This window comes from Schistocerca americana, chromosome 4, assembly GCF_021461395.2.
Source record: "Schistocerca americana isolate TAMUIC-IGC-003095 chromosome 4, iqSchAmer2.1, whole genome shotgun sequence".
Lineage (NCBI taxonomy): Eukaryota > Metazoa > Arthropoda > Insecta > Orthoptera > Acrididae > Schistocerca > Schistocerca americana.
Genome location: NC_060122.1, coordinates 93,150,091 through 93,222,179, shown reverse-complemented (window position 1 = coordinate 93,222,179; position 72,089 = coordinate 93,150,091).

Below are 72,089 nucleotides of genomic sequence, written 5' to 3'. Positions count from 1 at the left end.
AACCCTCTATACAGTCCTTCAACCTTTCTCCATTTTCTTCTTTGCTTAGGAGTGGTTTTGCATCTGAGCTCTTGATATTCATACGGGTGCTTCTCTTTTCTACAAACACCTCTTTAATTTTCCTGTAGGCGGTATCTGCTTTTCCTTAGTGATACGTACTTCTACACTGTCATGGGACAGCAATATGCACACATACAAATGGCGGTAGTAAAGCGTGCGCAACGTAAAAACTGGTGGTACATATATTGGCGGAGCTGTCATTTGTACTCAGGTGACCCATGCGGAAAGGTTCAAATGGCTCTGAGCACTATGGGACTTAACATCTTAGGTCATCAGTCCCCTAGAACTTAGAACTACTTAAACCTAACTAACCTAAGGACAGCACACAACACCCAGCCATCACGAGGCAGAGAAAATCCCTGACCCCGCCGGGAATCGAACCCGGGAACCGGGCGTGGGAAGCGAGAACGCTACCGATGCGGAAAGGTATCAGACATGATTATGGTCGTACGATGAGAACTAACAGGCTTTGAACTCAGTATGGTAGTTGGAGCTAGACAGTGGGAAATTTCATTTCGGAAATCGTTAGGGAATTCAATAATATTCCATGATCCACAGTGTCATGATTGCGACAGGAATACCAAATTTCCGGCATTACAGGCATTACCTGACGGTCTCCGCTCAACGACCGAGAGCAGCGGCGTTGGCGTATAATTGTCAGTACCAACAGACAAGCAACACTGCGTGAAGTCATGATTTCAGTTGGTAAGAACTGATGGTAGGTTTTGAGTGCGGCGCAGACCCCACAAAGCTATGGACACAAACCGTCAACAAGGCACCGTACAAGCTCATGGTGGCTTCATGGTGTTGTGGGCTGTGTTTACATGGAATTGACGTGATCCTCCGGTCAAACTGAACCCATCGTCGAGTCGAGATAGTTTTGGTCTGCCACTTGGAAACCATTTGCAACCATTAATGGACCTCATGTGATAACCAACTATGGAGTCTTTATGGATGAAAATCCGTCATGTCACATGGCCACAATTGCTCGCAAATTGGTTTCTAGAACATCCAGGACACGAAAGGCAAAGGTCCCGAGTTCGAATCTCGGTCGGGCACACAGTTTTAATCTGCCAGGAAGTTTCATATCAGCGCACACTCCGCTGCAGAGTGAAAATCTCATTCTGGAAACATCCACCAGGCTGTGGCTAAGCCATGTCTCCGCAATATCCTTTCTTTCAGGAGTGCTAGTCCTGCAAGGTTCGCAGGAGAGCTTCTGTAAAGTTTGGAAGGTAGGAGACGAGATACTGGCAGAAGTAAAGCTGTGAGGACCGGGCGTGAGTCGTGCTTTGGTAGCTCAGTTGGTAGAGCACTTGCCCGCGAAAGGCAAAGGTCCCGAGTTCGAGTCTCGGTCGGGCACACAGTTTTAATCTGCCATGAAGTTTCATATCAGCGCACACTCCGCTGCAGAGTGAAAATCTCATTCTGGAAACATCCAGGACAGTTCAAATCAATGATTTGGCCACGTGGAATGCCCTGCATGAATCTCATCGAACATTTATGGGAAATATTGGAGAGGTCTCTTCGTGTACAATATCCCGCACCGCAACACTTCCGCAGGCCGGTTGCAGTGGCCGAGCGGTTCTAGGCGCTACAGTCTGGAACCGCGCGACCGCTACGGTCGCAGGTTCGAATCCTGCCTCGGGCATGGATGTGTGTGATGTGCTGATGACCTCCGATGTTATGTCTCATAGTGCTCAGAGCCATTTGAACCATTTGAATTTCCGCAGGTCTGGATGGCTATAGAAGCAGCTTGACTCAATATTTCTACAGGGGACTTCCAGCAACTTGTTGAGTCCATGCCGCGTCAAGTTGCTGCACTACTTCGGCCAATAGGATGTCTCACACGATGTTAGGAGACATTTCATGACATCTATGCTGCATAAGGAACGGTTGTAGTGCAGCCTAGAAACATAACATTAGAAACATCCCTGTATACACAGAAGACTAGTGAAACACTATCAAAAATTATGTATTTGCAAATGGGTTTCCTATATGTACAGTACACAAACAGCAGTATAAGCCATAACCGGAAAACTACACTCATGCTCATAAATTAAGAATAATTGCAGAATGTGGAGACACCCAACGTGGCACTACACAAAACTGGAGGTAATAGCTTAGGCACCTATGGAACACACACGACACAGACCTTTAAGTCCACGGTATTGGCGATAAGTTGAGAAAACCGTCCCGATACACATGTGCTACAAAACGCCACTATTTCGTGCGCATGTGCCCCGACATCGGTATGGGATATGATAACCATGCACACGTACGCCGGGCGCACAACGGGTTGGCATACTCCGGATCAGGTGGTAGAGCAGCTGCTGATGTATAGCTTCCCATTCTTGCATCAGTGCCTGTCGGAGCTCCTGAAGTTTCCTAGGGGTTTGAAGACGTGCAACGATACGTCGACCGAGAGCATCCCAGACGTGCTCGATAGGGCTTAGGTCTGGAGAACAGGCAGGCCACTCCATTCGCCTGATACCTTCTGTCTCAAGGTACTCCTCCACGATGGCAGCTCGGTGGGGCCGTGCGTTATCATCCATCAGGAGGAAGGTGGGACCCACTGCACCCCTGAAAAGGCGGATATACTGGTGCAAAATGACGTCCCGGTTTACCTGACTTGTTACAGTTCCTCTGTCAGAGACATGCAGGGGTGTACGTGCACCAATCATAATGCCACCCCTCACTATCAAACCACTAGCTCCATACAGTTCCCTTTCATGGACATTAAGGGGTTGGCATCTGGTTCCTGGTTCACTCCAGATGAAAACCTGGCAAGAATCACTTTTTAGACTATACCTGGACACATCCGTGAACATAACTTAGGGCCACTGTTCCAATGACCATGTACTGTGTTCTTGACACCAGGCTTTAAGGGCTCTCCTGTCACCAGGGGTCAGTGGAATGCACCTTGCAGCTCTACGGGGGAATAAACCATGTCTGTTCAGTCATCTTTAGACTGTGTGCCTGGAGACAACTGTTCCAATGGCTGCGGTAAGGTCCCGAGCAAGGCTACCTGCAGTACTGTGTGGCCGTCTGCAGGCACTGATGGTGAATACCGGTCTTCTTGTGGTGTTGTACACTGTGGACGTCCCGTACTGTAGCGACTGGACACGTTTCCTGTCTGCTAGAATCGCTGCCATAATCGTGAGATCACACTTTGTGGCCCGTGCTACGACCTGCTGTGTTTGACCAGCCTCCAGTCGCCCTGGTATCATCATAACGTCATCAATATGTCTTCTTTGAGCCATTTCCAACACACAGTCACCATTAACACGTCTGAAAACGTCTGCACACTTACTCGCTGCACCGTACTCTGACATGCACCAACCCACCTCTGCGTATGTGAACTGCTGCCAGCGCCACCGAGCGACGACCGCAGGACAAATGCACCGCAAGGTCGTACCTCGAGGTGATATAAACCCGCAAACCGCCTACTAGAGTGTTGTTTCACCATGTATCAAAATTAACCTTAATTTATGAGCATGAGTGTATGTTATTAATTCTAATTATTGTATTCTAATACACAAGCACAAATGTAAAGTAGAACCCTATTGTAATTATCAATAAATTAAATAAAATGAACCACATGAATAAAGCTGATGAAGAAAATAGAAGCGAATAGATATACATCTATGGGAATGGGTTGATATCGGAAGAGTGTATTAGAAATCTCTTTTCAGGTGACAGACCAAATACTGAGTTTTCTAGGGGCGATAATCTAATGGAGCATCCAGATATGAAAAAATAAATCGAGCAAGGCATACGAAACTCAAAACCAATAAAGCTATAGGAACTTATGAAAGAAGAAGGTATGAGAGTCTTACACAAACATTTTAAGAATATTTACGGTACACGTATTTATCTTGCCCAACAGGTACTATCAGTTTTCTTTCCATGGCCAAGAAAGAAAAATACACAAAAATTTGAATGTCATAGACTCATTAACCTCGTGAGCCATTCCTTGAAAATATATCTGAAAGTCATGTGTCAAAGATTTTACGGAAAATATGAGAATTTCGTCGGTATGATACTGTTCGGGTCTAGGAAAGGTTTAGATAGAAGAGAAGGAATAATTGCACTACAAGCTGTAGTGCAAAATAGCCATGCTCAAGAAATGACAGCAGGTCTTTGTTTTATTGGTTAGGAAGGTTTTATTGATAGAGTACATCATAAACTAATGGAAATCGTCTGCAAAATTGGTATAGATCATAAAGGCTTCCGCAATACAGAGAATTTGTATTGGAACCGGAGAACACATGTTAAGTTTGACAAGGAGGTAACCAACTTGGTTAACAGGCTTACCTGTAGAGGAGTCCGACGAAAACGCGTTCAATCACTTCTATTATTCAATTTAAACTCCTTCAGTGTTTACTTCGTGATTCAGAAAAGGCAAAAAAGTAGAAGGAGTCTTCATCAATAGTAATGACTATGCTTATCACACAGTATCGCTTGCTGATAATTTGAATGATCTTCAGCAACTTATCAACACAGTAGGAGACTACAGCACAAACTTAAGTCTGAATATCAAAGCCAAATACCGCATTTTATAATTGTCACACGACAGACCTACTCCTTTACGAATGCAAATCTACGATTCAGTGGTTCCTTAATACGAAGAGCAGATACGCTGAACCGGCTTAGAACGTGGCTCTGTAAAAATGGAGATCAGATATGGAGCTAAAGCGTCATATAGATAACACTCGTAAAACGCCCATAAAATTAAAATTCTTACAAATAAAGAGCTAGACCTAAACCTTAGAATTCGATTAGCAAGATGCTACATCTGGTCTGGACTTCTATACAGTTCTGAAGGATGGACACTAAACATCCCAAAGGGAAAGAAGATCGAGGCCTATGGAATGTTGATTTATCGCAGAATGCTTGAAACACCGTGTACACCAAGAATAATTAACGCTGCAGTACTGCGACGAACGCTTAAGATAGAAGGGAGAACCGATAGAGGTACTCAAAGTACCCTCCACCACACACCTTCAGATGGCTTGCGGAGTATGGATGTAGATGTAGATGTAGAAGATAACAAGAACTGCATACCAAGGACATATCAGACGCAACACCAAGTATTGTGCATTTTTAATAGAGGGGACGATCGACGATCAAAGACGAAAAGGGCACAGTAGAACAAAGCAATAGACAGGACCTCTAAGAGCAGTTGAACTATTAAATAAGGTGGTTCATAGAAAAAAAAAGTTCGTTTGATCGCCAACAGCCCTTAATTGATAGGCATATGAGCAGTTTCCATGTTAGACATTCCACTGACAAGGTGGTCTTGATTCTGGGGACGTCCATGTTCAAGTTTTAGTCCCACTGTTCAATGACAGTCTTGAAAAAGACGAAAAAATACAAATTACGACAGAGCAGTATACAGACAAAATTAAAAACTGGTTTTAATAAGCAGTACGTAAATCTATTAAACTGAAGAAAATTGAACTTTTACAATATACACTCCTGGAAATTGAAATAAGAACACCGTGAATTCATTGTCCCAGGAAGGGGAAACTTTATTGACACATTCCTGGGGTCAGATACATCACATGATCACACTGACAGAACCACAGGCTCATAGACACAGGCAACAGAGCATGCACAATGTCGGCACTAGTACAGTGTATATCCACCTTTCGCAGCAATGCAGGCTGCTATTCTTCCATGGAGACGATCGTAGAGATGCTGGATGTAGTCCTGTGGAACGGCTTGCCATGCCATTTCCACCTGGCACCTCAGTTGGACCAGCGTTCGTGCTGGACGTGCAGACCGCGTGAGACGACGCTTCATCCAGTCCCAAACATGCTCAATGGGGGACAGATCCGTAGATCTTGCTGGCCAGGGTAGTTGACTTACACCTTCTAGAGCACGTTGGGTGGCACGGGATACATGCGACGTGCATTGTCCTGTTGGAACAGCAAGTTCCCTTGCCGGTCTAGGAATGGTAGAACGATGGGTTCGATGACGGTTTGGATGTACCGTGCACTATTCAGTGTCCCCTCGACGATCACCAGTGGTGTATGGCCAGTGTAGGAGATCGCTCCCCACACCATGATGCCGGGTGTTGGCCCTGTGTGCCTCGGTCGTATGCAGTCCTGATTGTGGCGCTCACCTGCAAGGCGACAAACACGCATACGACCATCATTGGCACCAAGGCAGAAGCGACTCTCATCGCTGAAGACGACACGTCTCCATTCGTCCCTCCATTCACGCCTGTCGCGACACCACTGGAGGCGGGCTGCACGATGTTGGGGCGTGAGCGGAAGACGGCCTAACGGTGTGCGGGACCGAAGCCCAGCTTCATGGAGACGGTTGCGAATGGTCCTCGCCGATACCCCAGGAGCAACAGTGTCCCTAATTTGCTGGGAAGTGGCGGTGCGGTCCCCTACGGCACTGCGTAGGATCCTACGGTCTTGGCGTGCATCCGTGCGTCGCTGCGGTCCGGTCCCAGGTCGACGGGCACGTGCACCTTCCGCCGACCACTGGCGACAACATCGATGTACTGTGGAGACCTCACGCCCCACGTGTTGAGCAATTCGGCGGTACGTCCACCCGGCCTCCCGCATGCCCACTATACGCCCTCGCTCAAAGTCCGTCAACTGCACATACGGTTCACGTCCACGCTGTCGCGGCATGCTACCAGTGTTAAAGACTGCGATGGAGCTCCGTATGCCACGGCAAACTGGCTGACACTGACGGCGGCGGTGCACAAATGCTGCGCAGCTAGCGCCATTCGACGGCCAACACCGCGGTTTCTGGTGTGTCCGCTGTGCCGTGCGTGTGATCATTGCTTGTACAGCCCTCTCGCAGTGTCCGGAGCAAGTATGGTGGGTCTGACACACCGGTGTCAATGTGTTCTTTTTTCCATTTCCAGGAGTGTATTTTTTTAATTCAGTGTCTAAAATTTGAAAATACACTACTGGCCATTAAAATTGCTACACCAAGAAGAAATGCAGATCATAAACGGGTATTCATATATTATACTAGAACTGATATGTAATTACATTTTCACGCAATTTGGGTGCATAGATCCTGAGAAATCAGTACCCAGAACAACCACCTCTGGCCGTAATAACGGCCTTGATACTCATGGGCATTCAGTCAAACAGAGCTTGGATGGCGTGAACACGTACAGCTGCCCATGCAGTTTCAACACGATACCACACTTCATCAAGAGTATTGTGACGAGTCAGTTGCTCGGCCACCATTGACCAGACGTTTTCAGTTGGTGAGAGATCTGGAGAATGTGGTGGCCAGGGTAGCAGTCGAACATTTTCTGTATCCAGAAAGGCCCGTACAGGATCTGCAACATGCAGTCGTGCACTATCCTGCTGAAATGTGGGGTTTCCAGGGCCGAATGAAGGGTAGAGCCACGGGTCGTAACACATCTGAAATGTAAAGTCCACTGTTCAAAGTGCCGTCGATGCGAACAAGAGGTGACCGAGACGTGTAACCAATAGCACCCCATACCATTACGCCGGGTGATACGCCAGTATGGCGATGACGAATACACGCTTCCAATGTGCGTTCAACGCGATGTCGCCAAACACGGATGCGACCATCATGATGCTGTAAACAGAACCTGGATTCATCCGAAAAAATGACGTTTTGCCATTCGTGCACCCAGGTCTGTCGCTGAGTACACCATCGCAGGCGCTCCTGTCTGTAATGCAGCGTCAAGGGTAACCGCAGCCATGGTCTCCGAGCTGTTAGTCCATGCTGCTGCAAACGGAGTCGAACTATTTGTGCAGATGGTTGTTGTCTTGCATACGTCCCCATCTGTTGACTCAGGGATCGAGACGTGGCTGCACGATCCGTTACAGCCATGAGGATAACATGCCTGTCATCTTGACTGCTAGTGATATGAGGCGGTTGGTATCCAGCACGGAAATACGTATTACCTTACTGAACCCACCGATTCCATATTCTGCTAACAGTCATTGGATCTCGACCAACGCGAGCAGCAATGTCGCGATACGATAAACCGCAATCGCGATACGCTACAATCCGACCTTTATCAAAATCGGAAACGTGATTGTACGCATTTCTCCTCCTTACACGAGGTATCACAACAACGTTTTACCAGGCAACGCCGGTCAACTGCTGTTTGCGTATGAGAAATCGGTTGGAAACTTTCCTCATGTCAGCACGTTGTAGGTGTCGCCACCGGCGCGAGCCTTGTGTGAATGCTCTGAAAAGCTAATCATTTGCATATCACAGCATTTTCTTCCTGTCGGTTAAATTTCGCGTCTGTAGCACGTCATCTTCGTGGTGTAGCAATTTCAATGGGCAGTAGTGTAACTTTTACAGTGTATGTTTTTAATTCCTGTCTAAAATTTGAAAATAACATTAATTACTTTTCTGCTTTTTCATTAGGTGAAAATATAAGAATGTGGAAAAAAGGCTATTGAATGACAAATTTTCATTAAGTTATCAAGTACACTGCGTTACATTTTTGAGAATGACCTGCTTGGATCAAGTGGATCACCGTAGCAGACAAAGAGCTGTGGGAATATGTTCACGCCGACCGGAGTGGCCGAGTGATTCTAGGCGCTACAGTTTGGAACCGCGCGACCGCTACGGTCGCAGGTTCGAATCATGCCTCGGGCATTGCTGTGTGTGATGTCCTTAGGTTAGTTAGGTTTAAGTAGTTCTAAGTTCTAGGTGACTGATGATGTCAGAAGTTAAGTGCCATAGTGCTCAGAGCTATTTGAAACATTTGAACCAATGTGTTCACAACGATTCATCAAGTAATCAGATTATTATAAAGTCTATACAGCCAGCACCATCTGCTGGTGTAAAGTGGTACTATCACCACAATTCGTCAAGCCTCGGTGGCTCTGTAAACGAGAAAAGAGAGAAACTTTGCGTCCACCTTCGGAATATACTGTAAACATTCATTACACATGTGTGTTATCCAGGAGACCTATCTCTAGGTCTGACCCAGAGCACAGTGTGTTGGGTGCTCTACAATGGTAACAGTTTACCGACGCCGATACGTACATCGCCCACGGTTACGTAATGAGTGCGCAGCATTAGGGGAGCAGGTGTGTTGGCGCAGTACTGCCGCGTGAGTTTTTCCGTCTTGCCCTCCTTTCTCCTTTTTCTCCAGGCTTCTCGTTTTGGGAGTGCAACGAATGAAGTTGCGGAAGCTGTTACTTCTTTCCAGGGGTCTCGAAGAACAATCGTGGCCGCCCGCGCTGCGCACCGCATCTGCGGCCCAACTTTAAACGAAGGCAGTTACGGCCAGCCAGTGCCCGCAGCGTGCGCGCCCTTCTGGCTCACCAGAAGACTCACGGGGCACACGGCGACGCCTGTGGCTTTCCTCTCGTGGCGGCAACTGCCGGCCGCCTTAAAGGCCACCGCACGCACCAACCACGTGAAACGCTTTGCGTTTGCATACTTTCGAAACGCGAAGAGAGTCTACAGGTGAAGGTCCTGCTGAATATTAAAGCACACGCAACTCCCGTAACCTCATTTAAATGATGGAAACATTGAAAACAGCATTCAGGCACCAAAGAGTGTAGACGTAACTCTAGGACAGTTGCAAAACAGCTACATGGAAGAAATTTTCTGTGGAGATACGTTTAAAATACAGTAGTGTGTGGAAGTGATCATCGGCTGAGGCTAAACCGGAAAAGAAGAGAACACAAGTGTTTGAGATATGGTACCTGTATAAGGATATTGAAAATTAGGTGAACATATAAGATAAAAAATGACAGGTTCTCTACAGAATTGTCGAGGAAGCGGATAACTGAAAAACACTGACAAGAGGCACGGACAGAATGACAGGACATGTGTTACGACACCATGAAATAAGTTCCTTGGTGCTGGAGGGTGCTGCAAAATGCTGTTGAGGGTAAAATCTGCAGGGAAAGATAATAAATAATTAAAGACATCGGTTATAATTGCTACTCTGAGCTGTATATTTTGGTAAACAGGACGAAGTTGTGGTGGGCCGCAGAAAATCAGTCAGAAGATTGACGGTCACAATCGCCCTCCCAAAGGACCAAAACAAAAGAAATTCAAAAAATATCCAAGGATATCTACTGAATTATTTGATATCAGAAGCCATTAATTTAAAGTAAATTGTTATAGTTTCTTTGTATATGACACAGATTCGTTACAATTAAAAAAAGAAAAATTGCTGTTTGAATTATGTAACGTCTAGAGAAACACATAGCGAACATTACAACAGAAAACGTGTGAAAAATTACAACACAAAATATGTGAAAAATTGACAGGTGACATATCTTGTGACCGAATTATATTAAAGCAATTCCAAAGACTATATCGGAGCTCTGTTTGAAAGGCGTTCAAAATGAAACCAACTTGTCGGTTTCAGTGCACTGATGATTCTTTTGTTACGTACACTCCTGGAGAAAAAGAAATCTCAGGATTTCAAAGTTTTGGGACTGGAATTAGTTTTGATATCAAGTTCATACAGGAAAAAGAGAAACAAGGCTACATCACATATTTGAATGTAGAGGTGCTTATAAACCACAAAGGAAGTTTAGAGCACGAAGCCTACAGGAAAGCCCACTCACATGGAAAGATTTGTTCACAAAAATTTTACTCATCGTCCCAAACAGCATAGAGGAGTGATCGAAATATTGGTGGAAGGGACTAAATGAAGTGTTGGCAGAAGAGCCAACACCGTGTTGCTAGAGGAGGCCGAAATGCACGCGTTTAATTACACGCAGACTGGCGTGAGGTCTGGAACAAGGTAAAGTAATTATCCTATAAAGAAAAGAACGTAGTTCTTGGAACACTTAACTTTAATCCACAATTGTCGAACATCGCTCTTGATTGTACATGCTTCATAAGATAAATATCAAATGCTATGGCGCCTTGCTAGGTCGTAGCAAATGACGTAGCTGAAGGCTATGCTAACTATCGTCTCGGCAAATGAGAGCGTATTTGTTAGTGAACCATTGCTATGAACGTCGGCTGTACAACTGGGGCGAGTGCTAGTAGTCTCTCTAGACCTGCCGTGTGGCGGCGCTCGGTCTGCAATCACTGACAGTGGCGACACGCGGGTCCGACGTATACTAACGGACCGCGGCCGATTTAAAAGCTACCACCTAGCAAGTGTGGTGTCTGGCGGTGGCACCACACTAAAAACACCTGCGAATCACACTGCTTGCAGCAAGAGCTCGATCATTTAAGAATTCTTGCAGAAGAAATGGCTACTCTGCCAAAGATGTAAAGGAGGCGCTACAACCTAGAAGATTTGGTGGTTCGAGTGAAGGAGAACTAACTGAAGGGAAAGTTTTTCTCCCGTTCATATCAGCAGATAACTAAAAATACAGCGTACTGACAGTGTCTAAACCACATTGATGCATCTTGCAACTCTGTAATTCAGCAGCGGCTTTGTCCCGTAATGCAACGGGAACAGTTCCGGCCTGGCAAAATTTCGGCTTAGCATTGCCTTTGATAATAATATGTGGAACAAGATTGTTAGCCTTGCCTAAACCTTCAGAATAAGAGTTTAGGGAAGCAAGGTAGCTACACTGTCTTTTGCACTGCAGGCAGTCACTGACAACACATTATCCTGAATTTGAAAGCCAAACAAATCAAACGAATCAAGGCCAAATATGTCTCACAATCGTGTGACTGTAGCACAGTGAAAGTCACATTTCGTGTATGCGAGTGATACATGACTGGATAAGTAGATATTCTGAGAACGGGAATGTCTTGTCCATTATAAGCCATCAGGTATGTGCTAGTTTTAGACAGGCATGGGGAGTCTAACAGTTCATAGTGTTATGATTCAGCAGTGTAACAAAGGCACCCATGTCCAACTCTGATTTCACACATTTTCCATTAATATGCAAATGAACAAAAAGTTGGTTGGACTGGCATAGCACTGAAGAAACCATTCTCTTGCTAGTTTTGCTAATGCCTGCAGCATGCTTTGAAAACACTGTACTGATTACATGAGCTTTGTGACGAGAGTTATGTGAGTCGGCAGAATTATTACGTTTGTTCCGTTGCAAACATATGGATTCTATGTGACCTTTCTTGCCACATGTGTAATGCTGTGCTTCTCTGGATGGACAGTCTTGGCGTTTGTGCCGTGAATAGCACTGAGGGCATGACTTAATTCTGTTCGCCTGTGTAGATGACTGTTTATGAAGCGTGGTACACTCAAGGGACGAGTCAACGTGACAAATTGGTAGCTGCTCAAATTTATCAACCGCTACAGCACCTGAATCATACTGATCAGGAATTTGCACTACATGCTGGAATGATGGATCTGACTGTTTCAGAATCTGTTCTCTACATTGGATATCAGTGACATTGTACGTGATCGCATTACATACCATGAAATCTGAGTATAAAGCACCACAAGCACATTTCAGTTTGCATTCCTCGTCATACCCTGCAAACCTGTTACCCACTCACAATAAGTTTGTTCTAACCGTTTATTGCGACGAAAGAATTGGTGCCTAGCTACCACTACATTTTCACTTGGTCATAATAGTTAGTTACTGAATCTACAACCTGGTCATGGAAAAGTTCATTCGGAATGGCGTTAGGGAACAATTTCTGAATGAGCCGAAAGGCTGGACTTCCCAACGTTGACAAAAAGTAATGTAAGTTCACAGTACCCTGTACATCGTGAGCAATTATGTGGGCTTCATACCGTTGCAACCACTCGAGACATTCCTCATCTTTTTCGTTAAACTGACGAAAAGGCGGCATAGAATTAGGAGCTTCAGGTATTGCTTGTTGCTCTGCTGGGCGCGCAAATTTTGCCACTAACTGCTGTTCCGTGTTTCGCAGGGTGGAGATTCGCTGCATCTGAAACTGAAACACCTGTGTTAGCTGCGTTGCATCTATCACTTGAAGCTGAGGTTCCCGTGCAGGGTGTGGGAGAGGTGGGTTGCTCATTGTGGAATAGGCAAATGAAATAAACAGACAATGCAAGCAATAAAAATAAGCACAGAAGCAAAGAAAATTTCAGCAATGCCCACCTGTAAACACTGAATAGAGACACTGTTAAAACATGTAAACACATCCATGCAAAGAAAAAGTAGAATTACATCGCCAGAGAAACAGAAAATCCCACGACAAAAGAAAACTGTGTCCGAGTTGGTTCTTCTTACTCATCACCAAATGTTAAATCCAGCCTAGTCATCAAATACGTTGAGTCTAGGAATCCTATATACTTGCTTCAAAATGGTTCAAATGGCTCTCAGCACATGGGACTTAACATCTGAGGTCATAAGTCCTCTAGAACTTAGAACTACTTAAACCTAACTAACCTAAGGACATCACACACATCGATGCCCGAGGCAATATTCGAACCTGCGACTGTAGCGGTCGCCAGGTTCTAGACAGCAGCGCCTAGAACCGCTCGGTCACACTGGCATACTAGCTTCGCTATACAAACAGTTCAAACAAATCTTGTTAATGAGTTTTATTACAAAATGAAAACAGACAATACTTAACTTTGACTATTACACAGAAGAGTCACGAGCGAAGGGCCACATACAAAATAAGCAATCGCCTTCATTATAAACAATCGTAAGTCGCTGCTATACAAGACACTAGTCTTGAAGCTACCATTCAACTGGCCCGTCATCAGTCGGGCTCGACGCCTACGTCCTGTTCACATAGGGGCCGCTGCTGTCGTATTGTCGTCCTGGAGACGAGTCGGTCAGTACGCGATTGGCTGATGTCTTCTCACAGCCCTCTCTTTTCTGTCGATCACAACCGGCGTGCCGGCGCTTGATTTTATGCCATAACAGCGGGCTACAACTCTCCACACCAGAGGTTATGCCCGTTGTTATGTGGAACTGTGCCTCTCATTTCCCTTTTTATGTGACCTATGAAATCAATGGCGCTCGCATTCCAATTCACCATTGTCCTGAGAGTTATTTTCATTTAAAACTAGAGATAGATAGTCACATGCCCAATAGCAGAATGAGCTATATACAGTACTCTGTGTGTTTCATAATTATGCAAACAGAAGAGATGGTCACTAACAGACACATTTACTGTCAAGTTATTGGAGTCTGCCACAAACGTCTGCGACAAAATATGATAAAAGAAGAAGAAATATGTAAGGAATTTGTAGCCGGAGATGCAATGACCAACTATACATAAGTGAAGCCGGAAAGTGTTTGGCAGGCAGCAATATCTGAGGTGATCTATAAGACAGTTGTTATATGCATTTGTCTTTCAATGTGCATTTTATTTCTTTGATTGTTCTATCTTGATTATTACTTTTACGTATTTGCATCTTTAAAATTATCTCAAACATTTTAAAACAAAATAATCTGCTACTGTTGACCCTTTCTTACACTGTCCATTTGAACAGTTGTTATTGGATCTTTATTTAATGTTCTGTTTTTATTAATGTAAGTATTACACTTTGCAATACCATAACTGTCCAAGGAGATTATGTGGCTTGGTCCATGTGATACAAGGGAATCGATGCCATTTTTGCCACTTCATGACACAAGTGTGAGAACATTATCGTTTGTCTCACCTTCTACGAATTTATGACCGATGTGGGAATAATATTCTGTGTCACACTTTGTAATAAATTATAACGCTCGCTATCATAAATCCTTTTGGCCATTCACTGCATTTGCTGTGAAAATTTACAGTAACATAATTAACAAAGTAAAAAATGGCTCTGAGCACTATGGGACTTAACGTCTGGGGTCATCAGCCCCCTAGAACTTAGAACTACTTAAACCTAACTAACCTAAGGACATCACACACATCCATGCCCGAGGCAGGATTCGAACTTGCGACCGTAGCGGTTTCGTGGTTCCAGACTGAAGCGCCTAGAACAACTCGGCCATACCGGCTGGCATTAACAAAGTACATGTGAGTCTTTTTACCAGCAACATGTATGTTCGATGTGTTTCCCGGCATTAAAAAATCGATCAATACTGTGGGGATAGTTCGGAAACAACACCACTGGGACTTTTCGTAAATATTTGAGATGTCTTATTCTCAGCTTCATGTCAAAAATACTCGCTGTAGGATTCCATCATAATTGCAGCTGAACTAGTTTGTTTGCTACACTGTTTCAGGGAAAGATATAAGACGCTGACAGTATGGGAAATCTATGAGTTTCTCAAAAATAGTAACTTTTGACGACTCTCTGAGTAAAACTATGTAGTGTGGTTGGGTTAACTAACCTGCAAATACAATTCAGTTCAGACTGATCCTTAGCCCACGGCATTATTGTAATAATGAAGAGACGAAGAGAAATATAGCGTGAGAATCATATACATGAGGAAGACAAATTAGGTAAAACAGTGAATTATTAAAATGAATTTAGTGTCAGTAATAATAATAAAATAGGTGCAAAAACACAAAATTAATACGGGTAAAAAGATATCTATAAAGTGTAACATTTTTAAAACCTCTCAAGCAGTAAAACTTACAATGACGATAAAACATTAGACAGATCCAAAAACAACTTAAAAGACATGGAATAAAAATGATAGCGCCACATTCACAATAAAAGATATTGGTGGGTTCGAATAGTGGGTACCATAATATCATATTAAGACTTGTTTCTGCAAACTATTTGATCGTTCAAAAAAATACATTTCCCTGTACAGAAGTGTTTCAGAATTTCAGTTTCCTCTAAAAGATTTAGCCTTTTATGGAGCACACGTAAACTGCTCAACGACGACGAACGGTGCCCACTAGATTTTAAGTGCTCTGCAAAGGCCTAATTCTGTTTAATTTGTCCATACTTGTCATCAAATGTTCACCAAATATTGATCGAAACTTCTTACCTCCGTAGTGTAAACACCGGATTTAGCGTACCGATGCTGTACTTCGTTTGTCGACGAAAAGGCGACGCCCACAGCGTGTTTTCTAAATACAAACATCAAAAAGGTTTTGCGTCACCTCAGTTCCGAGAGTACCAGAACCTGTACAGAAAATTGGAATAGCGATCCACATAAACATCACTTCCGCCCTTTTCATTGCTCATGCAAACCACACATTGCATGTTGTACCACCAAACAGCGAGACCTTCAGAGTTGGAGGCCCAGATTGCTGTACACACCGGCACCTCTAATACCCAGTAGCACGTCCTCTTACAGTGATGCTTACCTGCATTCGTCGTGGCATACTATCCACAAGTTCATCAAGGCACTGTTGGCACAGATTGTCCCACTCCTCAACCCTGATTCGGCGTGGGTCCCTCAGAATGGTTGGTGGGTCACGTCGTCCATAAACAGCCCTCTTCAAGCTAATCCAGGCATGTTCCATAGGGTTCATATCTGCAGAACATGCTGGCCACTCTAGTCGAGCGACGTCGTTATGCTGAAGGAAGTTATTCACAAGATGTGCACGATGGGGGCGTTAATTGTCGTCTATGAAGACGAATGCCTCACCAATATGCTGCCAATGTGGTTGCACTGTTGGTCGGAGGATGGCATTTACGTATCGTACAGCCGTTACGGCGCCTTCCATGACCACCAGCGACGTACGTCGGCGCCACATAATGCTACCCCAAAACAGCAGGGAACCTCCATCCTCCTGCACTCACTGGACAGTGTGTCTAAGGCGTTCAGCTTGACCGCGTTTCCTCCAAACACGTCTCCGACGATTGTCTGGTTCAAGGCATATGCGACACTCATAGGTGAAGAGAACTTGATGCCAATCCTGAGCGGTCCATTCGGCATGTTGCTGGGCCCATCTGGACAGCGCTGTATGGTGTCGTGATTGCGAAGATGGACCTCGGCATGGACGTCTGGAGTGAAGTTGCGCATCATGCAGCCTATTTAGCACAGTTTGAGTCGTAACACGACGTCCTGTGGCTGCACGAAAAGTGTTATTCAACGTGGTGGCGTTGCTGTCAAGGTTCCTCCGACCATAATCAGTAGGTAGCGGCCATCCACTGCAGTAGTAGCCCTTGGGCGGTTTGGGCGAGGCGTGTAATCGACAGTTCCTGTCTCTACATCTCCTCCATGTCCGAACAACATCGCTTTGGTTCACTCCGAGAGGCCAGGACGCTTTCCTTGCTGAAAGCCCTACCTGGCCCGAAGTAACCATGCGGACGCGATCGAACCGCGGTATTGACCGTCTAGGCATGGTTGAACTACAGACAACATGTGCCGTGTACCTCCTTCCTGGTGGAATGACTGAAACTGATCGGCTGTCGGACCCCCTCCGTCTAATAGGAACTGCTCATGCATGGTTGTTTAAATCTTTGGGCGGGTTTAGTGACATCTCTGAACAGTTCAAATGGTTCAAGTGGCTCTAAGCGCTGTGGGACTTAACATCTGAGATCACCAGTCCCCTAGTCTTAGAACTACTTAAACCTAACTAACCTAAGGACACCACACACATCCATGAGCGAGGCAGGATTCGAACCTGCGACCGCGGTAGCTGCCTGGTTCCGGACTGGAGCTCCTAGAACCGCTGGGCCACAATGGCCAGCTCTCTGAACAGTCAAAGGGACTGTGTCTGATACAATATCCACAATCAACGTCTATCTTCAGGAATTCTGGAAACTAGGGTGATGCAAAACTTTTTTGATGTGTGAAGATTTGCAAGGCCATACGATAAGGTGCCTACAAAAGGGATTTTAAGAATGCTAGTATTTTTGTGTAACAGACCTAATGAAAGCTTACATTCCTCAGCGTTGCTTTTTCGTTAATCTGTACGATTTGTTGATTTTTCTTGGTTTGTCATAGTTTCCTTGTCCAGCAGGGACTGTAGTTATACGTGGCGTTGTATTCCTTGTTCCAGACCCCCTAATGCTTTTATTCACCCCATGACGATAGGACGATGGTTCTTGTGAAATTTTATCTTCGTGCCATACATGGTCATTATTGGAGAATGTTGGTTTCTCACGTTAGTTTTTATGTAAGTTCACGTTACGGTTAATTGTAGAGATGACTGAACAGCCTGGAACTTTGCCTCTTTTATTTTTTATATTAACTCCGTGTCCCATTTTAATCTTCAAATGCCTCACTATTGTCAGTTTTCACCCCTGGGCCAACCTGATGGTGCCACAGAGGGGCGAAATGCGTCATTTCCTGTAAATAAAAAACATTTTTCAATCGAGGCTTTCTTGGTTCAAGAAATTCATAAACGGTTGCTGTGCCAGGCGCCCAATTCGGAACTGAACCAATTTTCAATTGTAATCATCATTTTGGATGCAAATTAAATGTGTGTGAGTGGAAACGAGGAACATGATATCCCCTCTGTAACAGAGTTAACCGTACTTGTTATGTACATAAACGTTAAAGTAGGTAGGTTACTATAAGTTATTTTCATTGATGATGGTTGTCAAAAGATCTCATATCACTGGTCCAATGCTGAAACTAGCATTTATTTTGCGCTTTATATTTAAAGGCCGTAAGTATTGCAGTAGAATATAAATAAGAAAAGACCCGAACGAGACTCGAACCAGTGGTCACCAGTCCTGAGAGCTACCAATAGTACCACGCGGGCCGTCGAAAACTGTCCTACGTTTAATGGATTAATGTCACTCTGAGAACTTCAGAATCGACTTCCTTCACAACAGACAGGGGGAACTTACATTGTATGACTATCCGATTGCTGAACAATCACTGAAAGGAGATACTTTCATAAAATACCTAGCCGAATGGGTATGAAGATCTGAAGTGGAACAACCACGCAGATGCCAAACTCATATTTATTGGAACAACCCTCAGGAAATGTAATCCAATAATGAAGGAGGTAGGTTACAAAATACTCGTTCAACAAGTACTTGAATGTTGCTTGTCACTCTTGGATCTGCACCACACCAGATTGACAGAGGAAACAGAGGATATCAAGAGAAGAGCAGCACATTTAGTTAGAGAACACCATGAGATTAGAGCTTACACGGAGTCTCACCAGAAACTGTTCTTCCTGCGAATACCCTCCGCCACACACTGTAAGATGGCTTGCGGAGTATACACGCACATGTAATGTAGATTGAAGAGTCTCATCGATCCTTTGAGTGATTGATGTTAGTGTCCTGGGAAACACATACCATAAATACACTGAAGCGCCAAAGAAGCTGGTATAGGCATGCGTATTCCAATACAGAGATACGTGAACAGGCAGAATACGATGCTGCGGTCGGCAACGCCTATGCAAGACAACAAGTGTCTGGCGCAGTTATTAGATCGGCTACTGCTGCTACAAAGGCGGGTTATCAAAAGTTTGAATGTGGTGTTATACCCGGCGCATGAGCGATGGTACACAGCATCTCCGAGGTAGAGATGAAGTGTGGATCTTCCAGTATGGCCATTTCACTTGTGTACCGTGAATATCAGGAATCCAGTAAAACATCAAATCTCCGACAGCCGCGGCCGGAAAAATATCCTGCAAGAAAGAGGCTAACGACGACTGAAGAGACTCGTTCAACGTGACAGAAGTGCAACCGTTCCGTAAACTGCCGCAGATTTCAATGCTGGGCCATCAACAAGTGTCAGCATTCGAACCATTCAACGAAACATCATCGATACGGCCTTCGGAGCCGAAGGCCCACTCGTGAACTCTTTATGACTGCACGATGCAAAGCTTTACGAATCGACTGGACCCATCAACACCGAAATGACGGGAAACATGTTGCCCTGTCGGACGACTATCGTTTCAAATTATATCAAGCGGATGGACGTGTACGGGTATGGAGACAATCTCATGAATCGCTGGACCCTGCATGTCAGCATGGGACTGTTGAAGTTGGTGGAGGCTCTGTAATGGTGTGGTGTGTGTGCAGTTGGAGTGATAAGGGATCCCTGATACGTCTAGATACGGCACTGACAAGTACGTAAGCATCCTGTCTGATCACCTGCATCCATTCATGTCCAATATACATGCCGACGGACGTGCGCATTTCCAGCTGGACAATGGACACGCCCAAATGTCCAGAATTGCTACAGAATGACTCCAGGAACACTCTTCTGAGTTTAAACACTTCCGCTGGCCACCAATCTCCCCAGACATAAACATTATTGAGCATATCTGGAATGCCTTGCAACGTGCTGTTCAGAAGAGATCCCCATCCCCTCACACTCTTACGGACAGCCCTGCAGTATTAATGGTGTCAAAAGGAACAAAACACGATGTTCTGTTGAGACTTGCTCATGAAATTCTGCCCCTCAGTGCCCTGCTGTTTATCCCGTATAGTACGAGGTAAGCTTTCTCGGGATTTGGCAAAGTATATTGGAGACCTATTATTGACCTCTGTGGTTGGATGACCTTCCTGACACTGAGGTAGGCAAGGTAATTTAAGGGAGGGAAGTCCTGTGCGACATCTGTCTGTCAATCGTGTAAACTTGGTTTTGTGTGTGGTCATATTTTAACTCTTTGTGTATCATATTCTCTGCGATGAAATGTGGGAACCGAGGCAGCATTTGCCGAATCGAACTTGTGAAGAAGTAGCCTGAAAACTACACACAAGATGACCGGTGTACCTGTCCAAGGTCGCTCATACCCCGCGAGGATGTCCATTTTAACTAAAGACATTGAAATATCTCGAAAACTGCATATCGAAACGTAAAAAGTTATAATCCAGTTTCTTTGTCTCGGAGTGGGACATCCAATGATACCACACTCGACCCCCCACCCAACCCTGTGCGTGGGTTGCGGGAGGCAACTTTGAAGTTTTCAATGGGAACCTCCATTTTTTATTGCAGATTACGATTCCATGGCAAAATCTACATACTTTTTCTGTGAAGCACCTTCTTCGTTTCACCGCAGATGGTGCTGTAATAGGAAGAACAGAAACGCGAGCGCAATCGTAATTTGCGACACGCTGCTCACCCACCCTGGAATGCCCAATGGCTCAAAGAACCCACCTCCATGCTGCGAGTGTAGGACGGACCAATATTTCGTAACTTCTGGCTGGAAAACTCCATTCGCAACGTTGTATTCCTCCGACATATCGGACGACGTGCCACCGTGACCATGTAGCGAACTATGACGTATCACGAAGTATCACACTGCGACCGGAGCTCACTATCATGCAGACTTAGAACAGATAGCTAGCTGCTCTAAACATTACGATACTTGCACAGTGTTTATTGCCTGCGCACCTACCTATCATTTGGAGAACGGACATGCAAGTGGACGATGAATGTTGCAACCATAGAAGAAAACATTGAAATGAACCTGAGTTACGGAGAATGTAGCAGAAATGTTGAGACTGCTGTTGCCTTCAATGCCGAGCGTTTTCCAGAGAAAGCTAGCTTACGTTCGTTCTTTTACAAGGTTGTGAACACCTTTATGTCTGATGGCAGCGTACAGACTGGCAAAAGGAAACTTTTTGCAGGAGAATCTAATGCTATAGCTGTTCTAGCGCTAGTGCACCACGACCAAAGGGTAAGCGCCCGACAATTACACCGCGATTCCGGCATGTCAGTTTGTAGTATTATCACAATACTGCAATCGTCATAAGCATCATCCATATCACGTGTCCCTGAATCAAGAACTTCCATAATTCGTTAGTGTTTTGTGAACGGGTATGCCAACAAATGTAAACGACCCCCACGTTATTTGCCGAGATACTATTTCCCAATGAACCTACATTCACAAACTATCATAGCGTAAAACGGCATAACATGGATTACTGGAGTGTGGACAGTCCCCACTGGTTACAGAAAGTCGATCATCAATGCCCTTGGTCGGATAACGTATGGTGTGGCATAATGGGAACAAACTCATTGGTCTGTATTTTATCGACGTCACATTGAATGTACGCAAATATCTAGAGTTTTTGGAGCAGGATCTATCGGGACTACTGCAGGATGTTGCCCTGGACGTTCGACAACGTATGTGGTTTCAGCATGACGTTTGCCCAGCCCATTACGCAATTGAAGCCGCGAGTTATTAGACCGTGTTTACACTGGCCAATGGATCCACAGACGTGGCTCTATTAATTCGCCTGCTAGGTCGCCGGATTTGACGTAGCCGGATTTCTTTCTGTGAGTATATTTACAAGATAAGGTGTACCACAAAGTGTCAACAGATCATGAAGACATGATAGATCGCCTTAGAAACGCCCGTTCTGACATTCCCGTAGCTATGTTTCTGTCCAGTGTACGGTCATTTGAAAAGCGGATCACTAAGTGTATTGAAGTTAGCGATACTGCGTTTGAACAGTTACTCTAATTTGAAAAGTAGAGTAATGTTGTGTCTAGACAAGACAGCCTAGACACATTGAGAGGAAGCCGAAAGGCACGCGCTAAGCCAAAGCAGGGTGCGTGAGGTCTGAAACAGGATACGTTATGAATGCTATAAAGAAAAGTACGTAGCTTCTGGAATACTTAACTTTAATCCATCCGTTTGGTACATCTGGAGATTGTGGCGATACAAGTGAGACTCTGTAGATACATGCAGTGTTACTAATGGCGCCTTGCTAGGTCGTAGCCATTGACTTAGCTGAAGGCTATTCTAACTATCTGCTCTGCAAAGGAGCGAGGCTTCGTCAGTGTAGTCGTTAGCTACGTCGTCCGTACAACTGGGGCGAGTGCTAGTCCGTATCTCGAGACCTGCCTTGTGGTGGCTCTCGGTCTGCGATCACACAGTGGCGACACGCGGGTCCGACATGTACTAATGGACCGCGGCCGATTTAAAACTACCACCTAGCAAGTGTGGTGTCTGGCGGTGACACCACAAGTAACGTTCAACCTCGAGCCACAGCCACAGTGGCGAGTCGAATAGTCCCCTGTTCGATATGTTGGAGAAATACGGCGTTGCGAAAGTGGTTTCCAAATAGTAGGTATGAAATACTGTCCTATCCTACCCTCGCAGCGTGAAGGTGAGGTCCCACAAGTCATTGGATTTTCCAGGACCACTGAGTAGCATGTCGCAAATCACGATTGTGTACCCATTTACATTCCTCCGATTATAGCGCCATCTGTGGCGAAACGAAGAAGTTGCTTCGGACAAAACGTGTGTAGATCTTGTCGTACAATCGTAATCTTCAATAAAAAAACTGAGGTTCCCATTGAATATTTCAAAATGGCCCCCCGCCACACACCAACGCGTTGGGGCAGGGGGTCGCGTGTGGTATCATTGGATGTCCCCGTACCATACAAACAAATTGGGATTATAACTTTTTTTATCCGATTTGTAGTTTTCGAGGTGTTTCAGTTTCTTCAGTTAAAATGAACACCCCATATACATGTAGGTTCAAATGGTTCAAATGGCTCTGAGTACTATGGGACTTAACATCTGAGGTCATCAGTCCACTAGAACTTAGAACTACTTAAACCTAACTAACCTAAGGACCACACACATCCATGCCCGAAGCAGGATTCGAACCTGCGATCGTAGCGGTCGCGCGGTTCTAGACTGAAGCGCCTAGAACCGCTCGACCACACCGGCTGGCATACATGTAGGGTGTACCAAAAAACACCGACGAAGTTTAGGGACAGATTTCTAACTCCAGAACAAGAAAAAAAGTATACAAGGGCTCTACAGCGTATACCTTAACAGGTATGAGCATTTGTTCATCTTCGATTCTATGAAACACATCGCTTCTACCGCAACTTCTTTGCTCTTCATATTTTGGGAGTACTTAATATGGACCAAAACAAGAAGAGATGCGATTCATACTAGCGAAGATGAACAAGTACTCATAGCTCCACAAAGTATACCTTTAAGGCCCTATGTTTACTAGACATGTCATTCTTTTCTTGTCTTAATCAACACTCTCTCCTCCCAAAATATGGAAAGCAAAGACCTTGCATGATAAGAGATCTGTAGTGTCGAAGATGAAGAAGTGCTCATACACATTAAGGCATTAATTTTAGAACATTTTTTACCATATATCTTTTACTTATTTCTGTATAAGGAATCTGTCCCTAAAGTTTGCGGGTGTTTTTTTTTGGGACACCCTGCATATTGCCCACGTAGTTATACTAACATAGCCATTAAAAAGAGCATATTTTAAAGCTATAAAATTTTAATGCCCTTCCTGTTTGTACTGACTGACAAAGATATGAGCATATTTAAAGTTATGTTCATGACATTCCGGAGTTCATTCTGATTCACCAGGTGGCATATTGATAGCAGTTTACAAAATGACAACTAATGAACATAAATCATTTTGAGTGTTGCGGTATAAGTTGACTAAATAATCACTACCGTGCGGTGTCCGATCCCATGACAGTACAGCATACAGTCACCAACCCACCAGAGCGTTGTGAGGTGGTACGGGCCCTTCAAGGACACGAGTTGCCTCTGCAAAGGAAAAAATCTTCGTATTTTCAGGTTTGCAGCTGAAACAGAGAAGAGTTCTCGAGAATAGTTGCTCCGTAGACCCAAGAGATGCACAATTCGTGTGAGTCGCGAGCTGGGCAATCCGCAACCAACTGAGTCCAGCGATGACCTTAGAAACCGTAACGCTTACAGCTGCTGTAACCTTTATGGCCAAGTGGCTGCACCATTATACGCGAATGTTGTGAACTTTCCCACAATGGAATGAATGATGACGTATTCACCGCCCCCGACTGGTGTTCAGTGATGAGACGATGTCCCACATAAAGAGCAAGTGAATCGTCACAATGTCTGCATATGGGGCAGGACAAATTCTAAATTTACCGTGAGGCTTGAAAGAGATTCTCCAAAGGTGAATATCTTCCGTGCTGTTTCACATAGCGAGGTGTACGGACCCTGTTTATTTCCCGCGAAAACTGTGACGAGAACAGCATACCTACACACGTTGCAAGAGTGCTTTTCCCTAAACTGCATCGCCTTATGAACGAGGTTACGTCCGTACCTGCATTGTGTGCTGTGCTCTCGGTAATTTGGCTCTCTGGACTTTACTGTTTGTAATTTTTTTTCTTTTGGTATACGTGAAAGACAATGTTTACGTACCACTAAATTCCAGGATCGCATCACGGCTGCGGTAGTGAATATGGATAGAGACATGCTCGAATATGAATGGGTCGAAGTTGACTATCGCAGAGATGCTTTTCGTGTAACACGAGGAGAGGAAAGACAATATTTATGATGCGTGAGAAACATGAAAATGTGCTTTCTCATACCATGTATCATTCACTGTTCCTATGCAATAATTTGTTAAATACATTCAACGAAAACCCTATGAAATATTTGTAAACATGCTGTGTTATTCACTAACGTTTTAACAGTCCCGCAAAACTAGCATCTTTAGGAAAAATTCCTGCAGACAATAATGTATTTCGTATGTGAAGATTTTTGCTGCAAGTAAATTATCACCTGGTAACTAGGACTGCTGACATTTTTAAAAATATCGAGAACTCGTTATATCGATACTTAAAAAATACGTCGTTGTATCGAAAAAAAGAACAGATATATCGGTGGAAAAATATCGACGTAGCTACCTATAAAAATATCGTCTGCACATTGTAAAAACGCTGCCAGTTTCAGAGTTGTACATTTAAATGTTGATTTCTTGCTAGATTCTTTGTACGTCCATAAGTTAGCGGCCTGCCTATCCCCCTTACAGAGTGAATGAAAGAAAAATGATGCACGTTCACGCTTGTCGATAACCACTTTGCTAACGGTGGCAGCTGCAAGTAAGTGGCACAATGAAAGGTGTCTGGCGGGTCCATCGTTCGTTTTCGTAACATATGGATTTGTCCGGAAAACTTCCCTGTTTCTGCAAACGGCAGTGACGTAGTAGCTGTGATGTCAAAACTGTGTGGTGAAGCTAAACGTTGCAGTTTCTGTTGGCAGCGCCGAGCGCCGATTACGTCAGCATTTCCCCACACACGTCTCCGTCCTCCGCAACGACCATCCTTCTCATTTAGATTTTTGTTCGTCATCTTCAGCGACTGTTTTTGAAGAAGGTCGATGTGAAGAAATAGCACACTGGTTGCGTTAAAAATTGTTTTTAAACGCAACTAGTGCTCTGTTTCTCCACATCGTAAATCACACCACCGAACCCCAGTGGCATCGGAGTTTTTATTTTGTGCTACATATACTTGCTCCACACAGTCAAAGAGAAAGATTGGACGTGGCGAAAGCAGAAAAAGTAGTATGATTCATTCACACAGTGAAAGTAAACTAACGTCTTACTAGAATTTCAAAAGAACAACTTCATATATTTTCGAATATTGTGAAAAAAATATAACTAGAACCTGCCGTTTTGATATCGATATACGGATATACAGAGGAAAATGGTTGCCGAATAATATCGATACATTTACTTAAAAATATCGATATATCGAAGAGTTGATGTTTTATCAGCAGCCCTAGTGCTAACCTGCTCAAATTCAAAATGACATAGCTGCTGTCGTTTTAAGCCTCATGCATCGAATCGCTAGTGTCACCCGAAATCAGAAAACATACCTTTTTATTAGCTCTCGTTTTCCACAATTGCTGTATTAAAGCCAATACAATAGCAGCCACAAATGAAGCGGTCTTGATAATCTCTATTGTGACGTACCGGCTAGATACAGTTGTACGTCAGCTACGCGTAATCATATCGTCATTGTTTCGAACGTATCGATTAGGTATTGTATAGCGTGCGGCGAAAATAATTCCCTCATTTTGAAGCACCGTTACCACAGCTTTAAGGCTACTAAAAACCAACAGTTGCATCATTAACAAAATATTCTTTTATGTCCTTCCAATTTCTTTTGTTTTTCGGTAATCTTTAATTTCAGCGAAGACTTAAGTTCAAAAAGAGTAAATGAAGCAGGGCTATGAATGCATCGACATCACAGTGCAATGTGACGTTAATAAACAGAATATAAAAAATGTTGCAATTCACATGAGATTATTACACAAGGTTATACAACTGAAAGAAGATGGCAAACACAGACTTTCTGTGCTGTGACTATAGTACAGTACTACAGTTAGTGTAATATCGATATCGCTTCCTTGTAGGGGGTTGTGGTGGTTACAATGTCTGCAAAGGTTTGTAAATCATGTAGAATTGTTCGACGTGCTCGTCCGTTGACAGATATCTGGGAACCCTTGGGTACCTGTAAAACTGATGCTATGTTAGTGAAAAGCTGGAAGAGAGGTTTTCACGACGGGATGTCATATCTGCTGATGAAACTGCTGTGGTGTATGTCTGTGGTCGAAGATGCTATTCGGTTCCTTATGTTTCGTGTAGAAATGCACTGGACATCTTCGGAGGTGTTTCTGGCGAAGCTCACTCTTGCCGATTGAGGAGTTGGACTTCGGAGAGCGACATATATACTGTGTAATGTGGGCATGGTCAACAGAGAGAACCTTCGAGATATACATAACTTAACTATCGATTGTTGCGCGTCAAGGAAAGAAAATTATCCATCGATAACATCTATTGGTTTACACAGTATTTATGTCGCTCATTAGTCGACAAGACTCAGCGTCACCATGAGCACCTCCGAAGATGTCCAGCGCAGCTCTGGACGAAACGTCAGGAACCAACATGTGTCTTCGACCATGGCCATCTAGTTCGGAAAACTCATCAGCGAAAAAGATGTGGCATTACCTCTACTCCCTGTCGACAGTGCTTTGGGCTGGCTCTCCTTGCAATTCCAAATACTGCCACAAGAGGAATGCCGGTCGTCTCTCTCAGAACTTAGATAACCAGAAGGAGACAGCATATGTTTCAGTTCATAAATGTAAAGTAGGAAACAGAAGGGAAAAGGTTTCAGTCTGACTGTGGTACGTAGAGTGACGGTTTCCATAGGATTCTGTTCTGGATCCATTACTTCTTTCGATACCCACCAGTGATCAGCGACTAACGTTATAGGTGTCTAAAAAATATTTCTCCTCTTAAAAGATGTGACACGCAATATAAATGATACATCCAGTACACTAGTCAGTAACATCAACACATGGTTTTCGTAGTAAATTTTAAGCCATAATTACAATAAATCGCAGTACATGCAGTTTCTTAGAAGGAACTCCTGTAAAGGCGAAATTTTGAATCTCAACGTGGTCAACATTCAGTGAAGCAGATCGTTTTAATTTCTTCGTAATGAGTGTAATTGGGAGGGTTTATGGAAAAATCTCATCCAAGACATTGCGTAGAAATCCTTAGCTCCACAGTCTCTGACTTGGAAATACGGGGTCTCGTATCTTGATGTATGTTGTGGCAGCTCTGTGCCCTTGTCAAGAATGTCCTTAAGCCAGAGGTCAGACCGGTCCACCACGTCGGTTCGAGTAGTCCATTATTCAGGTATCTCGGAATTATAAGTCTGCGATCGTGGTACATGTATTCTGACATGGGATCTGTCATGGCTATGCTGACTGCAACATTCGTTCAGTGAACACTAGACAGGAAAAATATAACACCTGGTTCGGAGAATTGCTGACTCTAGCGCCGTGGCCAACTGCCATAGATTTCACTGTTGGGGATCCATGTCGCGAACATCTAGATCAAGGTGGTCCAACAGATTTTTGGCTGTGTTGAAATCCAGGGAGATGGGTAGCTAGGAGAGTACGGTAAACTCTTCAGTGCCCTACACTGTACAATGACATAAATGTGACCGCCCGCCAAAAGCTTGAATAACCACCTTCTGCAACGTGGGCAGCTGCAAAACATGCTGGAGAAGAGCCAATGAGGTTCTGTAAGGTACCGACAGGGTTCGGAGAAATGCCGACTCTAGCGCCGTGGCCAACTGCCATAGGTTTTTCTGTTGGGGAACCATGGCGCGAACAGCCCGATCAAGGTGGTCCAACAGATTTTCGATTGAGTTTAAATCCGTGGAGTTTGGTGGCTAGGAGAGTACGGTAAATTCTGGGCTCTTCTAACCACGCACGTACACTGCGAGCTGTGTGATACACTGCATTCTCTTGCTGGTAGCTGCCATAGTGCCGCGTAAAAACAAACTGTAAGTGGGGTTGGACCTGGCCCCCTGTCTAGATGACAAGATCACCAAGAGAGTACTACTAAAACATTAATCAGACAATAATGCTCCCTCCTGTGGCCTGGAACCTTCTGACGACAGTTACAAGGTGTTTGCTTCCAGATGCTTCTTGCCATATGTACGAACGGCCATCTGTCCAATGGAGGGGAAACGTGGTTCATCTAAAGAGGCCCTCTGTCGGCAGTCAGTGAACTTTCAGCTGTGATACTGCTGTGCAAATTCCAACCTTCGTTGCTGATCAACAGCATTGGGTGCATGAACCAGGAGACTGCTGTGGAAGTCCATACACAGCAATGTTCGCTGACCAGTCGATGAGGAGACTCTCTTGGTCGCACACTATGAACGAGGACGACCCAGATCGAAGTATGGAGTACTGCTGTTGGCTCGAAGGCATCCTTTGCGAGGATGACCGGTTTGCTGGGATGGTTATCTCGTCCGACGAGACGCAATTCAAACGGTACTGTAAACAGCCCCAACTGCATGTAATGGGCTCTTGAAAATCACCCCCTGTAGGTCTTGGGCAGAGAACTGGCCCACAGTATTCCCGCCTGTCATAAGAGGTGACTAAAATGAGTCTCACACGTTTTGGCCTTTATGTGATGGTCCCCTGTAGGGTTTGACCTCCATACTTCCAAATTTTTCCAAAGAGCGAGCGAATTGGAGAAGGGCACGTTACGGGGTGCATTGTGTCCGTCATGCATTGAGACCTCTAGCCAGCTTTCTTGTCATCACATTGCAGTCCTGCTCGTTCTCCATCTCTTAGGTGTGGATACATTCCTGGGTGCGATTTCCGCTATGCACTATGCAGAGTCGCTTTCTGTGGAGACGATGACTATGGACTTCCTAATACCCAGCACAGTAGCAAGTGCGTTGTGGTGGGGCAGCCATATACCCTGTTAGTTAAAACTCCCTCACAACACAGGGATTGCTCTGCTGATGTCTGTGCCATTAACTCCTCACATATGCCAAGAAGTAGATGCCTATCTCCTTGGGCATTGGGACTCCCGGCAATGGCCATCCTGCCAGGTGGCCCTTGCTGAGGCTGGGTGGCGCCCATGGGGAGGGCCCTTGGTCAGAGTGGGTGGCATCAGAGTTGATGACCCAGAATGAAGCGTGGAACATCATCTCTTGCCAGTAGCCAGCCGCCAGCAGTCTCTAAGCGTTCAAGGGCTCAATTTAATGCAAACATGCATGACCCCAAATCGTTCGCCTCCCTGGCCACACCATGGGAGGAACGAAAGTCTGGCAGTGTAGCTTATTCGCCCCACTACCTAGTAAGTATGAGAACTGATGTGGAATCATGTGTCCATGAAACCTAAGTCCTTTTTTTCTAGAGCATTTAGAGGACAAGTTTGGGGAGGTGGAGGGCTTGTCCAAATTGCGCTCTGGGTTAGTTTTGATGAACAGGTCAAGGTGATGGTCTACCATTGTGACATCAAGCCCTATATTCCTCCCCTGATGCGGTGCTTTAAGTGCCGCCCCATCCCGAAGGTTACTCACTTGTGTAAAGTTGGGGGATTTTTCGGTTACCATCACGCCCCATAGGAGTTTAAATATGGTCCAAGCTATTATATTCCATAGGGACATTCTTTTGCAGTCTGATGACCAGCACGCCAATTTAAAGTGGTGAGGGGTCCATTTCGTCTGGCGCATTCATCGGAGTCCGAGGGATAATCAGGTTGCCACCAGTGCCTTCATCTTGGTCTTCGAGGGTGATACATTACCAAAGAAGGTCAAGGTGATGGTCTACCTCTGTGACGTCAAGCCCTATATCCCTCCCCTGATGCGGTGCTTTAAGTGCTGGAAGTTTGGCCATATGTCTTCCCACTGTACTTCCAGCCTTATATGTCGAGATTGCGGACACCCATCACATCCCAATACTCCATGTGCCCAACTCCCATCTGTGTCAACTTTTGCAGAGAGCATCATTCACCTTGCTCGCCGGACAGCAGGACCTTACAGAAAAGAGCGGAAAATTCATAGAATATAAGACCCTGGCCCAACTGACCTACACTGAGGCTAAGCATTAGGGCCGCCGCTACCACTGTTCTATCCCCATCAGTTCCACCTCCAATAGTCATCTGTCAGAGCCAGACGACTACACCTGTCCCTTTGATCGTGGGGGGCACTACTCTCCCTGTTGCTCCTGCACCACCTACTTCGAGAGCGACACCCCCCCCCCCTCCCATCTGACCCCACTTTTAAGCTGCAAAAGCGTCCAACTTTGTCTGCTCCTTTCGTTCGGAAGGGGTCCCCTGGATCACCCCTTCCCAGGTTTCCGCCAGTGGGAAGGATGACACCCGACAGTGGTGTAAGAGCCCACAAGCAGCTTGTCGTAGGGTTTCACGATCCCCCTCAGTATCAGAAACTTAATCAGTGAAGCCCTCCCAGCCAGTGAAACCCAAGGAACAGTGAGAAAATTCGAAGAAGAACTCAAAGACCAAGAAACTTGCCATGACATCCACCACACCTACAAGCTCTGTGTCTGAGGATGAGGTGGAGATTCTGGTGTCTGCTGAGGACCTAGATCTTGCCCGTCCCTCAGACACCATGGAGGTCGCTCTCACATGTACTCAATCAGTGGCAGCAGGTGACCCTGAGGCATAACCTGCTTCCTTGAGCGCTTCATGCTTTTCCAGCCTAATAATGACATCATTCTCCAGTGGAATTGCGGCGGTTTTTTCCGCCGCTTGGCTGCTGAACTAAGACAGATTTTAAGCTTAACAACTGCTCTCTGTATTGCCCTCCAACAAACCTGCTTTCCAGGAATGCAGACCCTTACCCTTTGTGGCTATCGGGGGTTTTATAAAAACCAGATTGACTATAACAGGGCGCGCAGGTGGCGTATCTCTGTATGTCCTTATCTCTGTATATTATGAACCAGTGACTCTTCATACAGCCTTAGAGGCTTTTGCTGTGAGGATAAGGACGACCTTGGATATTACCATCTGAATGTCTACCTTCCTCTAGATGGTGAGGTACCTTTTAACGAATTGGCTGCTCTGACTTCCAATTCCACCCACAATTTCTACTTTTGGAGGACTTCAGCGCCTATAACCCCTTGTGGGATGGCGCCATGATTACTGGATGGGGTAGAGATGTCGAGAATCTTGTCTCTCAGCTCAACCTCTGCCTCTTAAGCACAGGAGACCCCATACACTTCATTGTGGTTCACGGCACTTATTCGGCCATTGATCTATCACTTTGCAGTCCAGGACTTTCATCATCTGTCCAGTGGAGGGTTTATGACGACTTGTGTGGTAGTGACCACTTTCCGATCTTGCTGTCACTACCCAAGCATCACACTTCTGGACGTCTGCCGCAATGGGTCCTTAATAGGGTCGATTGTCTGGCTTTCACATCTGTTGTCACTGTTTTCATTGCTGAGCATGGCGCTATTAATTTGGTGGTCGAGCGGGTCACTGCGTCGATCATATCGGATGCAGAACTCGTGATTCCTCTTTCTTCCTGGTGTCCTCGGCGTAAAACTGGGCCTTGGTGGTCGCCATAAATCGCTGAGGCAATCAAAGAGCGTAGGAGGGCTCTCCAACGACATAAGCGGCCTCCATCGTTGGAGACTCTCATTCTTTTTAATCGGCTGCGTGCCCATGCCTGCCACCTGATACAAAGACGAAAGGAAGTGTGCTGGGAAAGGTATGTTTCCTCCATTGGTTCAAGTACCCCTACCTCCCAGGTGTGCACTCGAATTCGCCGCCTTTATGGTTACCCAACCCTGCTGTGGGTGCCTGGGATTTCAGTAACTGGGGCAATGTGCACCAATCCAGATGAAATTGCCGAGCATTTTGCTGAGCATTTTGTCTGGAGTTCTGCATCTGCAAACTATGGACTGGCTTTCCATTCCTTGAAAGAGCGGGAAGAATGACAGCATTTGTCTTTTATATCGCACCTCCTTGAGCCGAACAATGCTCCTTTTACTGAGTGGGAATTCCACAGTGCCCTTGCCCATTGCCCTGACACGGCTACAGGCCCTGACCACATTCGCTCTCAATTTCTCAGACATCTGTCTGTGGCCTCACTGAGTTAGATTCTAATCCCATCTGGGACGAGGCAGTGTTCCCGTCCCAGTCGCAGAACAGCATCATTGTCCCAGTGTTGAAACCTAGGAAGTACCCTGCACCGTTGAGTTTTCTGGCTCAATCCCAGGGTGTTTTCCGCCCAGGCCGTTCAACGACAGATAATTTGGTGTGCCTTGAGTCTGCCATCCAAACAGCTTTTTCCAGGTGCCAACATCAGGTCGTCGTCTTTTTGGACTTACAGCGGGTCTACAACACGACCTGGCGCCACCACGTCCTTACCACGTTGCATGAGTGGGGCCTCCGTGGGTCACTCCCGATTTTTACACGTAACTTTCTCTCCCTCCGTACCTTCCGAGCTCAAGTCGGGGGCTCCTTTAGCTCCTCCCATATCCTATAGAATGGGGTCCCGCAGGGCTCTGTATTGAGCGTTCCACTGTTCTTAGTCGCTATAAATGGCCTAGCAGCAGCTGTAGGGCCATCAGTGTCGCCCTCTGTAAATGCTGACGATTTCTGCCTTTACTTCAGTTCCTCAACCATTGGTGTTGCCGAACGACGACTACAGGGAGCCATTCGCACTGCGCAGTCATGTGCTCTCACCCATGGGTTTCACTTTTCTGACGACATGACCTGCGTTTTGCACTTCTGTCGGCGACGGACAGTCCATCCTGACCCTGCGCTTTTTCTTGCTGGACATCCACTACGGGTAGTCGAAACGTATCGCTTTTTAGGACTGGTTTTTGACGTTCAGCTAGCATGGATCCCCCACATTAGTCAGCTTAAACGAAAGTTCTGGTGGCATCTTAACGCCCTCCGCTGCCTGAGCAACACCACTTGGGGGGCAGATCGCTCTACGTTGCTGCGGCTCTACAAAGCCCTAGTTCAGTCACGACTTGACTGTGGAAATGTAGCGTACGGTTCGTCAGTGCCATCAGCATTGAAGTTGCTTGATGCTGTGCACCACTGCGGGGTTCGTCTAGCGACGGGCGCTTTTCGAACGAGTCCAGTGGCCAGTCTACTAGTGGAGGCTGGAGTCCCTCCATTGCACATCAGGCGCCGCCAACCGCTCGCCAACTATGCAGCGCACGTCGATAGCTCGCCTCAGCATCCAAATTACCGTCTTTTATTCCCGATCACAGTGGTTCACTACCTGGAATGGCGACCTCAGTCAGGGATAACGATCACTGTAATTGTCCGTTCCTTATTGTCTGAACACGAGTCCTTTCCTTTACAGCGTCTCGTGCGAGTCCATAAACATTCGCCTCCTTGCTGTATGCCTCAGCCGAAACTGCGGCTGGACCTATCGCGTTTACATAAGGACTCCGTTTCTCCTGAGGCACTGCACAGTCACTTCCTATCGATCCTTGACGCGTCCGAGGGTTCTGAAGTCGTCTATACCGATGGCTCGCTTCCTGCCCTGGTGTGTCCTACCTGGTCTGCAGTGATTCGTTGAGTGGTTTACAGACCAATGATGAGTATTACCCATGCCATCCTCTGGTAGCAACTATCCAGGAGTCGGATATGCCCTCGAACAATCTGGTCGTTCAGTGGTCTTTGTATGGACCCCATGACATGTCGGAATTCCTGGAAATGAGCTCGTTGACAGACTGGCCAAACAGGCCACTCGTAAGCCGCTTCTGGAGATCGAAATATCCGAACTTGACCTCCGATAGGTGTTACGCCGCAAAGTTCTCGGGGTTTGGGATGCTGAATGGCGCAGCTTAGTTACCCCCAATAAACTCCGCGCCAACAAGGAGCACACAAATGAGTGGCAGTCTTGTCTGCGGGCTTCTCGCAGGGACTCTGTTGTCCTGTGCCGCCTTCGTATCGGCCACACTTGTCTGACCCACGGCTATCTTCTCCGGCGTGAGGCCCCACCATGTTGTCGCTGCGGTTCACGTTTGACAGTGGTCCACATTTTGGCAGACTGTCCACATCTAGCTGCTCTGAGACGGAATTTTAATCTCCTTGACTCCCTTCCTTCGAATTTAGGAGACGATGCCTCCACGGCTAACCTGGTTTTACGTTTTCTACATGACACTAGTTTTCATTCTTCGGTTTAAGTTTTAGTTCCTGTCCCTTGCCTCCCTGTGCCTTCTACCCTTTTAAAGTGTTGCAGAGTGGCTGGCTCATCCTTTTTATCCTCGTGATCGGCCAGCCCAGGACATCTGCTCTCCTGTTTTAAGCACTTCTGCCTGTTCCTTGCGTGTCTGTGCTTTTCTTGTCTACTGTTATCTCCAGTGTGCTCCGCTTCGTGCTTTTTTTTTTTCGTCCATCTCAAATTCCTGTGGTGCGTACTGTTTGTTTTCCGTTTTAACCCAAGGACTTGGTTCAATGGAACAAGGGACCGATGACCGCGCAGTTTGGTCCCTTTAAAAAACAAACCAACCAACCAATCTTGAAAATCTTCACATTCACGTGGACAAACATGTTAATCTACTGGGTGTTAATGTGTGGTGTCCTCTGTCAACTCGCGGTTGAATTGGTCCACCCCTCTTTGAAGGTATCGTAGCTAATGAGGAGTATCTTCATATGATGCAGACATCGGATTTACCTGCCATCCTAGAGGTGTTTGGAAATGAAAGATTTTACCTACAACAATATGGCGCTCAGAGATGCTAGGGCCTACTTGGACGAAAATCTATCTGGACGGTGGGTAGGTCGGAGAGTAGCTGTTCAGTACCGACCATGGTCTCCAGACCTTAATCTCCTGACTTCTGCCTATCGGGGATTTTGATAAATGAAGTTTCTCAACAGAAACTGAGGACTGAACGAGCTATGATGAACCATCGAAGAGTTCAATGCGGCTATCACACCGGAAACGCTGGCAGCCTTAGTTCGGTCAACAGTTCAGCGGCATCGCTGACTGCCGATGGGTGTCACTCTGAACACATGAAGTAACCTTCCCACAGAGCAAGAACTGCATTTTGGAACATACACTTCCCACTCTGCAGCCATCAGAATTCGTTGAGTTCTTGATTGGCCTACCCCGCCTTTCACACATGCTCTGCTTCACACATTCTTGAGATGATCTAGTAAAATGTTACAACACAGCGGCATTATATGCTAGACTTGTTGACGTTTTTGGTCGGCCAGACCTTTCCTTATGCATATCCTGAACAGTCCTGTAGGTTTCGAATTCATCCCGAATGCAGTAAATTGTCGAAGTGTTGGTGGCTGTGTTTCGTTCACATTGCACTATTCCCGTTACACTTCTATTAAGTTACCGTACTTCCAGCACGCTTCAATACGCCCTTGCGTTGCTCGAACGAAAATCTTACTTCATTCATTGCTGTACTGTCATCTGCTGGAAAACACGCACCCAGATCTGTTGAGAAAACAATGGACTACGCCACCACGCAAAATTGCAACTTTATGTCATTTTGTTCCAAAGAGATTAATTATCCGCTACGGTCGCAGGTTCGAATCCTGCCTCGGGCATGGATGTGTGTGATGTCCTTGGGTTAGTTAGGTTTAAGTAGTTCTAAGCTCTAGGGGACTGATGACCTCAGATGTTAAGTCCCATAGTGTTCAGAGCCATTTTTTGATTAATTGTCAAGGACTGTTTAAACTTTTCTGGAACCCTCTGTACATAGAGTGAAGAAAACACACCACACTTGGAAGGTCGCCATTTGATTCCTCATCCAGATTCAAGGCAAAAGTTTATCTGGCAAAATCAGATCCAGTGCATGTTGAGAACACATGTATGAAAACAAAGAGCTGGCAACACCGACACTCACAGTGCGTCGGGATGTACACAGGAACGTGTATCACCCTGCAGCTTACTGAGCAGACTGCTGGGACATCAGCTCCACGTTCATCATGGAGCTGTGGTTAGAATCCTTATCAAGTTCCTTTTTTTATTGTTTAGTCATCCGTTCCCTATTTCTCGTCGTTTATAAGCAGGAAATCGTTTTGTCACATGACAATAGCCTATCACATGACTGTAGGAGCCATTAAACTGGACGCATGTGCCTACTAACTGCGCAGTGCACAACCGTAACTGGTCCTGTCAACTTCATGTCGGGTGGGTTCCCGATGGAGTACACAAACGATGAATACGTCGATATCCTTTTGGTACTGGGTGTATCCGATGACCTATTTGCTGCTGCTGTTGTTTGTGCGTATACTGCAAGTTACCCACAATGGCACCATTCCGACAAGAATGCTTTTCGCCGCCTGGAGCAGCGTCTTCGGGAAATTGGTAAATTTCGTCCACAAGTAAAGGGCGGAGGTCGTCCAAGGACTAAGCGTACACCACAAACAGAGGACGCGATTCTTGAAACATTTCACCAGTCACCCTGGCGATGTACCCGTGATATTGGAAGGTAGTTCCATATAACTCTAAGATTGATTGTCGAAGTTTTGCACGATGAAAAACTGCGTCTAACTCAATACCAGCGATCAGGAGACCGTATTCGATCACGAAACTTTTGCGAATGACTTTTGCACCAAGTGGGAGATAACGGACATTTTATAAATAATGTGATACGGACTGACGAATCTAGATTCACTCGCGAAGGTATTTTTGATCTCCACAGCTACTACTGGTCATAACGCAACCCACAGGTCACACGTGAACGTAGCTTTCAGACATGCTTTGGCATAAACCTGTGGGCTGGAATCGTGGGAAGAGTGCGTTTGGGCCCTTATCTGTTGCTGGACAAGTTTCAGCATGATGGTGCACCGCTACACTTTGAATGACTGTGCGTTACCATTTAAATGAAGCGTTTCGAGGGAAATGGATCTGTTGTAGAGGTCCAATGTTATCACCTCCACGTTCCCCGGACTTTAAGTCACTAGATTTTTACCTGTGGGGTCTCTTACAGGAGTGAGTTTGTAGTGCTCCGCCCATATGTATACACGACCCAATAGCTCGCGTGCTTCCACATGGATACAATTTTGTTACGTAGTGCCCAGCAAAGTATGATCCAGCGACTGGCAAAGTGTTTGAAAATGCAAGGTGTTCGCTTTGAACATCTTCTCTAAAGTGAAAGTTGCTCATACGTGTGCGTACCAGCTCTGTGAAGGTAAACCTATACGTCAAACGTACAGAATGGAATTATTTTTTGTACCATAATGTAACACCAAATGTAGCCTACCTATCGTATTTTTTGTACCGCAGTGTTACTTTATCAACTATTATTTTCTGTTGTCTGTATTTCTGTCATGGACGAAACAACGTGGTCGTTTATGTCAGCAAGAAGTTCATGTTATGTTTGGGTGTTTAAATAGAGGAAAGAGTAATAGAAAGTAGCACACAAGATACCGCATTGTTTAGGTGTTAACTGGACACAATTTGGCGATTTAACTAGAAAAAAATGTTTGGCGAGAAAATGACTGGAACATTGTTTCACTGACCTAAGAGGACAAAGCTGGCAGAGCACAGAGTTCATGCTACCTGCTTTTGTCCACGCTCTTCGCAGTTGAAGTGTTGCCAGAGCCTCGTTTTTTAAAACGCATTTCTGTTAATCCTATTGGCGAGACTACGTTTTGCTACATACACTTTTGACTTGAAATAGGATGAGGACTCACATGCCAACCGTCAAATACAGTTCACCCTGTGGTAAGAGAAAAGGAAGCGAGATTTTGTATCATAAATCTAGAATTGATTGGGTGAAATGTTACAAGATGACGAAAATTCTAAAACTAAAGTAGGTGAATTGGAACGACGACAGTTATACACAAGGCAGAAAGCAACTATGAACCAAGAAATGATATGACAGACCGGTATAAAATTCGAAGAGGAGTGAGACGGTGTTTGCCTTCCATCAACTCTGTTTAACTTATATACCGAAGACATGATAATGAAGACGCTAGAAGTGGAAGAGAAAGAAGTGAACCTAGGCGACAGAGGATCGACTGTATCAGATTTGCTGGTGACATGGTACTGCTTGTAGGGAACACTATACAGAATTGAAGGAAGACTGCCCGCCGGAGTGGCCGAGCGGTTCTAGGCGCTACAGTCTGGAACCGTGTGACCGCTACGGTCGCAGGTTCGAATCCTGCCTCGGGCATGGATGTGTGTGATGTCGTTAGGTTAGTTAGGTTTGAGTAGTTCTAAGTTCTAGGGGACTTATGACCTCAGAAGTTAAGTCCCATAGTGCTCGGAGCCATTTGAACCATTTTTGAAGGAAGACTGCAAGAGAACAGTATCAAAATTAAGACAAAGAAAAATAAGATGATGAGACTATGTGACAAAAAATATATGAGAGTGAAGAAACAGGAAGTCAAAATGACCAAGTTGCACAACATACGAGGGTTGGAACTTTAACATTGGCAACTATTTATTTACAACTTGTACAAAATAGATACGTGTTTCAAAATTTTACTGACCTTCAAGGTAGTTACCAGCATTGTGCATAGCCCGTTGCCAGCGATGTGGAAGTCACAGTATACTATTCGCAGTGCCAGTTGCTTTGACGGGTCGACCGACGCGGTCTATTGCCAGACGAATTTGTAGCAGTTCTGAAGCGAATGCCGTGAAGCGTTTCCTTCAGTTTTGAAATCGAGTTGAACTTACGAGAGCTTAGGGGAGTGCAGTAGGTGGTATAGCATATAGCAGCCGCATCAGTCAAAGAAATCGGTAACAACTTGCACTGCACGTGCTTGAGCATTGTCCTGCAAAATGATGGTCAGGTCCTGCAGAAAGTGTCATCACTTCTGTCTCTATGTTGTTCATTTTTGGAACACAACCTACGACCAGCTTAGAGACAGAAGTGATGATACTTTCCACAGGACCTTACCGTCATTTTGCAGGACAATGCTCAAGCACGTACAGTGCAAGTTGTTACTGATCTGGCCGGCCGGAGTGGCCGAGTGGTTCTAGGCGCTACAGTCTGGAGCCGCGCGACCGCTACGGTCGCAGGTTCGAATCCTGCCTCGGGCATGGATGTGTGTGTTGTCCTTAGCTTAGTTTGGTTTAAGTAGTTCTAAGTTCAAGGGACTGATGACCTCAGCAGTTAAGTCCCATAGGGCTCAGAGCCATTTTGTTACTGATTTGTTTGATTTATGGGGCTGTTAAGTGCTATACCACCTTCTGCGCTCCCCTGACTTAAGCCCTCGTGACTTCAACTCGATTTCTTAACTGGAGGAAACACTTCGTGGCATTCTCTTCAGAACTGCTACAAATTCGTCGGGCAATAGACTGCGCCGCTCGAACTGTCAACACAACTGGCACTGCTAAGAGTATCCTACGACTTCCACATCGCTGGCAACGGGTTATACACAATACTGGTGACTACTTTGAAGGTCAGTAAAACTTTGAAACACGTATCTGCTTTGTACGAGCTAAAAAATGGCTCTAAGCATTATGGGACTTAACATCAGAGGTCAACAGTGCCCTAGACTTAGAACTGTTTAAACCTAACTAACCTAAGGACATCAGACACATCCTTTCCCGAGGCAGGATTAGAAGCTAAGACCGCAGCAGTAGCGTTGTTCTGGACTGAAGCGCCTAGAACCGCACGGTCACAGCGGCCGGCTTGTACGAGCTGTCAATAAATAGTTGCCACTATTAAAGTTCCAACCCTTGTAGATATTTTAGAAGCATGCTAACTAACAAGCGGTCGAGTGAAAAAAGAAGATATGAAGAACTGGAATGTCAAAGCAGTTTCCCTGAAAAGATAATATGCAGCAAATTGAGGCTGGATTTAAGAAAAGGTTTGGTTGCGTTTTCGGTGGTGTGTTTTTTCTGTATGGCTGTGGAAGTTGGACATTTAAGAGGAGAGAAAGAGACGTAATTTAAGCATTTGACTTGTGGCTTTGGAGGATGCTGAATAGAATAAAATGAATGGATAAAACGAAGTGGGAAGGGAACGAAACAAAGAACTTTGTTAAAGAATGGAAAGCAAACTGGGTGAGACATATACTGCGAGTAAACGGAACGACAGCTGTCGAACGTGCAGTGAAAGGACAGAAGAACAGAATAAGGAGAAGAATAAAATGTTCGCAGCTCGTGGTCGTGCGGTAGCGTCCTCGCTTCCCACGCTCGGGTTCCCGGGTTCGATTCCCGGCGGGATCAGGGATTTTCTCTGCCTCGTGATGACTGGGTGTTGTGTGATGTCCTTAGGTTAGTTAGGTTTACGTAGTTCTAAGTTCTAGGGGACTGATGACCATAGATGTTAAGTCCCATAGTCCTCAGAGCCGTTTGAACTATTTTTAGAAGAATAAAAATGGTGCATGAAGTGAAAAGGGAAAGATATTAGATTGCTGACTTGGAACAGGATGATATGGAGTCAGCAGTGGTGAAAGGAACCTGCCATACAAGGAGAAAAATTTGATGATAAATAAACAAAAGCTTTGAATATCAGATCTTGGAAATGTGTATATAGTGAGAAGCAGAGTCTTCCGAATCTGAGCGTGTGATCTATCTCTAGCGATGCAACTGCAGTCGAGTCCTGAAACAGTATAAAAACAGTGGAACTACCTGAGCAAGAGTAGGTTGAAACGAGATGTAGAGCAGCTGCGAACAGTATATAGTAACTAAGCGAACGGTGCGTAAGCCGAACAAAAAATAGCGAAATACTGTGGCATTAATCGCATGTACATAAATAAAAACTGCATCATAATGCCGAATGAAAGAAACGGAGATACGACGCGAGATGGTATCTGAATATTTTAACGAATCGTAAATAATGAAAAATGCCGCTCGGAACATCCCATCTTTATTATTTTTCGCCGAAAAAACAGTGCCGGCCGGCTCATCTAAATTTTAAAAAGCTGGTGCGCGGTGCAAATGTGCTTGCGGCTCGCAGAAACGGATTTACCGCGGAGTGCCGCGGTGTGGCTCAGCGGTCGCTGCGGGGGCGCTTGAATTATTCGTCGCCGGCGAGTGACAGCGCCGTGGCCGGGCGGCAAGTGGCGAACCGGCCCGGCCTCTGGCCGCCAGCAGCGTCGTCCCCCCGATAGCGGCGGAGTACCCAGGGGCACTGCACGCGTAGCGCGCGAGGGCGAGGACGCGACTGCACAGGCCGCGGGGGACTTACGAGTCATTAGGGGATACCACAGAACAAGAAAAAAGACAAACGCAACTCCCGTGTTAAAAAGTGGGAAACACAGACCGACATCAGCGCCTCAAGTGCTATGGAGATGAACTAAAATATGAAAACATTGCGTGTTGCATCCCCCCTAGTTTACTTACGTTGTTGGTTTTTACTATTATTTTAACTCTATTACCTTATTTTTCTGTGCGTGCTATGTAATTATTTTGGCTGGCATCATAATAAAATAATTGAAACACAGTTATAGCACACTGTACTACAGCAGAGAGAAACCTATTCAGTAATATTTTCAGTCTGTTTTTGATGTTTGCGTCTGGCAAAAACATGATAGGAGCAGCGACTGTCAGGCGCAAACGTCCAAAATAGACTTTTAAATTGACATGCTTATGTTGTTATCTATCACCATGTAAAAGCTCCAGCATGTTTTATGGTTCATAAGAACTAGATGCAACACTTGAAACTGAGAGTAAGTTGAAACAAGCTTGTAGTGTAAATAATTGAAGCAAAAGAAAAATAACATTGTAGCAGCTAAACTGGATTACAAATATTCCTGAATAATGTCATAATTTTTACGTCATACAAGCTGCTGGATCAATGGAGAAAAATGCCTATTATTAAGAGAATAAACAGCAGTTAAAGAGGTTCAATTAAGAAATATTTATGACAGTATTAATTAATGAAGAATTCTAAAATTTGTTACAACTATGTTTCAGGACTATAAGTTCTGAGTAACTGGCCAGCAAACTTGCACTACTGACGATTAATTTCTTAGAAAGTTTCCTTCATCTTACTACTGTACATGCTTCAACACAAAAAAGAAAACATCAATATCAAGTACCAAAAGCAGGAAAGGTGGATAAAAACAGTGAAATGAAAACAAAACTTACTTTTTATTTCTCAAGCACACAAGACCAGTTGCCATAGCACCACTAGTGCTTGGTAGGCCCAATTCTCTGTTAAAAACAGTGTCACCTGATTTTGGCAATTTCACAAGGAACAGCTGTCACATGTTTTGGAAACACACCCCTGTTTAGCCTATGCCTACTTTTATTCATAAAATCTTCTTCGAAAAAATAATCTTCACAAACAAAATAAGAAGCACAGTTCACATCTGGTGACAGTTTACAAACACTCTTCCACTTTAGAAGCAACTCTTGAGGTTGTTTAGGAAACCTGTACAAATGCTTGTTTCAGATTTCCTCCGTTGAACCCACGGAATAGCCAGATGAAAAGACGGGGAACTTGCAGGAGTATTTCAACGTCAATCTGTTGTGTTGAATATTCAGAAAAAGAAAACATGAAAGTCTTCATTAAATAAAACTACTACAGACATATCAAAGTTATTTAAATAAACAAACGGAAACCACACTGCTTAATTCACAATAGAAGAGAATACATTTCATTTATAGGTTACGAGAGTATTTAATGAAAAGTTAAATGTCTTACCTTACAATTAATTGCGGACATTTTTCAGCAGGAAATCTCTTCAATTCCAATGTGAACTTTATGAATTTAAAGTAAAAAATCTGTTTATAATGAAGATGAGTAGTATAAATATGAAATAAATACAAAGACGACTGTAACCGAGGACCACAGACTTCAGTGCAGAGCAAGACGATAGAATATTTCAAAACAACCACCATTGGAGTTTAGACAGCTCTCATTGGTCAATTCCAGCTTCGTTTGACCCCTAGCGCCTCTAGTGATCTGGAATGGAACTATGTGGCTTGCTGCCTCTTCGCCCATATAGCTTTCACCCCCGTGGGGGATACTTTTCAGCAGCGGTGTAAAGTCGCATTACGCAAGCTACAGGAATGACTACAGTCCGCGCAGAATAAGTTGTCCGAAGCGCTATGACCAGTGTTCGTCCAAATCGCTGGACGATTTCATTCGTTTCTTCGGAGAGGGAGGCCAACAAGTGTTTGCCACCTCTCGGCCGGTCGGCAGTGACGAATCGAGGCACACGCCCTGCAATACGATTTTACAGAAACTGTTCCATTTTTTTTTTTTTTTTGCATTACTTACAGTTTTATATATCAGGCTCGTGGCAATGTGCCCATCTTTTCGTTACTGGTCATAGTTACTGTGATATTTACATGAAAGTAAGACATTGCGCGAAACTCGAAAAAGTTTCCAATGAAAAATAGGAGTCGCTATGATTTTGCATATGGTGTGTATTACATAACATCTTGCTGCGTATGAAATTTAGCTAAGATATTGGATTTTTCATTAGACTTGGGTGGGAGTCACTATCTGTCATCAATCTCAAGAAAATCGACCTAATGTAACACTGCGATCGAACCGCGCCAGCGATAAAGCCAGGATTAAATATCCAAAACTTTTCTCACATTTCATAAATGTTTTGACATTTTGGCAAATGACAGCTCGCAAAGAGGAGAGTATTTCGCCATATGGCATGTGGCATATGTCATTCCACCAACTACAGATCTTTTCAGTAAACGAATGTGATATTTACGGGCCATTAACAGTTGGTAAAACGAGAAATGTTACGTACGGGTTTTGGAACAAAAGTTTATTTTGCATCGAGGATAAGCTTCTTCATAAGCTACTGACCTTACTTTTCCTCAGTTTCTCACATAACGTACATAATAGCCCACTGATTCAGAATATTTTCGCAATTACATCTGCACATGTTACTGAGGTGACACTGTGTCAACTCCGCTGTGTTTGCAAATTTAAAGATGGCAACGAGAGAAATGTGTACTTTTACTCAAAACTCGCCACTCGTGACGCTTCTCTGAAAGTTACAAACGGTTAACAAGCGAGGCGAAAATAATTCGATAGAATTTGGGTGGAATCCCTTTTCCACTGAAGAGCCAGAGAAATTGGCACACCTGCCTAATATCGTGTACGGCCACCGCGAGCACGCAGAAGTGCCGCAGCAAGACGTGGCATGAACTCTGCTAATGTCTGAGGTCGTGCTGGAGGGAACTGAAACCATATGAATCCTGCAGGGCTGTCCATAAATCGGTTAGAGTACGAGGGGGCGGTGATCTCTTCTGAACAGCACGTTTCAAGGCATCCAAGATATGCTCAATAATGTTCATGTCTGGGGAGTTCGGTGGCCAGCGGAAAACTCAGAATAGTGTTCCTGGAGTGACTCTGTTGCAATTCTGGATGTGTGAGGTGTCGCATTGTCCCGCTGGAATTGGACAAGCCCGTCGGAATGCACAATGGACATGAATGGATGCAGGTGATCAGACAGGATGCTTACGTTCGTGTCACATGTCATAGTCGCATCTAGACATATCAGGGACTCCATATCACTCCAACTGCACACGCCCAATACCATTACAGAGCCTCCACCAGCTTCAACAGTCCATGAAGGGTCCACCGATTCATGAGGTTGTCTCCATACCCTTACATTCCCATCCGCTCGATATAATTTGAAATGAGACTCGTCCGACCAGGCAACATGTTTTCAGCCATCAACAGTCCAATGTCAGTGTTGACGGACCCCGTCGAGGCGTAAAGTTTTGTGTCGTGCAGTCATCAGAGGTACACGAGTGAGCCCCCGGCTCCGAAAGCCCACATCGATGACGTTTCGTTGAGTGGTTTGCACACTGACCTTGTTGATGGCCCAGCATTGAAATCTGTAGCAATTTGGGGAACGGTTGCACTTCTGTCACGCTGAACGATTCTCTTCAGTCATCATTAGCCTCGTTCTTGCGGGATCTTTTTCCGGTAGCAGCAATGTCGCAGATTTGATGTTTTACCGGATTCCTGATATTCATGGTACACTCGTGAAATGGTCGTACGGGAAAATTCCCACTTCATCGCTACCTCGGAAATGGTGAGTCCTATAGTTCGTGCGCGGACTATAACATCACGTTCTAACTCACTTCAATCTTGATAACCTGCCATTGTAGCAGCGGAAACCGATCTAACAACTGCGCGAGACACTTATTGTCTTACACAGACCGCAACGCCGCATTCTGCTTCTTTACATATCTCCGTATTTTAATACGCATCCCTATACCTGTTTCTTTGAGACTTGAGTGTAGAAAGTAACCAGAGCAGAAGTGAGAGCAGATCATTGTGATTGGTCACCATGGAAGAGTGGGCATGGAGGGGCTCCATTTAACATTTACTAAAAATATGAGCGTAGGCTTCAGTTCAGGACGGCATTTGCCTCGTGCTCTGCTTGCTGTGCATCTATCGGCCACGGTATTCTGCGCGGACTCTACCTGAGGTTCTTTTCTTTCTGTACTTGTGAGAGTTGAAATGTGTAATGGTAGTGACACACCAAAATGACACTAGTAATCCGTTGTAGTTGCTACGTATTTCATTATAATAAAAAGCATTATAAAACCACAATCACAATAATACAGGAGACTGCCCTACAAGGCCAGTTCACTTGGACAAATAACAAATAACTCTCTTTAACAGGAAGAAGACCCATAAAACTTGAAATTTGAATATGATTGGGTAAATATACTCAGGTAAAGCTTTAGTTAAATATTACAAATGTCCATAAAACTCCCATCAGATTTCTCATTACTTCCAATCAGCTGAGGAACAGGATAAGAACACAGATCTTTTAATGTTTGGTTGGCCAACTTTCCTTAACAAAACTATATACAAATGACCAAAACAATTAAGGAAGTGCTTAATTTTGACCAAACCAATCTTAAAATTTACTTCAAAAATGGCTCTGAGCACTATGGGACTTAACTACTGAGGTCATCAGTCCCCTAGAACTTAGAACTACTTAAACCTAACCAACCAAAGGACATCACACACATCCATGCCCGAGGCAGGATTCGAACCTGCGACCGTAGCGGTCACGCGGTTCCAAACTGACGCACTTAGAACCGCACGGCCACACCGGCCGGCTCAAATTTACTTACTCAGTTGATTAATCAACAATATTCTTAGAATGATTACAACTAGAACATGACTATATGACCCTAAAAATGAGTTTGCTTCAATATCGCGCGTGAATTAGCGATAGATGGGAGCCGACCAGGATTCAAATCAAAACGAGAGATCCACGAGACAGGAAATGACATAGAAATGTACTCAACTTTGCACTACAATTGAACTTCAGATGCTATAATTCTCCACCGGAAAGATGGAATCACGCAACCGTGACCACATAACCCAAGAAGTAAAGGGGAGGACAGTGCCTTAAACATCTCTCTGCCCCAGTGGTGCTCTGCTCCCAGAATGCTCGCGTCGACCGCTGTCAATTATCGGTAACACAACACGCACCAACGGCAGACAATATTCTGAGACAGAAACCACACAATCTTATCTAGAGAACAGGTGATCAACACAACTGAATAGAAACAAATTAGCCTCCGTGAGTTACTCGGCCAGTGGCAGCCCCTAAACTTTGATTAATAAGTTCACTAAAACTCATTCCCCAAAGTTAAGATGACAAGAATTATCCCGGCGCACATTTACGCGCCAAACTACCAACTGAACTACAAGGTAGAATAGAGAACGTATCTCGGCGTGTCTTGAAACGCCAGAACTGGACTTACTCACCACTCGTTGCACTTCTAGCTACGGCTTTAACCACGCTTCATGTCGATTGGTTGGGCGCAGCCACACTTCCTCAACTGCCGTCAAGATAGTTAGTCACGACACCGAAGTAAGTGATACACAACCAAAACAATTCCAGAGGATTTTTTGTTCACTGGCATGTTCAATTAAGCCGCACGCAACCCACCGAAGCAACTCGGCGACCCAAATTCAATCGGCCGGCGTAGCTTATAACAGACTCGAATGAGCTTGTCCTCCCGACCTCCAGGAAAACCAAATGACCATGGGCGGTGGATCTGCCCTCACGACTCAACACGCCGTAGCCGCTGGCCCCGCTCCTTCGTTGTCCGACCCGTCCTCTCGCCGTCCTGCCTACGTAAACAGTCCCACGTGACTCTCGCTCACCGCCGATCCCGACACACCTCCCCAGCAGAGCGCACGCGCTGCCGTTAAATCCGCGCCGCCAAAGATGAGCAGAAGACAAATAAGCGTCGAAGTCGACTCAAAGATCAAAATGACGATCGATGGAAACTGGCGCCAGAAACGCACCGGCTCAGGGGCTATACGCTGATGAACCAACCCATAATGACCACCTGCAGCCCTACGAGTACCAAGTAATTTTAAGTTACATGGAGCACCAACTATGGGTAAAATTTCCCCATATAACAAGCAACTATGGATAAAATTTCCACGTTCATTTTTTAATATGTATTAAGTGATTGTCAGAGACAGCAAAGGACTTGGAAGAGCAGTTGAACGGAATGGACAGTGTCTTGAAAGGAGGATATAAGATGAACATCAACAAAAGCAAAACAAAGATAATGGAAAGTAGTCAAATTAAATCGGGTGATGCTGAGGGGATTAGATTAGGAAATGAGACACTTAAAGTAGTAAAGGAGTTTTGCTATTTAGGGAGTAAAATAACTGATGATGGTCGAAGTAGAGAGGATATAAAATGTAGACTGGCAATGGCAAGGAAATCGTTTCTGAAGAAGAGAAATTTGTTAACATCGAGTATAGATTTAAGTGTCAGGAAGTCGTTTCTGAAAGTATTTGTATGGAGTGTAGCCATGTATGGAAGTGAAACATGGACGATAACCAGTTTGGACAAGAAGAGAATAGAAGATTTCGAAATGTGGTGCTACAGAAGAATGCTGAGGATAAGGTGGGTAGATCACGTAATTAATGAGGATGTATTGAATAGGATTGGGGAGAAGAGAAGTTTGTGGCACAACTTGACTAGAAGAAGAGATCGGTTGGTAGGACATGTTTTGAGGCATCAAGGGATCACAAATTTAGCATTGGAGGGCAGCGTGGAGGGTAAACATCGTAGAGGGAGACCAAGAGATCAATACACTAAGCAGATTCAGAAGGATGTAGGTTGCAGTAGGTACTGGGAGATGAAGAAGCTTGCACAGGATAGGGTAGCATGGAGAGCTGCATCAAACCAGTCTCAGGACTGAAGACCACAACAACAACAAGTGATTGTCTTTCCAGTATGAGAACAATTTGAAAGTACTCAGCGAAATGATCTCCGAAAAACGAAAATTTTGGAACGCATGTGTCTCTAAATAGGTGGAAGTTAATATATTACTTTTGTCTGGTAAAAGGTATAACAAGCAACAACGATCAAAACTTGGATATTGGAAGCCCGTACTCGAATGTACAGGCTGCTCAGCATTTCCATCCACTCTTTAATCTAACAAGTGATCAATACATTTTTGTTCTTCACGAAAAGTCTCAAAAACAGAAATAAAAACATTTGCACAAATATAGGTTAAAGTTTATTGAAAACTTTCAAGAAACACTCTTCAATCGGAGAGATTCCTATCATCACAGGTGACATTTACCCCCCCTGCACAACAAAATGTCTGATTCTCAACGACTCTTTCACAAACGGCGACAAACCATATCTGGAGAACTTTGCGAACATGAATAAATAAACAGAGATATTAGATAAACCTATAAAGAGGTAAGCATAAATGTACTGTACTTGAAGAAACAGCAGTTTTCTGAACTACTGCAGATTCTGCATGTCAAGTTTGTCAAATGAAATTTAGACACGGTCTGGATTAAGGTCACAGGTAGTTACAACCCAGGGTAAAATATGAGCGTAAAAGTTGTATATTTTATTTTTAATTTTAAAAATTTTCACCATCACAGTATTATATAACGTAAAAGACAAATAGAAAAAGGCCTAAGAACGTATAGGGATATTTTTTATGAAATTTATAATAGAATAAAAATGTGTGGGCAATATTTCCGTGTTTATTGATTCTAGGGTTTTCGGAAATGTGTGGTGTCACATGTCTAACCAGAAATTACACAACTCCCGCAACTCAGGGACGAGTGCTGTGTGGGCACAGAGGGCTCCTGATGCACTACTGGCCATTAAAATTGCTACACCACGAAGATGAAGTGCTACAGACGCGAAATTTTAACGACAGGAAGAAGATGCTGTTATATGCAAATGAATAGCCGTTCAGAGCATTCACACAAGGTTGGCGCCGGTGGCAACACCTACAACCTGCTGACATGAGGAAAGTTTCCAACCGATCACTCATACACAAACAGCAGTTGACCGACGTTGCCTGGTGGAGCGTTGTTGTGATGCCTCGAGTAAGGAGGAGAAATGCGTACCATCACGTTTCCGACTTTGATATATGTCGGATTGTAGCCTATCGCGATTGCGGTTTATCGTATCGCGACATTGGTGCTCGCGTTGGTCGAGATCCGATGACTGTTAGCAGAATATGGAATCAGTGGGTTCAGGATGATAATACGGAACCCCGTGCAGAATCCAAACGGCCTAAAATCACTAGCAGTCGAGATGACAGGCATCTTATCCGCATGGCTCTAACGGATCGTGCAGCCATGTCTCGATCCCTGAGTGGACAGATGTGGACGTTTGCAAGACAACAACCATCTACACGAACAGTTCGACGACGTTTGCAGCAGCATGGACTATCAGCTCGGAGACTATGGTAGCGGGTACCCTTGACGGTGCATCACAGACAGGAGCGCCTGCGGTGGTGTACTGTTTACAGCATCATGATTGTCGCATCCGTATTTGGCGACATCGCGGTGAACGCACATTGGACGCGTGTATTCGTCATCGCCATACTGACGTATCACCCGGTGTGATGGTATGAGGTGCCATTGGTTACACGTCGCGGTCACCTCTTGTTCGCATTGACGGCACTTTGAAGAGTGGACGTTACATTTCAGATGTGTTACTACCCGTGGCTCTACCCTTCATTCGATCGCTGCGAAACCCTACATTTCAGTAGGATAATGCACGACCACATGTTGCAGGTCCTGTACAGGCCTTTATGGATACAGAAAATGTTCGACTGCTGCCCTGGCCAGCACATTCTCCAGATCTGTCACCAATTGAAAACGTCTGGTCAATGGTGGCCGAGCAACTGGCTCGTCACAATACGCCGGTCACCACTCTTGATGAACTGTGGTATCGCGTTGAAGCTGCATGGGCAGCTGTACCTGTACATGCCATCCAAGCTCTGTTTGACTCATTGCCTAGGCGTATCAAGGCCGTTATTACGGCCAGAGGTGGTTGTTCTGGGTACTGATTTCTCAGGATCTATGCACCCAAATTGCGTGAAAGTGTAATCACATGTCAGTTCTAGTATAATATATTTGTCCAATGAGCACCTGTTTATCATCTGCATTTCTTCTTGGCGTATCAATTTTAATGGCCAGTAGTGTAGCATGACATTACCAAACATTACTAATATTCAGTGACGATTACTCGGAAGTGACAAAAATAACTCGTCATATCGTGTCGGACCTCCTTTTGCCCGGCATAGTGCGCAACTCGACGTTGCATAGACGCCATAAGCCCCTGCATAGGACTGAGCCTTTCTGCCTCTACAGCCGTCCATAGCCGCGAAAGGTTTGTCGATGCAGCATATTGCGCACGAACTTATCTCTATATTATGTCCACTAATTGTTCGATGGAATTCATATCTTGGGATCTGGGTGGCCAAAACATTCGCTCGGATTGTCCATAAAGTTCTTCAAACCAGTCGCGAACAGTTGCAGCCTGATGACGTGGCGCGTAGTTGTTTTGGAACATGAAGTCCATGAATGGCTGAAAATGGTCTCCAAGTAGCCGAAAGTATCCATTTCCAATCAATGATCTGTTCAGTTGGACCAGTTGGATCTAAAACATAGCCCACACTATTACAGAGAGAGCACCAGCTTGCACTGAGCTTTGTTGACATCCTGGGTCTATGGCATCGTGAGTTCTGCACCACACTCGAACCCTACCATTTGCTCTTAACAGCTGAAACGGATATTCATCTGACCAGGCCACGTTTTTCCAGTCGTCTAGGGTCCAATCGATACGGTCACTTCATCAGGAGAGGGGCTGCTGGCGATATCATGCAAAGGCACTCGTGTCGGTTGTCTGCTGCCATAGCCTATTAACGCCAAATTTCACAGCACTATCCTGACGAATAGGTTAGTTGTAATTCCGACACTAGTTTCTAAGCTTTTTTTCTTTTCTTCTTCACGCAGCCTGGCTTTTCAGTTAGCACCGACGACTCTCCGCGAAAGTCGCTGCTCTCCGTCGTTAAATAAAGTCCTTCGGCCACTGCATTGTCCATTGCGAGAGGTAATGCGTGGAATTTGTTATTCTCAGCACACTCTTTTTGGATCTCGGTATTCTGAGTTCGATTTTTGAAGTGGAATGTCCCATTTGTCTAGCCTCAACTACCATTCAGCGTTCAAATCTGTTAATTCCTGTCCTGCCGCCACAATCACCTCGGAAACGTTTCCACCTCAATCACCGGAGTACAAATAAGAGCTCCGCCAATTTACCTCCCTTTTATATCTTGTGTACGCAATATGACCGCCACTGTATATGTGAAAATACGCATGACTTTTATCACCTCAGTCTATCAGAGTTCAAGACTACCTGAAGCGACGAGTTGAAAAAAGGGTCATGTTCCCTTTTTGTCCAAATTACGTTTTCTGGAGATAAATTATTTTTATATCTGTATGCTTCGGTTGTTACAACAGCGAGTCATCTCCCATTAAGTGACATGTTCGTTAGAAGGACGTTCAATTACAGTACTGGCCATTAAAATTTCTACACCAAGAAGAAATCCAGATGATAATCGGATATTCATTGGACAAATAAATTATGCTAGAACTGACATGTGATTTCATTTTCACGCAACTTGGGTGCATAGATTCTAAAAAATCAGTACCCAGAACAACCACCTGTTGCCGTAATAACGGCCTTGATACGCCTGGGCATTCAGTCAAACAGAGCTTGGACGTCGTGTACAGGTACAGCTGCCCATGCCGCTTCAACACGTTACCACAGTTCATCAAGAGTAGTGACTGGCGTATTGTGACGAGCCAGTTGCTCGGCCACCATTGACCAGACATTTTCAGTTGGTGAAAGATTTGGAAAATTTTCTGTATCGTGCATTATCCTGCTGAAATGTAGGGTTTCGCAGGGATCGAATGAAGGGTAGAGCCATGGGTCGTAACACATCTGAAATATAGCTTCCACTGTTCAAAGTGCCGTCAATGCGAACAAGAGGTGACCGAGACGTGTAACCATACCATCACGCCGGGTGATACACCAGTATGGCGATGACGAATACTCGATTCCAATGTGCGTTCACCGCCACGTCGCCAAACACGGATGCGACCATCATGATGCTGTAAACAGAACCTGGACTCATCGTCAAAAATGACGTTTTGCCATTCGTGCACCCACTTTCGTCGTTGAGTACACCATCGCAGGCGCTCCTGTCTGTGGTGCAGCGTCAAGGGTAACCGCAGCCTTGGTCTCCGAGCTGATAGTCCATGCTGCTGCAAACGTCATCGAACTGTTCGTGCAGTTGGTTGTTGTCTTGCATACGTCCCCATCTGTTGACTCAGAGATCGAGGCGTGGATGCACGATCCGTTACATCCATGCGGATAAGATGCCAGTCATCTCGACTGCTAGTGATACGAGGCCGTCGGGATACAGCACGGCGTTCCGTGTTACCCTCCTGAATCCACCGATTCCATTTTCTGCTAACAGTCATTCGATCTCGACCAACGCGAGCAGCAATGTCGCGATACGACAAACCTCAATCGCGATAGGCTACAATCCGACCTATATCAAAGTCGGAAACGTGATGGTACGCATTTCTCCTCCTTACACGAGGCGTCACAACAACGTTTCATCAAGCAACTCCAGTCAACTGCTGTTTGTGTATGAGAAATCGGTTGGAAACTTTCCTTATATCAGCACGTTCTAGGTGTCGCCACCAGCTTCAACCTTGTGTGAATGATCTGAAAAGCTAATCATTTGCATATCACAGCATCCACTTCCTGTCGGTTAAATTTTGATTCTGTAGCACGTCATCTTCGTAGTGTAGCAATTTTAATGGTCAGTAGTGTACATGCTAGACATGCTCTATGAGATTCAGTTCAGTACAGCCAACAGGCCACGCCATGCAGGCAGTATCTTCCATTTCCAAGAAAACGTCAGCCGTCCTAGCTCTATGAGGCAGAGTATTAACGTCTACCAGTACCAGGCCTGGGTCCACAGCACCTTGCGACAACATCACACGAGGTCCAAGATCTCGTCACGACACCTGGCAGCAGTTAAACCTTGCTGATTAACCCATACAATTTCATGAACAGATATTCGAATGGTCCACATAATCCGTGCCCACACCGTCAGGGATCCTCCCCGATATCAGTCTCCTTGCACAGTTTTTGGCCCCTGAAATTGTCTTCCACGTAACTTGCAGATGCGAATGGGTCGAGAATCACTCTCCGGATCAAATCGGGACTCTTCCCTAGAAAGATCACTGGCCCATTGTTCCATCGTCCAGGTGGAATGTTGACGCCTCCACTCTGGACGTTCCTTTCTGTGAGGAAGCGTCAGACGTACACATGCAGCAAGTCTCCGACAGTATAGTCCACGTTTCCGGGGCCTTCCGAACGCCGTTGGCCACGATACAACGCGTCCTGTGGATGCTGCGAGATCAGATGCCAGTTGCCGAGCAACACTAAGGCGGTACTGTCGTCCCCTTACAACAGAATTTCGGCCCTCTCTTTCTGATGTAACATGTGGTTGGCCTCTCCTAGTCTTCGCAATACAGTTTCGGTCACTACAAACTGACACTACATCCGAGAAACAACAGGAAGATTCACATTATGCCATCGGGCCACATCAGTTGTGAATGTACTGCTTCCATTTTTCCTATAGCCTCCCAGTGCAGGGAGTCTGGTAGGTGTCTTCTCTGTGCCATGCTGCACCGTCTGGGACCGTGTACACATCGATTATCGACGGGGGGCTACCCAGCAAACACTAGCCCGTCTGATAGGTGCACCGACGTCATCAAAAATGGTTCAAATGGCTCTGAGCACTATGGGACTTAACTTCTAAGGTCATCAGTCCCCTAGAACTTAGAACTACTTAAACCTAACTAACCTAAGGACATCACACACATCCATGCCCGAGGCAGGATTCGAACCTGCGACCGTAGCGGTCACGCCCGACGTCATCGTTCGTGTGGTTGTCCGTTGACTGGAATGCCAACTTTCGTACAGAACACGATCGTACGGACACATGTTGATAGCTTGTATAATTATATCGTGAATTAGACAGAGGACAGGGATATAGGCGTTTGATGCTTTAATTTTGGACACCAGTGTAGATTAGGCGACGGTCTGTGGCAAATCAGGCGAAAGGAGACAGTACTGTTGAAGGGAAAAGTATTCCGGTGCACATAGTTCAGGCATGTTGACTGAACGACATTGTCAATTACTAATGCAGTGAGCAAGGGACCATCGAGATTTACAGAAACACATCGCCTATCGGATAAATCAGGTTTCTTGTTACACCAGGTAGATGTTCGTCCTCGGATAAGCCGTCATCCAGTTGATATTCGAAACATGAACCACATCACGGATACAGACCCGTGATGGCAATATTCTGCTGTAGGGTATGTTTAGCTGTGCTTACACATCGGACCTGTGATAGTAACCGAAGGCACCATAGCAGTTGTGGACTAGATGTGACGTCTGGGTGGTAGAGGTTTCTAATAAAGACAATCAGATATCAACAAAAAGATAACTGATTAATAAGTTTATTTCCTCTATGTATTATTAAGATTTAAGGTACGCATAATTTTTGATTGGTGTGGGCTTTTCTGCGGTGCTGAATTTTTACAGTGTGTTGGAAAAGGGGTCATGTCTCAAAAAGAAAATTTTGAAAGAGACATCGCTGAATGTTTTATTACACAACGCGTTTAAGCATGGTGCCGCGGAGTTGGCATGTAGCAGCAGGGTAAAGCAATATACACCTTTACACCGTACGTTGGCCACCGACTGCAGTCAGTGAAAGAGTGTGAATGTAATCGATATAATCACTTCTCGAACCTGATGATGCTTATGAGGAAACTGTCATTCTGTTTGCAGTGGAAGGGTTGTGTTATGCAAATTTATATTATATATGTTCATTATAGTAACGAAAGAGCGTGTTATGAACATACAGCTTCATTCATTATGTACTCAAAACACAATCACAAGCATACACTATAGCAGATATTGGTGACTATGCTTAAACTTTATCTTGGCCAACCTTCGCTGGCGACTGGCATATACTGTTATAAAATGGTTTCTTCTCGACAGGTATGTATTGTAGAATTCTAGAATTTACATCGTCTGGTTTCTCGGTTTTTATTGGACCAGCTCCACTATACTGTTGTTTATATGGACAAAGCTTTTTTTCCTACACTACTGGCCATTCAAATTGCTACGCCATGAAGATGACGCACCACCACAGACGCAGCCGTTTGTGTTATGATGTTAACGGCAGCGTACGTATGTGGCGGCAGTTTCTTAGTCTCCCTGTCGATAGTCTCCGAGCAATGACACATAATGTTGCAGGGAGTAGTCCATTACTTGTTCCCGGATGACAGACGAGTATGTGAAAGGGTGACTGTGGTGCCACCGCAAGGCACCACACTTGGTAGGTTGTAGGCTTCAAATCTGCCGCGGTCCGTCAGTACACATCGGACCCGCGAGTCGCCACTGTCGACGCTAGCAGACCGAGCGCCTCCACTCGGCTGGTCTTACGAGACAAGCTGGCGCACTGGCCAGTTCTACAGACGACTTTAATAGGAATGGTTCACTTGTAATAGCTTCAGAGATCTCATTTGCAGAGACTCTGGTTAGCATAGCCTTCAGCTAAGTCCGTAGCTACGACCTAGTCAGGCGCCACATACAGTTTATGCATTGACAATTGATCTACAGCGCTATTACAAATGACTGAAGCGATTTCATAAATTCACTGTAGCTCCATTCATTGACATATGGTCACGACACACTACAGATACGTAGAAAAACTCAAAGTTTTGTTCATCTGAAGCCGCACTTAAGGTTTCTGCCACCAGAGCGCTCGAGAGCGCAGTGAGACAAAATGGCGACAGGAGCCGAGAAAGCGTATGTCGTGCTTGAAATGCACTCACATCAGTCAGTCATAACAGTGCAACGACGCTTCAGGACGAAGTTCAACAAAGATCCACCAACTGCTAACTCCATTCGGCGATGGTATGCGCAGTTCAAAGCTTCTGGATGCCTCTGAAAGGGGAAATCAACGGGTCGGCCTGCAGTGAGCGAAGAAACGGTTGAAAGCGTGCGAGCAAGTTTCACGCGTAGCCCGCGGAAGTCGACAAATAAAGCAAGCAGGGAGCTAAACGCACCACAGCCGACGGTTTGGAAAATCTTACGGGAAAGGCTAAAGCAGAAGCCTTACCGTTTACAATTGCTACAAGCCCTGACACCCGATGACAAAGCCAAACGCTTTGAATTTTCGGCGCGGTTGCAACAGCTCATGGAAGAGGATGCGTTCAGTGCGAAACTTGTTTTCAGTGATGAAGCAACATTTTTTCTTAATGGTGAAGTGAACAGACACAATGTGCGAATCTGGGCAGTAGAGAATCCTCACGCATTCGTGCAGCAAATTCGCAGTTCACCAAAAGTTAACGTGTTTTGTGCAATCTCACGGTTTAAAGTTTACGGCCCCTTTTTCTTCTGCGAAAAAAACGTTACAGGACACGTGTATCTGGACATGCTGGAAAATTGGCTCATGCCACAACTGGAGACCGACAGCGCCGACTTCATCTTTCAACAGGATGGTGCTCCACCGCACTTCCATCATGATGTTCAGCATTTCTTAAACAGGAGATTGGAAAACCGATGGATTGGTCGTGGTGGAGATCATGATCAGCAACTCATGTCATGGCCTCCATGCTCTCCCGACTTAACCCCATGCGATTTCTTTCTGTGGGGTTATGTGAAAGATTCAGTGTTTAAACCTCCTCTACCAAGAAACGTGCCAGAACTGCGAGCTCGCATCAACGATGCTTTCGAATTCATTGATGGGGACATGTTGTGCCGAGTGTGGGAGGAACTTGATTATCGACTTGATGTCTGCCGAATCACTAAAGGCGCACATATCAAACATTTGTGAATGCCTAAAAAAACTTTTTGAGTTTTTTGTATGTGTGTGCAAAGCATTGTGAAAATGTCTCAAATAATATAGTTATTGTAGAGCTGTGAAATCGCTTCAATCATTTGTAATAACCCTGTATATGTGTGTAGCAATCAGAATTGTACAGCAGTATTCGTAGTTCAGTCTATAACTGCACTTGAAAATATTATTGTACAAAGTCAAGATCGACGTTCACCGCTGATGCTGAATTAAGACTAAGTATTTAATTGTATTCCTGTCCACTACTTTCTAATCACCTAAGATGTTCCACATACATCCCGCCAAGTATAGTTCATTGATCCTCACGTCAGCCTATGTGATCAACGCGTGCAGTTAATGGCCACCCCTTGTGATCAGACTCAGCCGAATCACCCTTTTTCCATGAGTCCCATAGTTCCGCCTCATACACAATAGTTGCGATGTGTTTTTCTTTTAATTTATTGGTTTTCAGAAATTGCCCATTTCGCCAGTTAATCATATTACAATTGGTTTTGACGGTTCATGAGGTAGACATGTTTTAAGTCGCACCCTGATACGATGTGTTTGGAGCCCAATACGCCGATCGTCCCTGTGATGGTCGGACGTGGTCGGTTGGAACCATGATGACGAAAATGCCTGCCCATACTTTCCCATACAGTCCAATACTGGACCACTGTCACATCCTAACGCTCTAGAATCTAGTTGCTGCACGGTGCGATCTGCCGGCCAAATAGAGACCTTCAGTGAGTTTCCTTAGAGACTCTGCCAGGTGCTGACGGCGCTGTCTCACACGAGTTCGTTGGGTCAACACCTGGCGCTGGTCACGCCCCATTATACAACCCAACAGACCTCTTTACAACACTAAAGACGAATAATGATAATTCACTGTGGTGGCCATTCTTCCTGCTTCAGAGACTTGGAGCTCTAACGATTTACATAACCGCCAATCGTACGTTTACGAATTAACATTGACATCTCACTTTGAATGCTTTACATTTTTGGACAGACAGTTTATTTTGTGCGTAACTACTGATTTTCAAATTAGTCAGTGTAATCACACGTGCGAGAAATGAAAGTGGTATGCCTTTCGTTAAAATTTCACAGTAATTTCTGTGCACATTTGCAGTGGAAACTTACGCTCGATTTAGTTAGTAAAGTTGGTGCGAAGGGTATGATCTCTTCATTGATTCAAATTGTTCAAATGAATCGTCGTATAATCTTACATATCTTATAATTAAATGTTTCCCTGAGACATTTAAGTCTCTTTTTATTATCTACGATAATGATCGAAACAGACGAAATGAATTAAAATTTGTGCTGCAGCTAGGACTGGAACGCGGGTCTCATTGCTTGCGAAGCAGAAATATTAACCATTACACCACCGCAGTACGATTGCCAACATTCTTATGGAAAAATGAATTGCAGTTTGTGTTGAGGAGGGCACTCAGCTTAGGTAGTGCGTGCAGCTATGTTGACCATCGTACTGCGGTTATTTATAAACTTGGTGATAAACTCACTGCCCTCTATGACAAACATGCACTTGTGCGCACAATCCGTGTAAGAAGATCTCCTGCTCCATGGCTGACAGCTGAATTACGTTAAATGATGACTAATAGGGATGCTGCCCACAGGCGTTTCGAGGCAAATCCGAAATCCGAGCGTTTCGAATAATATAGAAAGCTACGGAACAGAGTGAAACAATGCATTCGCAATGCTAAAATCAGGCACGCTCGCTCCCTTGTATGCAGCGATCTGACGCCCACGACTCTATGGAAGAATCTCCGTAGCTTGGGGGTCGGAAAGGCAAAATCAGAAACTACTTTCCATGTGTCAGCTAACGAATTAAATGAGTTCTTCTCTGCACCTCTGAATACCTGCGCGGCTGATAATTACCGTCCACAAGAATCCCCAAACAGGATAACTAACAACGATACCTTCCATCTAAAACATGTAACAACAAATACGGTAAGAAAAGCAACAATGAGAATCTCTTCTGATGCAATAGGCAACGACAGTATCGGTATAACCATGATTAAGAATGTTGCCGATGTCTTAGTACCTGTCTTAACTGACATATTTAATTTTTCCCTCGTGAACGGGATATACCCCACTGCATGGAAAAGAAGCATAATTCGACCCATCCCTAAGATCGAAAACCCGCAACTGCCTAGTCATTACCGACCAATTAGCATACTGCCTGCTGTTTCCAAAGCACTTGAATATATTGTTCATGACCAAATTACTGAATACTTGCATGAATTCAGCCCATATGACAAATTTCAATCCGGTTTCCGTAAACATTACAGCACAAACACTGCTCTAATTAAAGTAACTGATGACCTGAAATTTGCCATCGACAATCGAATGGCAACAATATTGACGCTACTGGACTTCAGCAAAGCATTTGACACTGTTAACTTTGACATATTGCTCAGAAAAATGCAACAGCTTAATTTCTCTGATAGTGCAATGAGATGGTCTGAAAGCTACTGAGACGAGTATGTATTCAGTACCAGCGATGGCGAGGCATGACAGAATCTCTGACCAGAGAGTTGTTTATCGTTGCTAGTCTGCGCTTGACTGCGCGAGAGTTCAGTTGTGAGTTGGACTCAGTCGAAGCAGTGTGTGAGGAGTCGGCGGGCGTCGACATGGGTCTCTGGTCAAGGTTCGGGACGAGATATATCGTTAAATAAGGTAATGAAGCAGAATTGCGCACATCTGATAATGTAATGTATGTTAATTGTAACTAATTTGTTCAAGAAATGCCCCAATAATAATTTTGTTTTCAAAGCAATCGGTTTTAAGAAAAGAATCATTCCAATTGAAACAATACTTCCTATGCTTTTCCTCCCAGAATAGACTTATCAGATTAATTATTGCACAGGGCCTAAGGTCAGTGCAGCTGCCCTTATAAAATTTATCAGGTTGATCTTAACGTTAATTTTGTGGGGACTTAACATTTTTGCACATTTTTATTATCATTGAGTTTTATTACTGTGCAAAGCTAACATTTGGCTCTATTTCATTATCATAGACTTATCTTTTATTTCTGCTGGGAGGTTACGTTTAGCACGATGCCCATTTACATTTAGTTATTGTCCTTTCAAAAATTTTGTGGGAAGGTTACACTTGGCGACCTCCGGACCAGGATCGTATTTCTTTGAGAATCTTCTGAAAAGTAGTCAGATATCTGCTCTTATTTACTTAATATAATTAGCAATTGGCGCAACGCTTTTACTAATTTTGTGACTTTCTTTCCTCAGATCATCGGCAATTCGTTGCTCCTTGTTGTATTTGTATTTGTTGGATTTTGCATTGTCTTTGTCTCATTTGTGAATAATTGTGACTAGTGTAAAAGTGCCGCGAAAAACTATTAATAGTACATCGCGAGGCGTAATGAATGAAATTACCGATTTAAATAACTTCACCGATAGTACTTGTGACACACAGTGTATTGATGACAATCCTCCGTTTACTGACAATCAGTACGTATCAACCACTAATGTTGATTTTGATCTTAGTGATGAACAGACAAATTCAATGGTGTCGTCTGTTAACTTAACGACAATTGATGACGCGGGGCGTTCTGTTGCAATGAGCGCTGCCCAGCTTAACACACCCGGTTTGGAAAATTCACGTAACGAACAGACGAATTTTTCTAATGAAAATAAACAGGATACTCAAAGTAGGACAGATTTATTTAATTCCGAAATAGTGACTGACAGTGTACATCCGACTGGCAAACCTTTTTGTAAATTACAGAATGACCAAATGGTCACACAAAACGCGACAATTGCAGATACACCACCAAACAGTACAGAGAATAGAGTAGGTAATGTTGCTTTGGAAGAAATTATGCCAATATTGCTACAACAGGGTAAAAAACTAGACAACAATAATGAAAATTTCAAACAACTTAATGAACAGGTCAGACAACAGAATGAAAACCAAGACAAACTTAGTGAAAAATTAGACAACAATTCCAGACAGCTTAGTGAACAGATCAAACAGCTTAATGAAAAACATGACAGCCTTAATGAAAAATTAGACAACAATTCCAGACAGCTTAGCGAGCAGATTGCAGCCGTTGCCGCGCAGTGTCATGATACTAAGGAACAATTACGTGTGGAAATTGAGGCTTGTGCTAGGAAAAGTAGCGAAGAAATTAGGTCTGTTGCTCAGGAATTAAGGGATATGCAAACAGCCACAACAGAAACACTTAGAGACGAAATAAGTGCAGTCGGTAAACAATGCTCTGAAAAAGCTACACAATTACGCGACGAGTTTAAGTTAATGACAGCAGAACTTTCGCGCACAATGGAGGCAAAGATAGACGCGAAATTCGACCAACAGAACACTCAAATTGACGAACGTTTTAATATTCACCTACAAAACAGTGATACGCATTTCCGTAAATTTATACAAGAACAGAATAAAGTAAAACGACAAGTTATGGAAACAATCACTGCACAGAGACAGGAAGACAAACGTAAATTGTTTGCGAAAGCAAAAACGTATGTAGACAACAATATCGTTTCAGTGTCCGATGAAATTAATACCATCAAACAGTCGAACACAGAATTACGTAATGAAATTTCTGATCTTAAATCGAAAACAGACAAACACACGGCAGACTTTCAGACAGTGACCGACAGACTCGAACAAATAGAACTAACACAGGATTCCGATGACATCAAAGCTGACGTTAAAAAACTGAACGAAACCACACGTAAAATGCAAAAACAGATTAATGCGTCTGACACTAAAACCGATGATCAGGTAAGAATACTGACTGAAAAATATGATGAATTGGCCAGTCGTATTAACGTTATTGAAAGTAATAATGACAGCAAATCAGACGATACTTCACCGGTTTCATTTAATCAAACACCTGAATTCCAAAATCTACAGCAGACAATCAATGAGATCGATTCATCTAATAACACATTACGTAGAAAATTGTCAAGTTTACAGCAAGAGGTAACAGAGATAAAAAATGTTTCAGCGTTCAACACATTACAGCAGACGCCACTTTGCGAACATTTGCCAGACTCATGCAGCGCGTAAATTTGGGTAATCTACAGAGAGTACGCGACTTAAAATCCGAAAAGCCACGCGACTTAAGATCTGAAAAGCTACGCAACTTGAAATCCGAAATGACACAGACAAACAGATTCTCACACAAACCTGAACGTGTTCTCAAATTCAGTGACGAGAACGTAGATTATGAGCAATTTTTATCTGTAAGAAAATCTAAGGAATTTAATAATGACAGAGCACAGATACACGATTTGAACTGGATACGTCAATTTATTTTTGTACTTTCAACAGCATTACCTGTAATGCAGAAATTAGAATTAGCATGGATACAGCAATTTATTTCTGAATTTTTACCGCCATTGCCTGTAACACAAAAGCTGAAGTTTATTTGCAGCGCGTAATAGACCTTAGGGGATTCATTACGCTTTAATGAATATGTGCCGTAGCGTGCATAGGACCCCGAGCTGTAGTAGTGCTGTTTCATCTTTAGTTCCCTGCACTGCTGCCTTTTCTTCTACTATCCTTTATATCTATCAAAACAGCTCTTTAACTATTGCTCTATCTAAAATTAAGAATATGTAATAAAAAACCCGATAAGACAAATTTTTACCGAAAGTGACAATTTTCATCAGGCACTCCAGAACCACGAGAACTCTAATAACAGATAAAATTACAATCATCAGTATATGTAAAATTATTAGTAACAGGAACCACATTTTTGTTACAATAGATGTTTTTCACCGCAACAGCATGAAAGTCAGCCGCTTAGCATACCTAACCAACTATGCAGTCTACAAGGTCAACCAAACTTTAATGTTTCGCCGCATGCACGTATAGTCCCAGGTACAACAAATAGTAACGCACGGCAGCAAAGAAACAACTACGTACAGAAAACACAGTATTTCAATTCCTATCGCAATGCACCGTATAGAAATGACAGACGTAAAAATAATAAGCACAATTTTCAGCGTACATTTAATAACAGTCGATCTTTTCAGCAGCAAGAACATCAGCAACAACATACACTCCTGGAAATTGAAATGAGAACACCGTGAATTCATTGTCCCAGGAAGGGGAAACTTTATTGACACATTCCTGGGGTCAGATACATCACATGATCACACTGACAGAACCACAGGCACATAGACACAGGCAACAGAACATGCACAATGTCGGCACTAGTACAGTGTATATCCACCTTTGGCAGCAATGCAGGCTGCTATTCTCCCATGGAGACGATCGTAGAGATGCTGGCTGTAGTCCTGTGGAACGGCTTGCCATGCCATTTCCACCTGGCGCCTCAGTTGGACCAGCGTTCGTGCTGGACGTGCAGACCGCGTGAGACGACGCTTCATCCAGTCCCAAACATGCTCAATGGGGGACAGATCCGGAGATCTTGCTGGCCAGGGTAGTTGACTTACACCTTCTAGAGCACGTTGGGTGGCACGGGATACATGCGGACGTGCATTGTCCTGTTGGAACAGCAAGTTCCCTTGCCGGTCTAGGAATGGTAGAACGATGGGTTCGATGACGGTTTGGATGTACCGTGCACTATTCAGTGTCCCCTCGACGATCACCAGTGGTGTACGGCCAGTGTAGGAGATCACTCCCCACACCATGATGCCGGGTGTTGGCCCTGTGTGCCTCGGTCGTATGCAGTCCTGATTGTGGCGCTCACCTGCACGGCGCCAAACACGCATACGACCATCATTGGCACCAAGGCAGAAGCGACTCTCATCGCTGAAGACGACACGTCTCCATTCGTCCCTCCATTCACGCCTGTCGCGACACCACTGGAGGCGGGCTGCACGATGTTGGGGCGTGAGCGGAAGACGGCCTAATGGTGTGCGGGACCGTAGCCCAGCTTCATGGAGACGGTTGCGAATGGTCCTCGCCGATACCCCAGGAGCAACAGTGTCCCTAATTTGCTGGGAAGTGGCGGTGCGGTCCCCTACGGCACTGCGTAGGATCCTACGGTCTTGGCGTGCATCCGTGCGTCGCTGCGGTCCGGTCCCAGGTCGACGGGCACGTGCACCTTCCGCCGACCACTGGCGACAACATCGATGTACTGTGGAGACCTCACGCCCCACGTGTTGAGCAATTCGGCGGTACGTCCACCCGGCCTCCCGCATGCCCACTATACGCCCTCGCTCAAAGTCCGTCAACTGCACATACGGTTCACGTCCACGCTGTCGCGGCATGCTACCAGTGTTAAAGACTGCGATGGAGCTCCGTATGCCACGGCAAACTGGCTGACACTGACGGCGGCGGTGCACAAATGCTGCGCAGCTAGCGCCATCCGACGGCCAACACCGCGGTTCCTGGTGTGTCAGCTGTGCCGTGCGTGTGATCATTGCTTGTACAGCCCTCTCGCAGTTTCCGGAGCAAGTATGGTGGGTCTGACCCACCGGTGTCAATGTGTTCTTTTTTCCATTTCCAGGAGTGTATTATCATGAATGAACCATACAACAGGTGTCATCCATAGCGTAATACGTCAGGAAGAAATAACAGAACAGTTCAAATAGTGGATATGTCACAGCATCCTCCCGTAAATAACAGCACGTACGATAGAATTTGACCAGATACAGTACAGGTTGCATATTCCAGTAACACAAATACTACTTTAGACACGCAGAATCTTGTTCACGAAAATGTTATTAGTTTTGACGCCATCCGACACACGTTTGCATGAAAGACATTATCATAACGTACGTAGACGACATTCTTATTGCAGAAGCTAACTGGTCTGAACACAATATGATTCTTGAACGACTGTTACAAACTTTTCATGCTCAAGGACTCACAGTTAATCTCAGTAAATCGCATTTTCGCAAAACTTCTATAAAATTTCTTGGACATGTAATTTCAGCAGAAGGCATTGCGCCTGATCCGGAAAAACTTCAAGCTTTACGTGACATTACTGTTCCTACAACGAAGAAGCAACTACGCAGTTTTTTGGGTTTAATTAACTTTTTTCGTAAATTTATTCATCACTCTGCTCTAGACACACCTAGATTATGCCAATTGACACGTAAAAACACTATTTGGTCCTGGGATAAGCAAGCACATTCTGAATTTATGAACCTGAAACATGCTTTGTTAAATGCACCACTTTCATCGCACCCAGATCTTACCATAAATTTTTCCATTGCCACCGACAGTTCTAACACAGCTTTAGGTGTACATATTTTCCAGGAAATTGAAGAAGATGGCTCTACAGTAATTAAAAACCTCGCATTTGCAAGTCGCATTCTGTCACCTGCTGAACGAAATTATTCCGTTACAGAACTGGAAACATTATGTGTTGTATGGGCTTTCACGAGATTTAGGCACTTTCTTTATGGCAGACATACCACCGTATACACAGATCATAGAGCGATACAATTTTAATTTTCGTCTAAATTCACACACGACAGATTAAGCAGATTATTTACAGGAATTTAATTTCACAATTATTCACATTCCCGGCACACAAAATGTTGTAGCAGACGCACTATCTCGTTCTCTCAGCAACAATCAGCAAGCCATCGCAACCAACTTCTGCAAAGCAAATTTCAGCGTCATGTACATTCAACAAGTTGCATTTGAAAATTTTATTTCGTCGTCATTACAGGACATAGCAAAAGAGCAAAATAAAGACAACGTGTGGAAAGAAATTAAACACCTCTGGCAAGATAGGAATAATGTTACGATTAGAAACCATTATACTGTACGCAATGACATTCTGTTTCGCCGCTCTCATCCTGACAGCAACAATTGGTTATTATGCATTCCTGACGAGCTTGTTAACAAATTAATCTGGTATACTCATTTAAGTTACGCACATTACGGAGCTAGAAAATGTTTTCTTATACTGAGACAGAACTGTTTTAGTGATGAAATATGATAGAAATAAGGAATAGTTATATAATGAGTAATGAAGTGATTTGTTGCAGATGATAATGAATGCTGATGAATAATGATGAAGAATATGCTACTATGGATAATGAAGTTTTTCTTTACAGGTGATGATAATAATGGAGTTATGATAATATAGATAATGAAGTGATGGATAATGAAGTTTTTCTTTACAGATGAGGATATTGTTGAAGTTATGTATTTATGCTATGTAGTTATTTATGTATTTGTTGCAGTTCGCTTTGACAGCAGGTGTTATATTGCATAGTATCATGACTGAAAGTTTTGGAAAGGACAGCTATGGAACACATTTTTATACACATTTCACTACCTGTTAATTCGAAGTTCACTACTGTTCAGCATAAAACGCGTTTCTTCTTTCAGCTTAATAATCCATTTTTTATATATATTTTTGCAGGAGAAATTATTTATGAAATTAATGTGCTATAAGCAGTTGTTCATTAAATCTATGTCATTTATGAACGTGATGATATATACTCTACTTGTGTCATAACCTTGCTACAGCTGACTCGTGACAAATGACATTACACATTTTCATTTACAGGAACAACCCAGAAGCAATTTTTTTCTTTTTCTCTTCTTGCTTTCCCTTATAATTACCCAAAGCAATGCATTGCTAACAAAAAAAAAAAAAAAAGGTATTACCAGTCCCAAATAATAATACCAGTTTAAGAGAGTTCTGAGTAATTCTGATTAGCTCTGAATAGTATGTCACTTGAATAATGAATGCATAGATACTATGCGCATAATTTCATTACTGTATTGGGATGACCAATGATTAATTAATAATGCTTTGTAACTGGGAAATGAATGCTACTGATTACTGTATTGAGATGACCAATGATTAATTAAAATGCTTTGTAACTGGGAAATGAATGCTACTGATTACTGTATTGGGATGACCAACGATTAATTAATAATGCTTTGTAACTGGGAAATGAATGCTACTGATTACTGTATTGGGATGACCAATGATTAATTATCAACATTATTCTGTAATACTATGTTATCGACTACCTCCTGTTTTAAGTAATGACTTCTGATGATTTGTAATTAGAGAATGAATGCCAATGTTCTCTGTAAAATGTTCTCTGTAAAATGAATGACTTCTATGATTCGTAATTAGAGAATGAGTGCCAATGTTCTCTGTAAAACAATTAATGAACATTTTTCTGTAATACTACATACATGGTACAGAAATGTTCAATAACTGGGCTATGACTGCCGCAAACTACTAATGTAATTCCCAATGAAGACTAGTATGTGACTTAATGTCCTTCACCTTCTGACCTAACTACCTTGAATTACTGCAATATCCATTTGTCCTGTATATCCTCTTGGTCATGGAACACTATATTTGGTTTTTGCACTAATTCCACGTTGGTGTGCCTAGTAAGAGCGTGGTGTTGACACGACATGCTGTCCACCACCGTGAGCGATGGAGACGTTATTATGGTCCCACTGTTTGGTGTACCTGATGTACTGCCAAAATGATAACATGGAATATTACTACGACATTTCAGTGTCTTGGCTACGCTGATAAACACTTCTGGGAAAAGAACTTCAGATTGTCTCACTTGGTGTTGTACTTCTGTGGAAAGATATGGACTTTCAGTGCAGCTGCGTGCAACCTAAAGTGCTACAACCATGATGCAATCCTTCCCTTTCCTATCCTAATTCTTGTAACATAGTGAAAATCATTTTTTTTCGCTAACATCATTTGTATTCATGGCCTATACATTTTTTTTCGATTTGCTGATATATTCTGAACTACAGTGCGTGTGCACTTTTGTCATTATTCTAACATGATTTCTACTTATTGTACGAGGGCAGTTCAATAAGTAATGCAACACATTTTTTTTCTGAAACAGGGGTTGTTTTATTCAGCATTGAAATACACCAGGTTATTCCCCAATCTGTTAGCTACACAACACTATTTTTCAACGTAATCTCCATTCAATGCTACGGCCTTACGCCACCTTGAAATGAGGGCCTGTATGCCTGCACGGTACCATTCCACTGGTCGATGTCGGAGCCAACGTCGTACTGCATCAATAACTTCTTCATCATCCGCGTAGTGCCTCCCACGGATTGCGTCCTTCATTGGGCCAACATATGGAAATCCGACGGTGCGAGATCGGGGCTGTAGGGTGCATGAGGAAGAACAGTCCACTGAAGTTTTGTGAGCTCCTCTCAGGTGCGAAGACTTGTGTGAGGTCTTGCGTTGTCATGAAGAAGGAGAAGTTCGTTCAGATTTTTGTGCCTACGAACACGCTGAAGTCGTTTCTTCAATACACTTCAGAGTTGATCGTTTGACCATGGGGAAGGACATCGAACAGAATAACCCCTTCAGCGTCCCAGAAGACTGTAACCATGACTTTACCGGCTGAGGGTATGGCTTTAAACTTTTTCTTGGTAGGGGAGTGGGTGTGGCGCCACTCCATTGATTGCCGTTTTGTTTCAGGTTCGAAGTGATGAACCCATGTTTCATCGCCTGTAACAATCTTTGACAAGAAATTGTCACCCTCAGCCACATGACGAGCAAGCAATTCCGCACAGATGGTTCTCCTTTGCTCTTTATGGTGTTCGGTTAGACAACGAGGGACCCAGCGGGAACAAACCTTTGAATATCCCAACTGGTGAACAATTGTGACAGCACTACCAACAGAGATGTCAAGTTGAGCACTGAGTTGTTTGATGGTGATCTGTCGATCATCTCGAACGAGTGTGTTCGCACGCTCCGCCATTGCAGGAGTCACAGCTGTGCACGCCCGGCCCGCACGCGGGAGATCAGACAGTCTTGCTTGACCTTGCGGCGATGATGACACACGCTTTGCCCAACGACTCACCGTGCTTTTGTCCACTGCCAGATCACCGTAGACATTCTGCAAGCGCCTATGAATATCTGAGATGCCCTTGTTTTCCGCCAAAAGAAACTCGATCACTGCCCGTTGTTTGCAACGCACATCCGTTACAGACGCCATTTTAACAGCTCCGTACAGCGCTGCCACCTGTCGGAAGTCAATGAAACTATACGAGACGAAGCGGGAATGTTTGAAAATATTCCACAAGAAATTTCCGGTTTTTTCAACCAAAAATGGCCGAGAAAAAACATGTGTTGCATTACTTATTGAACTGCCCTCGTATATACATTTTGTGATTTGCTGATATATTCTGAATTTCAGTGCGTGTGCACTTTTGTCATTTTTCTAACATGATTTCTGCTTATTGTATATACATTTTGTGATTTGCTGATATATTCTGAAATACAGTGCATGTGCACTTATGTCACTTGTCAACATGATTTTTTTTGCCATTATGTTTATTTGTTGTGAAAATGCTAAAGAATTTTTCAGTGCGTGTGCACTTATGTCATTTGTTAATATGTTTTGTACTCATTGTACTCACATTTTGTTATTGCCTAACATGTTCTGTACTCGGTGCATGTGCACTATATTTACTTCATGTTCTACACCTGTAAATACCTGTATATTCTGTGTTTGTAAAGTTAATTAGTAAAGAAAAAATTTGTTGCTCATGGCAAGTCCAAATGACTCACCATCGCTGCCAAATTTTTGCCCCCCCAGTGGAGGGTTATGAAACGCGTATGTATTCAGTACCAGCGATGGCGAGGCATGACAGAATCTCTGACCAGAGAGTTGTTTATCGTTGCTAGTCTGCGCTTGACTGCGTGAGAGTTCAGTTGTGAGTTGGACTCAGTCGAAGTAGTGTGTGAGGAGTCGGCGGGCGTCGACATGGGTCTCTGGTCAAGGTTCGGGACGAGGTATATCGTTAAATAAGGTAATGAAGCAGAATTGCGCACATCTGATAATGTAATGTATGTTAATTTTAATTAATTTGTTCAAGAAATGCCCCAATAATAATTTTGTTTTCAAAGCAATCGTTTTTAAGAAAAGAATCATTTCAATTGAAACAATATTTCCTATGCTTTTCCTCCCAGAATAAATTTATCAGATTAATTATTGCACAGGGCCTAAGGTCAGCGCAGCTGCCCTTATAAAATTTATCAGGTTGATCTTAACATTAATTTTGTGGGGACTTAAATTTTTGCACATTTTTATTATCATTGAGTTTTATTACTGTCCAAAGCTAACATTTGGCTCTATTTCATTATCATAGACTTTTCTTTTATTTCTGCTGGGAGGTTACATTTAGCACGATGCCCATTTACATTCAATTATTGTCCTTTCCAAAATTTTGTGGGAAGGTTACACTACTTAAAAGACAGACAGCAATGTGTTGTCTGCGTAAATGAAAAATCTTCCTGGAAACATGTTTCCTCGGGAGTGCCACAAGGATCAGTCTTAGGACCACTTTTGTTTTCTTTATATGTCAACGATATTTCGTCGGTTCTGTCCTCCTGTAAATATCATTTCTATGCCGACGACCTCCAGCTGTGCCTAAGCGTCAGACCTGAAGATGTAAACACTGAAATCGCTCAGATGAATGATGATCTGCCTTCAGTGGTGACATGGGCGACAAACCTGGGGCTTAAACTAAATGCAAAAAAGACGCAAGTAATCTTAATAGCCCATCAGAAATTAATAAGTTCAGATTTCCGCGAACGGCTACCTTCTATTCTGCTCGACGGTACTCCAATACCATATCAGAAAACAGTGAAGAAGTTGGGTGTAACTTTGGATGAGCATCTCAACTGGGCGGAGAATACAGTCGCAGTGTGCCGAAAGACGTCTGCTTGTCTCTATGCTCTCAAAAAGTTTCGGAACATATTTCCACAGGACTTGAAACGCCAGCTCGTGCAAGCACTCGTTCTACCGAACCTCCACTATTGTGATGTGATTCAACAAGGCATGAGTAGTGAAAACAAAAGATGGCTAGAGCTAACCATGAATGCCTGTGTGCGTTACACCTGCAACATTCGCCGACATGATAATGTTAGTGCTTCATACTCCGAGCTAGGGTGGCTGCGGCCGGACAATTGCGTGACTACCACACTCTATGTCTACTTCACCGACTCCTCGTCGCGCAAGCACCCCAGTACCTTGCTTCAGAGATTAAAAACCTGTCATGCCATCATAATCGAAACACGAGGTCACTCTTATTTGGTATCCTAACTGTGCCCACTCACAAAACAAAAACTTTTGCAAACTCATTCTCAGTTGCCGCTGTCCGCCTCTGGAACAAACTGCCCCTTACCATGCGCAA